Below are 60,200 nucleotides of genomic sequence, written 5' to 3' on the forward strand. Positions count from 1 at the left end.
TGGGAGAATGACCAGAATGTTCGGAACTGTCTCTCTTCTGGAGAATGTCCTGCCCTTCCCATACCGACCTCTGGCCTCTTGCAGTGATGCTGGAATGTACTGTGACTCACATCCTTTTCCCTCTAGGTCACAAATAGCTTCCATGAGGGCCTTCTGCTACTTCCCAAATGAAGGTAAAATTGAGGCATCATGGATGGAGAGGGGATGTCTGGACCCCTAGAACATGTGTGTCACCCCAGATTCTACACACCAATCTAGAACACTCCAGCCTAGACCCCACACATTAGTCTCTAACTCATTCCTATCTGTGGGAGGAGCTGGCTGGTGGCTCACCACGTTGGGTCTCACTCAGTCCCTAGACTCATCCTCGGACAGACTCGCCCAGATTTTATAGAAGAGGTAGTTGAGGTGAAAGTCATCCATAGGAGAAATTGGTAGAGTAGAGTTAAACCCATGTCAGTATGACTGCAAGCCTTTCCTCTTGGTGCATGCTGGGTTCAAAAAGGCAGTGGGCAGGAATGTTCATGAAAGGTTAGGAAGAACTTTGGGGACTATAGCAATGAAGAAAAAGAAAATTTGAGGGGCTGAGTGATAGGATAGCAGAAAAGGTGCTTACCTCATACATAGCTGACCTGGGCTCAAACCCAGCATCCCATGAGCCCTCCAGGAGTGATTCCTGAGCACAGAGTCAGAAGTAACTCCTGAGCATCATTGAATGTATCCCCAAAACAGAAACACAAACGAAACCCCTAAATACAAAAAAAATGAAAGAAAATCCTTGATGACAGGGTCTCTCTCTCTCTCTCTCTCTCTCTCTCTCTCTCTCTCTCTCTCTCTCTCTCTCTCTCTCTCTCTCAAGCCCTTCACAGTTCTCAGGGCCTAGATGCTCCTCTTGAGAACAAATACAAAGTCTGTACGACAGAAAAGCTTCCTAGAGATGGACTGAGGGGAAGATCAGAGGATGGTCCTTAGATTCCTTAAGGGAGGCCAATGATTGAGAGCAGCTGGCAGCATGAGCCCAGCCCTGGGCATTGGAGGACACGGCCCGTAGTGAGGTTGTAGGGAACAGACAGGGCGGGTGTGTGGGAGCCGGCTGGAGTCCAGTTCACCCTGGGGTGCAGCTCGGCTCCATCCTGTTGAACAAAGCCGTCTACAGCATCTCATTCACTGCCTGGATGCCCAAGGTCAAGGAAGCTTCTTATAGCTCTGTGAGGCTCTTGTTGGAAGGGTCAGAGAAGGGCAGGTTCCCGAGACCAGGGCCTGGTAGCCATGTCCATCTGCTTCTCTCAGCTACAGTCTCACACTCCAGGCCACTGAGGAACCAGCAAAAGGGGCCACCCTAGGGCAGTGGGAATGGTGCCAACCTGAGAAGACTACTCACCAAGGCAGGGGTGTTGGGCAGCACAGCCTGTGGTGCTTGGCAGGGCCCAAGTAGAAAGTACAAGCAATAGGAAGATGAGACCAGGACCAAGTCCCAAGACCTCCTAGCCTGCTTCCTCGGAGTCCCAGGTGAGCAATGGAAGAAGCTTTTTCTTTCTTTTTTTTCTCACATTTTTTATCTTTATTTAAACACTGTGATTACAAATGATTGTAGTTGTATGATTACAGTCATATAAAGAACACCCCCTTCACCAGTGCAAGATTACCACCACCAATTTCCCATATATCCCTCCTCCCCACCCCATCCACACCTGTACTCGAGACAGGCTTTCTATTTCCCTAATTCATTCACATTGTTATGATAGTTTTCAGTGTAGTTGTTGCTCTAACTGCACTCATCACTCTATGTGGTGAGCTTCATGTCATGAGCTGCACTTACATGGGTAAATGGGGGGAAATAATGGTTGGGACTGAAGCAGTAAATGATTAGAAATGAGCTTTGTAGGGCAGTATCAAGGTCACAATACAAGATGGATATTATGCATATATAAACTATATGCATATAATACTATCAATATATATTGTACGCATGGGGGCACTAGCCCCTGTATGGTTTTGGAAATGGAGACCAAGGAAAAAATTTCCAGTGACTGTCCCAACATAAACCAGTGCTGCAACAGCCTGCCCTTCTCCCAAAGCGCATTCCCATTAGTGTAGGAAGAGGTATTGGGAAAGCCTGATGACCCCTATAGAGTCCACCTGGACCAGCACCCAGGGAAGGCATGGAATCCAGGGGAGAAAGAGGGGGACGGCTGGGGGCCTGCCAAGCCTCCCAGCACTCCCCAGGCTAGGGAGAAGGCCTCCAGCATGGGGCTTCCTTGAACCTCATACCTAGCAAGAGCTGGCCGGAAGGAGCTTTTTCTTAATTTCTTTCTGGCGACACAGACAGCCCTTCCCAGAAGCACTATTATATTTCTTGGGTGTGTGTGTGTAGGTTTTCAGTATCTTCAAATCTATACTAAATAGTATAGGAAACCAACATAGGAAACTGAGATGTATTATGAATAAATCTGAAAGCCTGAGATCATTCGTTTATTTGACAGAATTCTTTGATGTTAGAACATAACCAAAAACAAGGGTCAGACTGTCTCTCTCATCTTTGATTTTTCCTAATGGGAGTGTCAAAATAGTCCATGAATTGTACTTTCCAAATCACTGGAAATGATTTTAAAAGAGCCCATGAGTTTGCAAATAACAGCTGCAGACGGTTTTAATTTGCACGATGAAATATGCACTTGACCTCTAAGTGCCCTTGGAAAGTGGACGGGCAAGACTGGCCACCTGCCTAGCGCAGAGTCCTGTGTTTTAATGACACCAGCGTGGCAAGAAATTAGGGGCGCGGGGAGGGGACCGGGTGTTGGGGTAGGGATGGTGGAAGCTGGCAAAGGCTCCCCAAACAAAAACTGCTCTAACGGTTATCCTGGACATAAACTCAGCTGCTCAGGCTCCCTCTGCTGGCCATTTAGCTGCAAAGACCAGGGCGCTGGCGTTGAGATTTCTTTTCCAGTGCTTGAAGTGCTTCATAATTTAAGGCAGAAGGTAAATGAGTCAATAGTGATGTGTTGATTTCTGAGTTGGAAAATTGGGTGACTATTGCTGATACTGATATAGACCATTGAGAGACAATTATTAAAATAATTTTTTTGGTTATGGTTTATTTCTGAGTCGCACACATTTATGTTCAGGAGTTTCTCCTGGCTCTACTAAGAAATCACTCCTGGTGGACCACACGGCATTGGGGGGGGGAGGGCGGGTATCAAAGTCGGGTCAGCTGGATTCTCTCCAGTCCCACTCAGTGATATAGTTGATATAAATAATACAAAGGGACAGTGGGCTTTAAGGGGAAAACGATGAATTCAGGGTATGCTATCTCTCCGGCCCCGTGTTGTTATCAAACCGCAGTCCTTCCTAGGCTAGCGCCTGCAAGGCAGACGCCCTACCGCTTGCGCCACCGCTCTGCCCCCTCCCCAGTGGAGAATTTTGCCAGTAGCGGGCCAGGCCCAGCGGCTGCATCAGAGGGTCCAGAGATCAGCCCCGCCCGCAGCGACTAAGCTCCGCCCCCAGAGCACAACCCCACCCAGAGACTAGCTCCGCCCAACAGTAAGCCCCGCCCCATCTTCCAGCCCTGCCCTAAGCGATTAGCTCCTCCACCAGCTGCTCGCCCCGCCCGAAGGCTAGCCACGCTCACAGCCTTTAGTTCCGTCCCGAGACTAGCTCCGCCCCCAGCATTCAGCCCCGCCCACCTTCCAGTCCCGCCCCCAACCAGCGGGCGCCCGCTCCGCCCAAAGGCCAGCCTCGTCTCGAGTTCCACCCCGCCCCGAGACTAACTCCGCCCCCAACAGTCAGCCCCGCCCCCAGCAATTAGCCCCTCCCCTCCCGGGGCCAGTCCCGCCCCCAGCGTCTAGAGTACAACCCCGCCCCCGAGACTAGCTCCGCCCCCAAAAGTCAGCCCCGCCCACTCGTCAGTCCCGCCCAGTCTCTAGGCCAGCCCCAACCAGATGCTCGCCCCGCCCCACGTCTAGCCACGCCCCAGCGTCTAGCTCCGTCCCCAGAGACCAGCTCCGCCCCTCGCCTCTTTGTCTCCGCGCCTCCAGATCTCGCGAGAGTTGGAAAGGAATCCCGTGGAAGCCCGAAGCTGCTCTCGCGGTGTTTGCGCGCGCAGCTGCTCCCTCCCTCATTCCTCCGGCGCCGCGTCCACCTGCGTCTCGTCGCTCCGCCGCCGCTCTCCGTCCTCCGCGCCGGCCCTCGGGGCGACTATGGTCTCGGGCGATGGACGCGCGCAGAGCTGGTGAGCGTCGTCCGCGCCACGCCGCGCGCGGCCCTCCCTGCTGGCTGCCGGAGCCGCACGGCCTGCCCGGAACCACCTGCCCGGCAGTGGCCGTGAGGAGGCCGCGGGCCGCGCCCGGCTGCGCGCTCCCCCGCCCCGCCCCGCCCCGCCCCGCCCCACCCCGCCCCACCCCGGCCACGGGCACGCGTGACCTCTGACCCCGCGCCCTGCGTGACCTCTGACCCGGCCCGTGGCCGTCTCCCCGCGCCCAGGCTCAGAGCCCAGGGTCCCGCCTGCCTGGGCCGAGGGGCCCGTCCCCTCCTCCCCCTACAGGCCTGGGATCCCCAAATCCCCCTTCTGGGGGCCCAGGATTCCCCCCTGGAGACCCAGGGGCTCCCCATCAAAATGCACCTCGGGCTCTTTGCAAAATTAAAGACAAAAAGCCAACGGCCCCGCCAGATCCTGGGGTCACTCTGGGTTGTGCAAAATTCAAACAATGACGAGTGTGTCTTTTAGGTATTTGTTATTCCATTTCACAAGTGCTTATTCATATTATTTTTGCTTGACGAGGTTAATGTTGTAAGTAGGGTTGCCCAAATACAGGGAACGCTACCAGATCTATGTCACATCATTTTTAATTGCAGTGGAAAAAAACGGTAAACATGCATTTTTCTTTTTCTTTAAATGATTTGGGTCAAATGGGGAAGTCCAAAGCAAGCTTATTATTATTATTATTTTTTCACTACTGCGAATTCTAACATGGTTTTATTAGGACATGCTTCCAGGTATTTTCACTTGGCATGGCTTTCCAGCTGTCTGTCCTGAAACCGTTGTTCTTCTTTCAGGACATGCCTTTGAGAACCTGATTGAAACCTTAAAGGACAGTTCACAGAAGAAGTTCTTCAATGTACCTAAACTTGGAGGCACCAAGTATGGTAATGTCGCTTACTTTTTTTAAAAAATTGATTTTGGGCCACATCTGCCGAGTTCACTATACTGGCTCTGCCGTGTAATATCTGTAGGTATGAGTCCTACCTGGCGTTTGCCCAGAGGACTATATGTGGTAGTGGTGGGGTGAAGAATGACAACAAACTTGGTTTGGTAATGTGCAAAACAAATGTCCTACTAACTGTACTATTACTATGGTCCATGCTTAAATTTATCTGGATTTAGTTTCTAGTAATAAAAATGTGGCCGATGGATATGATTCGACAATAAAGTATGCCTTTATTATATTCCTTGTATGCATAGAGACGTAGGTTTGAATCCCAGCACCACAAAATAAGAAAAGTTAAAATAATAAAAATACGGTTGTGAAGTTTGGATGAGAAATTTTTGATTTATCAGTATCCTATTTAAAAGTACACTGACATATAGCTACTTTTATTTTTTAATTAACTAATTAATTTTTTTGACTTTTGGGTCACTCCTGGTGGTGCTAGGAGTTATTCCTGGCTCTTCACTCAGAAGTCACTCCTGACCATATGGGATGCTGGGATTCAAACTGGGGTCATCCTTTGTTGGACACGTGCAAGGCAGACGCCTCACCACTGCTATCACTCTGGTCCCTTATTTATTTATTTATTTATTTTTTGTTTGTTTGCTTTTTTTTTTTTTTTTTTGCTTTTTGGGTCACACCAGTGACACTCGCGTTACTTCTGGCTACTCGCTCAGAAACCGCTTCTGGCGTGGTTCGGAACCATGTGAGATGCCAGGAGATCGAACCTCTGTCTGTCTTAGTTTAGCCGCATGCAAGGCAGATTCCCTACCATTTGCGCCATAGCGTCAGCCCCTGGCCCCTGAGTTTTTAATTTTTTAATTATTTTCTGGTGTTAAAGGACTCTGGGAACTGTATGGGATTGATCCTGGGTAGGCTTTGTGCGAGGCAAGCACCCTCTTGCTGTGCTATTATTCTGGTCCCAAAGCTATGTATTTCAAAAACTTTTGGGACAACTTTTGTTTGAGGAAGCTGTAAGCTCATAAAAATAACTTTTCATATACAAATTTAAATTAAAAAAATGTTCTCAGGGTTGGAGCAGTAAGGCATCTGCCTGCGGGTTTGATCCCCTGGAGTACCATATGGTCCCCCAAGCCAGAGTGATTTCTTTTTTGTTTTGTTTTGTTTTTTGTTTTTTTTTTTTCAGCCACACCCAGTGACGCTCGGGTTACTCCTGGCTCTGTGCTCAGAAATTGTTTAGAAACCTCAATCCGGGGCCGGGCGGTGGCGCTAGAGGTAAGGTGCCTGCCTCGCCTGCGCTGGCCTAGGACGGACCGCGGTTCGATCCCCCAGTGTCCCAGATGGTCCCCCAAGCCAGGAGCGACTTCTGAGCACGTAGCCAGGAGTAACCCCTGAGCGTCACCGGGTGTGGCCCAAAAACCAAAAAAAAAAAAAAAAAAGAAACCTCAATCCATCCTAGGCTAGCTAGCATATGCCCTGTGCCACCTCTCCAGCCCCAAGTCAGGAGCAATTTCTGAGTGCATAGCCAGAAGTAACCTCTGAGTTACCGGGTGTGGCCCAAAAAACCAAAAAACCAAAAAAAAAAAAAAAAAAGTTCTCATTTCTCAAAGAAATGACTAATGCAGTTCAAAAGTTAGTCATGTTAACTGGTGATATACCCTTTTACTTTTTTTTTTTTTTGGTTTTTCGAGCCACACCCGTTTGATGCTCAGGGGTTACTCCTGGCTAAGCGCTCAGAAATTGCCCCTGGCTTGGGGGGACCATATGGGACGCTGGGGGATCGAACCTCGCTCCTTTCCTTGGCTAGCGCTTGCAAGGCAGACACCTTACCTCTAGCGCCACCTCGCCGGCCCCTCCCCCCCTTTTACTTTTTTAAAATATTTTGTACTAGGGGCCGGAGAGATGGCATGGAGATAGGGCGTTTGTGCTATCACATGCAGAAGGACAGTGGTTTGAATCCCGGCATCCCATATGGTTCTTTAAGCCTGCCAGGAGAGATTTCTGAGCATAGAGCCAGGAGTAATCCCTGAGCACTGCCGGTTGTGACCCAAAAACCAAAAAAAAATTTTTTTTTTATTTTTGGGCTATACCTGATAGCTTACTCCTGGCTTTGTGCTCAGGGATCACTCTGGGTGATGAAAGAGGAACCACATGGGGTGTTGGGAATTGAACTTAGTCAGCCACCTGCAAAGCAAGCCTTCTACCCACTGTATTATCTCTTTGGCTCCTTCAGTTAAGGGAATAGTGTTCGCAGTTCTTTATCTGTCTTTCACCCTTTCACATAGGAATCCTCAGAGTCCGCTGAGTTGGTTTTGGCCCCGGGGCATGCTTTCTGCCCTGTGCACTAGCCATTGGCAAACCTTTGCAAGGTACTGGGTCAGGGCCGAATTGTCCACTGAGTTCTCAGAAGACAGAACTTGGCTGAACCTCATGATATTGGGTGGACTTTTGACTTTATGGGCATTTGGATGACTGTCAGTGAAGGGAAGACTAGTCTAGAAGAATAATGAAACTTCCTAGACTTTTCATTTAGAAGTTCTTGAAAAGATAAATATCAAGTCTGTTGCATTCAGTTTTTTTTTTTTTTTTTGTTTCTTTGGGCCACACCCGGTGATGCTCAGGGGTTCCTCCTGGCTACACGCTCAGGCTTGGGGGACCATGTGGGACGCCGCGGGGATCGAACTGCGGTCCGTCCTAGGCTAGCGCTGGCAAGGCAGACACCTTACCTCTATCGCCACCGCACCGTTTGCATTCAGTTTTGAAAGAATTTTTTGTTCTTGTAATTCATGTACAATTTTGGTGGATATATAGCCTTTCTAAGATTTTATTTTATTTTGTTTTGTGATCATACTCTGTGGAGTCAGGGGTTTATCCCTGACTTTTCTGACTTTCCTGATTCCTGGTGGTGCTTAGGGTTCCTCAGCCATGTGCAAGGTAATGAGTTGCTTGAAACAGCATCCTTTGATGATTAATGAATACATAATTGTTTTTCTATGAGTCTTTAATGAACTAAGCTTTTTAGGTGTTTATTTCAGTGAGTTCCATTAAGCATTAATTTCCATATGACTGATCCATTAGTGTCCCCATTAGCTTTGAAAACTTCATTTTCTTTTTTCTTTTTTTTTTTGCTTGATTTTTGGGCCACGCCCGGTGACACTCAGGGATTACTTCTGGCTTTGCGCTCAGAAATCGCTCCTGGCTTGAGTGACCTTATGGAATGCCGGAGATTGAACTGAGGTCTGTCCTGGATCAGCTGCGTGCAAGGCAAATGATCTACCGCTGCGCTATCGCTCTGGCCCTGAAAACTTCTATTTTTTTTTTTTATATTTTGGGCCACACCTGGCGATGCTCAGAGGTTACTCCTGGCTGTCTGCTCAGAAATAGCTCCTGGCAGGCATGGTGGACCATATGGGACATCGGGATTCAAACCAAACACCTTTGGTCCTGGATCAGCTGCCTACAAGGCAAACGCCACTGTGCTATTTCTCCGGGCCCGAAAACTTTAATTTTTTTATAACACAAGATGTTCCAGACTCATTTTGTGGCTGATAATTTCTCCCAAGGAATTCTGGGTGGTTGTTTTATTGTTGTTGTTGTTGTTGTTTTGGGGGAGGGGACAACCTGAGGTGCCTAGGCACCCATACTCCTGGATAGGCCACATGCAAATCAAGCATCTGTACTGGAGCCCCAGCATTCTGGTTTTTAAAAATGGAAAATAGTATTTAGAAATAGCAAGCTATATTATAGGTTTGCTTAGAGTGTTGTCACTGCTTTAAGTTTTCACTAAAAAATACTTATTTTTGGGCTGAAGTGATAGTACTGTGGGTACTGTGGGTTTGCTTTGCAAGTGGCTGACTTGGGTTCATCCCATAGGGACCCCTTCTCCCCGCTGAGCTTCCTAGGAGTAAATTTTGAGCCCAGAGACAGGAGTAACCCCTGAGAACTGCCAAATGTGGCCCCCCAAAAAACCGCAAACACCTTAGTTTTTTTGCTTGCAAGGCAAACGCCACTGTGCTATCTCTCCGGGCCCAAAATATTGAAATCTTAATTCTTCGTAGTATTAAGATTGTATTAGGCGGGGCTGGGCGGTGGTGCTAAATGTAAGGTGCCTGCCTTGCCTGCGCTAGCCTTGGACGGACTGCGGTTCGGTCCCCCGGTGTCCCATATGGTCCCCCAAGCCAGGAGTAACCCCTGAGCATTACCGGGTGTGGACCAAAAATCAAAAAAAAAAAAAAAAAAGATTGTATTAGGCATGACAGCTTTTGTTTTTTGTTTTTGGGTTACATAGCAGATGCTCAGGGTAACTCCTGGCTCTGCAGTCAGCACTCTCTTCAGTGCTCGGGATTATATGGGGTGCCAGAAATTGAACCTGACTCATGCAAAGCAAATACCCTACCTGCTCTGCTCTCACTCTTGCCCCTAAGTTTGATAGTTTAACTGTATTTTCTTATATAGTAGGAGTATCTTCATTAATGTATTTAAATCTGATTTTCTGTAGTTTAGTATTTTAATCAGCTATATGCTGTAATTATCACAGCTCTTCTGTAAAGGTTTTCTTTTCTATTTCTGTAGGAACTTGTTTTTTCCTGTTAGGAAATCCAAAAGTATAAAAAGTCAGGTGTTAATAGGAGAGTGGCATTTTTTTCCTAGTTCATTGGATGGAAAATACTTCTAGATAAATCAGTGCTTCTCTGATTATATCTAACCTTTTGCTTTTGAAATTTGTACAGTGTGTAGTGGTTACTGTTCCCTGGTTTAATAGTTTACATTTTCTCTTACCTCAGATGCTCTGCCTTACTCAATACGGGTCCTGTTGGAAGCTGCTGTACGAAATTGTGATGGCTTTTTAATGAAAAAGGAAGATGTTTTGAGCATTTTAGACTGGAAAACCAAACAAAGCAATGTTGAAGTGCCCTTTTTCCCTGCCCGTGTTCTTCTTCAAGATTTTACGTGAGTGATAGGCTCATCTTGTATAAATGTTTCCTGAATTTTCCCTTTTGAAAGATCATGCTCCATGGTGTGCTTATGGTGGTTTAATTCTGAAGATGAGTTTATAGCTATTTAAAATTACTCCTCTAAACTAAAGCAGCTCATTAAAAACTGAAACACTTTTCTACTGGCTTTTAGAAAAAGGATTTTTGTTTACTGCCTACTTGTTACCACAAAATTAATAGGTTTCTGAAACCTACATGTCCTTTTTTTTGGTGCCACACTTGGTGATTCTACTGACTCTGCACTCAGGAATCATTCCTTGCAGTGTTTGTGGGACTTTATGGGTAGGCTACTTGAAAAGCAAGTGCCCTACCTACTGTACTATCTCTCTGGCCCCATATAGGTCATATCAGCAAGGTCTGTCAGCTCTACCTTTGAGATGATCTTGAATTCAAGTACTATTTATACCAATATTATCTGGTTCCAGGTCCAGGTATCTAGTGTGTAGTATCTAGAACTGTATACCATCTGGTATTTGCTATTGGTATCTTGGTATCCAGAACCAAATACTAGATGGTATTTGGTATCTGGTTCAGTGTTACATTGGCCCTTCTTATTGACCTGACCTACAACTGTAAGACCTCTTTTTTTCTGTTTTTTTTTTTTTTTTTTTTTTGCCACACCTAGGGATCCTCAGGGATTATTCCTGGCTCTGTACTCAGGATTTACTCTTGGTGGTAATCGGGACTATATGGGAATTGAACTTGGGTGGGCTTCATGCAGACTAAGTGCCCTACTCACTGTACTAGCTCTCGACCCCACAACTGGTGTCTCTTGCCTCCAAAATATATGATCTGTAATCTTGTCTTTAGTAGATGAAGTGATTTGGTTACAAAAGGTTGATGTAGAACACATCATTTTCCATATACCAGTTGGCTTCTATAACACTTGGAATATAATCTAAAGTTGTTGCAGTCTTATTGTGGGTGTGCTGCATTTACTTATTGAAAGACTCAACCTTCAGCTGAGTTGAATAGGAATTCAGCTAGACACAAATGGTATAGGAATTTAGCTTCATCCTCACCTGCCTATTCCAAATCCATTTCCTTGTAATGTGTAAATATATATTTAGCATGAGGATACTGTTGTGCAAGTCCTGCTTTTTTTTTTTTTTTTTTTTTTGGTTTTTGGGCCACACCTGGCGGTGCTCAGGGGTTACTCCTGGCTGTCTGCTCAGAAATAGCTCCTGGCAGGCACGGGGGACCATATGGGACACCGGGATTCGAACCAACCACCTTTGGTCCTGGATTGGCTGTTTGCAAGGCAAATGCTGTTGTGCTATCTCTCCAGGCCTGCAAGTCCTGCTTTTATATCCCTACATATTCCTTGAAGGCAGGAAAACTGTCCTACTTTGTTCCATTGGTGTTGAACATATTGCAGGTATTGGGTGATATCTAGTGCCTGGAGTTACTTTTTGTGGCTGTATAGCTTTGGAGTAGCACTGGAGGAAGAAAGGGACTGGAACTAGGAGGGGGAGGGGGAGGGGAGTACCCTAACATGGAAGACTGGAGAAAGCACTTCATGGGTGGATAGTTCCCTGGAAGATCCTGACATCTCTAAAAATTTTCTCATAATTGTTTTAGCATATTGACCCTGGACTGCTTAGGTTTTCACATAATAATGTTAATTCTCGTTGAATCATTAATTCTCTTTAAACCTGATTTAATGTGTATCAAGCACAAGTAACATGTGTATCAAGCACATGTATATGTAATCTGGATTTTTTGTTTGTTTTTTTTTTTTTGGGTCACACCTGGCACCATTCAGGTTACTCCTGGCTCTGTGCTCAGAAGTCACTCCTGGCAGGCTCGGGGGACCATATGGGATGCAGGGATTTGAACCTGGGTCCGTCCTGTATTGGTCATGTGCAAGGCAAATGCCTTACTGCTGTGCTATCGCTCCCGCCCCGCAAACTTTTTTTTTTTTTTAATAATAAATAATAAATGCCTCTGAAACATTTGAGTATCTGTAACAGAAAAGTAAGGACTAACATGATCATTCTTTATTTTTTAGTGGAATACCGGCAATGGTGGATTTTGCTGCTATGAGGGAGGCAGTGAAAACACTTGGAAGCGATCCTAAGAGAGTCCATCCTGCCTGTCCTACAGATCTTACAGTTGATCATTCCTTACAGATTGACATCAGTAAATGGTACTCTAACATGGGGCCTAGAGAGAGAGTTCAAGGGGCTGAGCATATAATACTTTGCATGTAGGAAGCCTGGCTTTTGGATCCTGGTATCTTACAGTCCCTGCATACAGTTGGAAGTAACTGCTAAGCACCATCAGGTTGACCCCCTCAAAACCAAATCCTATCAATACAATTTATGTCCCAGAGACACTCTTCAGCTGTGATCTGTGAATGATTCTAACTAGTAGGTGCTTACAAGCTCTGGGTTCACTAACGCTGCATTTTCTTTTCAGTTAAATCAACTTATTTTGGGGGAGGCCACACCCAGTGTTGCTCAAGGATTACTCCTGGTTCCAAACTCAGAAATAACTCCTTGTGGGATTGGGGACCATATGGGATGTGGGGGATAGCATCCCAAGTCAGCTACATTCAAGGAAAATGTCCGACCTGGCTGTATTATCTTTCTAGCCCATAAACGTTTTTTATAAGGACCTTTTGACAAAAGTAAACTGAAGAGACCTTATGTTATGCTATTCTTTGTTTCCAGAGTAGTAGAATGAAATTGCTTTGTTACAGTCCAGGAGAGACTTTTCCTTTTTTTATTTTATTTATTTTTTTATTTTTTATTTTTTGGTTTTTAGTTTTTGGTTTTTGGGTCACACCCGGCAGCGCTCAGGGGTTATTCCTGGCTCTACGCTTAGAAATCGCTCCTGGCGGGCTCAAGGGACCATATGGGATGCTGTGATTTGAACCAATGACCTTCTGCATGAAAGGCAAACACCTTACCTCCATGCTATCTCTCCGGCCCCAAACTTTTCCTTCTTGATTAAAATTATGACTTTCAGTCTTTTTTTGGAGGGGGGCACACCTGGTGACGCTCAGGGATTACTCCTGGCTATGCACTCAAAAATTGCTCCTGGCTTGGAGGACCACATGGGACGCCAGGGGATTGAACCGAGGTCCGTCCTAGGCTAGCACGGTCAAGGCCTTACTGCTTGTGCCACCACTCCAGCCCCCCCCTTTCGGTGTTTTTTTTTTTTTTTTTTTGGTTTTTGGGTTATACCTGGAAGCACTCAGGGGTACTCCTGGCTCTATGCTCAGAAATCGCTCCTGGCAAGTCAGGGGACCATATGAGATGCTGGGATTCGAACCACCGTCCTTCTGCATGCAAGGCAAACACCTTACCTCCATGCTATCTCTCTGGCCCCCCCCCCTTTCAGTTTTTTTAAAGTCAAATGAAAAAATTTCTGTTTTACTACTTGCTAAGCATTTTAAAATTGTTACCTAATTATGTGACCATGATTTTATTGGTTGCTTCGATTTATATTGTCTTGATAAATAAAGTGAACTATTTTGGTAACCTGCGATGTGGTTTTGAAATTTGAGCTATGTGTTACATATGTGTATTATAGAATATATTTGAACAAAATTTAATTATTTCTTTTTTTTTTGTTTTTTGGGCCACACCCGTTTGATGCTTAGGGGTTACTTTTGGCTATGCACTCAGAAATCGCCCCTGGCTTGGGGGACCAGACGGGAGGGACGCCAGGAGATCGAACCACGGTCCGTTCTTTGGCTAGCGCTTGCAAGGCAGACACCTTACCTCTAGCGCCACCTCGCCAGCTCCAAAATTTAATTATTTCTAGATAGCATTATTAGTGTTTTGTGGAGAGCTAAATTTGCCACTTAAATGATTTTATAATACTGTAATTTTGTTTTATTTTTGTTCTGATAGTGCTATACAGAATGCTCCAAATCCTGGAGGTGGGGACCTTCAGAAAGCAGGAAAGTTCTCTCCTCTAACAGTACACCCTAAGAAGCTTCCCTGCAGAGGCCAGACGACTTGCCGGGGAACCTGTAATTCTGGAGAACTAGGCCGAAACTCAGGAAAATTTTCGCAGATTGAGAACATACCTATTCTGTGTCCTTTCCATTTGCAACCAGTGCCTGAGTATGTTATTTATTTATTTATTTATTTATTTATTTATTTATTTATTTTGGTTTTTGGGTCACACCTGGCAGCGCTCAGGGGTTACTTCTGGCTCTAGCTTAGAAATTACTCCTGGCAGGCTCGGGGAACCATATGGGATGCTGGGATTTGAACCACCATCCTTCTGCATGCAAGGCAAACTCCTTACCTCCATTCTATCTCTCTGGCCCCACTGAGTATGTTATTTTTTTTTTTGGGGGGGGGCACACCCGTTTGACGCTCAAGGGTTACTCATATGCTCAGAAATCGCCCCTGGCTTGGGGGGACCATATGGGACGCCGGGGGATCGAACTGCGGTCCTTCCTTGGCTAACGCTTGTAAGGCAGACACCTTACCTCCAGCGCCACCTACCCGGCCCCAAGAGTATGTTATTTTTAAAAACTATATTAGCATGACACTTAACTCTCCTTTCCCTCTTAGTTCCTCATATAGATTAACCTCATACTGTTCTGGTTTATAAACTGATGTTTTTTGTTGTTGTTATTTTGGGCTACATCCAGCGATGCTCAGGGTTACTTCTGGCTCTGCACCCAGGAATTATTCCTGGTGATGCTTGGGAACATATGGGATGCTGGGGATTGAACAAAATAACAACAACAAAGCAAGGCAAGTGTTTTACCTGCTGTGTTATTTCTCCAGCCCCAAAATCTTGATTTTTTTAGATTCAAGTTTTTTGTTCAGAACTTAAAAAAAGGAAGATTTACTGAAGAGAAAATCTTGATTTTTTTAATTGACAGAGTGTGCAGTGCTAAGATAGTGTTTGTTTGTATGTAAGAACAATTGTAACATTGTGTATGTACGAATTTTCTCCTCAGATTTTACTTTATTATTTTTGGAGGGGGGCCACACCTAGTGGTGCTCAGGGGTTACTCCTGGCTTTGTGCTCAGAAATCATTTCTGGCAGGCTCGGGGTACCATATGGGATGCTGAGAATCGAACCTGGGTCAGTCCCAGGTCATCTGTGTGCAAGGCACATGCCTTACCACTGTGCTATCACTCTAGATTTTACTTCTTAAAATAGCAGGACAATGGGTTATGTTACAGACCATGGCTGTTTATAATAGTAACTTTTATATATTTATTAATGGGTCAGTGAATCATTAATTACAGTCTCAAAAAAATGGGTAGGAGAGCATTTATTTGGTACTTTAAACCACTGCCTAATTGGAGGGCAGGCTAGGCATTAGTAGATGTATGACCTGGAAAAGTGAAATAATTGAAGAGTGATTTTATAAAGACCTATTCCCTGAGGTCCTGGGTTAAAAAAAATTCCATTAAGAAATACCATAGTCCCAAGTGGTCATTTAGCCATAAATTATTCAAGTAGTCTTTGTATTGAGAAAGTTTACAATTAGACACTGACATTTATCTGATCCTTGGAGGGCATGTGATTGTGTTATTGATATTTTCGGCAGCACTTAATCACTACTGGCAGCTGGAACAAATAACTGAAAGCTATTAAAAATACTTTAGAAACATCTATTAGATAAAAGTGGTCTGGGTCAGCTGTGTGTCAGCCCAGGGGCCTTGCCAGCTGCACCCTCTCTCCAACTCCTGGAAGTGAACAGTTTTGATCTCTTGGTTTAAATAAGTCACATACCCACTTTTGGGGCTGCCTCCAAACATGTCCCAGAGAATCCTAATTTTCTAATATGTCACTATACTATATGAATAGATAAATAATTCATATGCCTTTATTTGTAATCATGAGATTTAGTTTATATATATAAGTATATATATAATCTTTCATTTTGAATGAGAGAAATGAAAGATTTTTTTTTGCCAAAAGTCCTGTTACACTATAAGATTTGTTGAACTCTTTGTTCAACAGTTAGTATCCTACTTAAGAGCAATGTGATAAGTAAGTTAATTACTGTGAAATAACTTATTCGTTTGGAAATTCAGTTAAACTCGCCATGCTATATAAACGTTTTAAACTAGTTTCACAATATTGAAGATTAGGCAGAGTTTACAACATTTCTGAGGAAGTGGTATTGTCCATTGTAGAATCGTGTCTTTGTGAATCAAAAAGTCCTTCTTCAGGGGCAGAGTGAAAGCGCAGCAGTAGGACATTGGCCTTTCATGCGGCTGACCCAGGATGGACTGCGGTTCGATAACCTGGTGTCCCATATGGTCCCCCAAGCCAGGAGCGATTTCTGAGCTCATAGCTAGGAGTAACCCCTGAGCATCACCGGGTGTGGCCCCCCAAAAAAAAGGTTCTTCAAAGGAAAATAACAGAAGACTAGTAAAATTGTCATTTCAAGGATTTAAAGTAAGTATTTTGGGGCCAGAATGACAAGACAGTGTGGAAGACTCTTGCATTGTGCTTGGTTGACCCAGATTTGATCCCTAGCACCCCATATGGTCCTTTAAGCATCATCAGGGATAATCCTTGAGTGCAGAGCCAGGAGAAACCCCTAAGATATATTTATGTGCATTAGAATGAGGACTTAGAAATAAGGCAAGTCTTTTTTTTTTCTAATACATTAATTTAATACCAGCTTTTCTTTCTTTTAGACCTGAAACAGTGTTAAAAAACCAAGAAGTAGAATTTGGCAGAAATCGAGAGAGGCTTCAGTTTTTCAAGGTATACGTGATTTTGAGGAAATGTTAAAATTTAAATATGTAAACTTTTATATATACTTTTTAACTTTTATATTTTTGACGAATTCTTTTTTTCTTTTTCTTAAACTTTGTTAGTAGAATCTCTTTGTTTTTCCAGGTAAAGTCTTCTCAAACCTCAGCATATAGCTATAAAACAAGGTTGAAGCAGTAACACAAGGGATTGGTGAGGTAGCTCAAAGGCCCTGAGTTTGATCTCCTAGCACCACCAGCAATAGGTGTGATGATGGTCCTTGAGAATCAAACTCTCACGACTACTCTTCCCAGTGGAGTATTTCTGGATGATGGGTCCTAGGCCCCCAATTCTGGGGAGACCCCAAAATAAATGCATAAATCCATACATGTTCAAAGTGAGTGAATCCATATACACTCAAAGTGAACCCGATGGGCCTTATGCTTGGGCCTTTTCTCTCTTTTTATTTCTTAGACTTTTTAGACACAACCAAAAGCTTCTGTTTATTCCACTTAGGTTTTTTTTTGTTTATTTGTTTCTTGTTTTTTGGCCACACTTGGTGGCGCTCAGGGGTTACTCCTGGCTATGTGCTTAGAAATCGCTCCTGGCTTGTGGGACCATATAGGATACCAGGGGATTGAACCGTGGTCTGTCCTAGGCTAATGCGTGCAAGGCGGTCACCTTAAGGCTCGTGCCACCACTCTGGCCCCTCCACTTAGTCTTAATATCAAAATGAATTTTTAGCTTTAGTATGCATAAATATTTTTGTGTGTATTTTAAGGTTTGGCCTCATTGAACATGAATAAAACATTATTAGGCATCAGTACATGAGTTCGATAGCAGTAGTACTGTTCATGCTAACAAGTGTTCTTTAATTTTAAACAAAATCCAGTGGAGTTCAAAAGTGTTTAAAAATGTGGCTGTGATCCCTCCTGGAACTGGAATGGCTCATCAAGTCAACATAGAGTATTTGTCAAGAGTGGTCTTTGATGAGAAGGACTTCCTCTTCCCTGACAGCGTCCTCGGCACAGACTCACATATAACCATGGTGAACGGTTTGGGGATTTTGGGGTGGGGTAAGTCAAGGACTAAATCAATTTCTTTTGGGGAGGGGATGTCAGAAACATTGTAAATGGACACACAGTAAGGCTGTCATAGTCTCATTGAAGTGTTTATACATATATCTTCAGCTAGGATAGCATTTACAAAAGTGCAGAAAGAATGTTCCCTGTTGGGTGGGCATTGTGATGTAAGGACATGTAGGAAAAGAAGTTTGAAAAAAAAAAAAAGTTTGAGCATTCAGCACACAGCTGCCATTTGCAGAGGAAGGAATGGTGGTGTGTGAGGGATGGGGAGACTCTGGAAAGACCTGCACTGCTCATCCTGCCTCCTTTAAATGTCAGATCCTTTTGCTTTTTTACAAGGCCCTTCCTGTCTGATATCTCTGCCCTAAACTCACAACATCTGAACACCTTATATTTATTTCTCCAAATGAACTGCTCAGACTTGATGACTTTGCACAGGCTCTTCCTTCCTTCTTTTTTTTTTTTTTTTTTTTTTTGTGGAGGAGGGGAAGGGCACACCGGTGATGCCCAGGGGTTATTCCTGGTTATGTATTCAGAAATTGCTCCTGGCTTGGGGGACTATATGGGACACCAGGGGATGGAACTACGGTCAGTCTTAGGCTAGCGCGGGCAAGGCAGATTGCGGTCAATCCTAGGCTAGCGCGGGCAAGGCAGATGCCTTACCACTTGCACCACCGCTCTGGCCCCATCTTCCTTCTTTTTTTAAATATTAATTTTTTTGGGCCACACCCAGCAGTGCTCAGGGTTTACTCCTGGCTCTGTGCTCAGAAGTCATTCTTGGCTGCCTTGGGGAGACCATATGGGATGCTGAGGATTCAAACCTGGGCTTGTCCCAGATCATCTGCATGCAAGGCTAACACCCTACTGTTGTGCTATCACTCTGGCCCTGGTTCTTCCTTCTGACCAGTGGAATTATTAGTTTTGAGTGGATATCATCCTTGACTAGTTACTTTTGTCATTAGACCAAATTTGAGATGGATTCTCTTCATTTCTGTATCTTGAGTATAATGCAATATCTGACAGTAAATTATGCTTACTGAATTTAATATAAAGGCAAAAGTTGTATTTTGTTTTTGGGCTACACCTAGTGGTACTCAGGATTTACTCCTGACTCTAAACTCAGGAATTACTCTATGTGGTGCTTGGTGGACCATTTGTGTTACCAAGAATTGAACCCAGGTTGGCCATGTGCAGAAAGCAAGAGCCCTACCCACCCTGTGTTATTTTTGTTTGTTTTGTTTTGCTTTGTTTTTGGGTCACACCTGACAATGGTTAGGGTTGATTCCTGGCTATGCACTTAGATCACTTCTGGTTAGCTCCTGGACCAAATAGGGTGTCAGGGATCAAACCCAGGTTGTCTATATGCAAGGCAATAGCCCTACCCACTGTACTATCTGTCTGTTTTCTCATAATTAGCTTCTTTTGGGGGGGGGGCATACCTGATGGTGCTCAGGGGTTACTCTTAACTCTGTGCTCAGAAATGGCTCCTGGGGGGCCAGAGAGATAGCATGGAGGTAAGGCGTTTACCTTTCATGCAGAAGGTCATTGGTTTGAATCCTGGCGCCCCATATGGTCCCCCGTGCCTGCCAGGAGCAATTTCTGAGCACAGAGCCAGGAAAACCCCTGAGCACTGCCGGGTGTGACCCAAAAACCACCAAAAAAAAAACCCCAAAAAAACCCCAAGAAATGGCTCCTGGCAGGCTCAAGGAACATATAGGTTGCCCAGGATCAAACCTGGCTCTGTTCTGAGTTGGCATCATGCATAATTAGCTTCTTTAAAAGTTATATGTAAAAAATAAAATAAAATAAAGTAAAATAAAATAAAAGTTATATGTAGAGGCCGGAGCAATAGCTCAGTGGTTGGGCGTTTGCCTTGCACTTGGCTGACCCAGGATGGACCTCAGTTCGATCCCCAGTGTCCTATATGGTCCCCCAAGCAAGGAGTGATTTCTGAGCACATAGCCAGGAGTAACCCTTGAGTATCACTGGGTATGGCCCCAAAACCAAAAAAAAAAAAAAAAAAAAAAAGTCATGGGCCGGAGAGATAGCATGGAGGTAAGGCCTTGCATGCAGGACGGTGGTTCGAATCCCGGCATCCCATATGGTCCCCTGAGCCTACCAGGAGCGATTTCTGAGCATAGAGTCAGGAGTAACCCCTGAGTGCTGCCAAGTGTGACCCCCCCAAAAAAATTTACGTGTAATAAACATTTAGATAGAACAACCATAGAGTACTGCAGGGTGTTGTCCCCAAACTAAAGCAGAATAAAATGAAAAGTTAAGTGTACTAAACTTTTTGAGAAGACTTGGGTTCCATTCCATGGTTATGATAATAATGTAGCTGTATGAAGGTGTACTGTAGCTGTGGACCTATGTAAGAGAATCTACAAGACAATTTGATGATATGAAGAAAGACTGTGTCTAGCTGTATTGTCCTAATGCACCACCTGTCTGTTACTGCAGGGGTTGGAGGAATCGAAACAGAATCAGTCATGCTTGGTCTGCCTGTTTCCTTCACTTTACCAGAAGTGGTTGGATGTGAGTTAACTGGCACTTCGAACCTTTTTGTTACATCCATAGATGTCGTTCTTGGCATTACAAAGGTAAGTTGAAGTTATATTAATTGTAAAACTCAGTACATGTCTTTTCCCTACTGTCACTGTTGGGTTATTTGGGGACTGCACACTTGTTTTCACTGCTAGCCTGATAACTTGTTACGTTGCTAGAAATGACGAATGCAGTATTAGTGATCAAGGCTGGACTCGTGTGCAAGTCTGGTTTTTAGTGGATGTTGTGTGGTTGTTTTGGGCTACATCCAGCAGTGCTCAGAGCTTTCTCCTAGCTCTGTGGTCATTAATCAGTCCTGGTAGTGCTCTAGGAATCATTTGGGGTACCAGAAATTTAGTCCAGATAGTCTGTATACAGGGCAAGGGCCCTATCCCCTGTCCTATTGCCCCTGGACTTTTGTTGTTTTTTGTTTTGTTTTGTTTTTGTTTTTTTTGGGTCACACCTGGCAGCGCTCAGGGTTACTCCTGGCTCTATGCTCAGAAATCGCTCCTGGCAGGCTCAGGGGACCATATGGGATGCCGGGATTCGAACCACCGTCCTTCTGCATGCAAGGCAAACACCCTACCTCCATGCTATCTCTCCAGCTCCATGTCCCTGGACATTTTTTTTTAATGGAAATCTGGGATTTTGAAATTTGTCTCAGTGCTGAATCCTTAACTTTGACATTGTTAGCCACTGGGTCTAACCATGATTGTTGCAAACCTAACAAGTAACACTGTACTAGCAAGTCAGAGGAACTTGTCCTTGTTCGCTGGACATAGCAGATTCTGCTCTTTATTCTGAAGAAATGGAGACATGGTAAGATTCATTGACTATTTGAGGGGTCATAGTGCTGAGTAGTTAAGTGATGGATAATAGTTAAGTGATGGTTAGAACCATTTGCCTTACTATTGAGAGATAACTTACCACATACAAAAATTTATGTGTAGGGGCCGGAGCAATGGCTCAGCGGTAAGGTGTTTGCCTTGCGCGTAGCTGACCTAGGATGGACCTCAGTTCAATCCCCCAGCATCCTATATGGTTCCCCAAGTCAGGAGTGATTTCTGAGCGCAGAGCCAGGAGTAACCCCTGAGTGTCACCAGGTGTGGCCCCAAAACAAAACAAAAACATAATTTATGTGTAGCTCCAGAGTGCTAGTACAGTGGGATCAGACCCCAGCACCTCCTATGGTCCCCCAAACACTGCCAGGAGTGATCCCTGAGAATTTCCAAGTGTGTACTAAAACCCCAAACCCAAAACCAAATATAGTATGTAGCAAAAATCTAAGGTCATCTGTAGCAAATTGTTTGATTGTTAGAAATGATCCCTTTGCATATGTTCTTTTATTCATAATTTCAAGGGCCAGAAAATTCGATTTTTCTTAGTTTATTTGAAGTTAATTCCTAGTTTGAGAAGTTATTAATGAATGTGGAGAGTGCTCCAATTGTGATTCTAATCTGGATATACATTTTTAATGTGCTGGTTGATCTTTCAGGCTTTTGGGATGCTTCACAGGGAAGGAAATGGTATTTCCCCCCTGGTAATATTGATGATTCTTCCCTAAAAAGAAAAATATTGACATATTACAAATGATCAATTTGGCTCATTGTACTAAAAATCATGTGAAATTTAGAACTGCAGTCTTATTGGAGCTGGAGAGATAATGCAGTGAGTGGGTCGGGTGTTTGCTTGGCACATGGCCATTGGTGGGTTTCAGTCTCTGGCCTCACATGGTCCCCTGAGCCTGCCAGGAGTGATTTCCTAAGTGCAGAGCCAAGAGCCAATCCCAGAACACCTATTGCTTTTTTTTTTTTTTTCTTTTTAACTGTTTTGTTCTTTTTTTTAGTGATGGTGTTCATTGGTTAGTCTGGGTTTTGTGCTAAGGGCTGTGTGGATGGAGGAGCATATTTAATGCCAGAATTTGAACCGGAAGTTTGATCATGTACACGGAAATATTCTTTTTTCTGTATTTTCTTTTTTGCTTTGCTCTGTTTTTCCACATTTTGGGGCTGTTGATTCAGAAAATAAGTCTGCATTGTACTTTATTTTTTTTGCATTGTACTTTTATGTTTATTGAATATTCTAGTTAATTTTGAGGCACTGATTTATTAACTTTATAAGATTAATCATGTATTAATCATGTAATTTTCAAAGTAAATAATATGGGAATGAAGGCATCACTTGGTATATCTAATCATTTCCTCCTTCCAAACATTTTTTTTTTTTGTGGTTTTTGGGTCACATCCGGCAGTGCTCGGGTTATTCCTTGCTCCAGGCTCAGAAATTGCTCCTGGCAGGCATGGGGGACCATATGGGACACCGGGATTCGAACCAATGACCTCCTGCATGAAAGGCAAATGCCTTACCTCCATGCTATCTCTGCGGCCCGCCAAACATTTTTTTAAATTAAATTCTTCTTAGGTTTTGGGGCTCACACCCTGCAGTGCTCAGGGCTTATTCCTGGTTCTGCACTAAGGAATCACACCGGGTATGTTGATGGAAATGTATGGGTTTGAACCTTAGCCAGCTGTGTGCAATGCAAGCACCCTGCCCACTCTACAATGACTCTGGCCATAGCTATAGCATAAGTTCTTGATTTTTTTCTCCCTGCTTGCAGGGCTTATTTCCTAAGTCTGTGCTCAGTTGGAGCAGGTCAGCTCTCCCGCCTCCTTGCTCCCCCTATCTTTCTTTTTTTAAATATAATAAATTATATTTAAAGGCAAAATTTCAGACTTTTAAAATTTTAAACATTGTATTTCCTAATATCTTCATATTACCAATAGGTAGAGTCCTTATTATTTGATGTACTGCCAAGAAATATCTAAAGAGACACTCCATGGAAAATCCATTTAAAAATTGTTCTTCTAAACTTTGAAACATGCCATTGGACCACTGTGCTATTAACCTGTGAAAATACTTAAAATCTGAACGTGTTATTCTTTGAAGGGGTCAGTGATAGCTATTAGAATAGCGGAGACCCTCATGATTGCCACTAACACTTAAAAACAATCAGATTTATCTTGAGTATTCAGAGAATGATGTTAACATCACCCTTATTTTGCATTTTATATGTTTGATGTAGCACCTCAGACAAGTAGGAGTGGCTGGAAAGTTTGTTGAGTTTTTTGGAAGTGGAGTTTCACAATTATCTATAGTGGATCGAACTACAATAGCTAACATGTGTCCAGAATACGGTGCTATCCTCAGCTTTTTCCCTGTTGACAATGTGACAGTAAAGCATCTAGAGCATATAGGTAAGAAGCCTTTTCCTGTCATGTGCAGGTGTTCCTACAAAGGGCTTATTTTTTCTTAAATGTTTCTGTTCTCATTATATAGTCCTATGGAATGTGTGTTTCTTGCTCATTATTTGAATTGTTTTCTCCAAGATTTTCTCCATTTCTTACTGAATTTTCCTTGTCATCTTCTTAGGCTTTGACAAAGCCAAACTCAAGTTAATGGAAACATATCTTAAAGCTGTGAAGTTGTTTCAAAGTGACCAGAATCATTCAGGACAGCCTGAATACTCCCAGGTATGTCTACAATAGTTTACTTGAAAGAATGTAAAAGTATTATTTCTGGGACTCAGGAGATTGCTCTGCATTCAGAGCATGAGTTGGGACCCTTAGTCACACATAATGCTCTAGCTTCACCCACAACCTGCCCCCACCCATAGCATTACTTGCAAAAACCATGATGTTTCTAACTTGGTGGTTACCCATCAGGTCTACGTTCTTCACTTGATGTTAGCCAAAAGGCCTTCTCATGCCCTCATGTAAGTAGCGTCTAATTCTGTGGGTGCCCAGACTGTCCACATTTGTACACCTTGGTGTGGAACCACTTTGTCCAGTAGATGAAGATTACTGAGCATTTGAGGACTGCCTAGATGTTTTCCTCCTTCCATATTTGGGGTGGGTGGGATGTTTGGCCACGCCCAGCAATGTTTGGGTTAGTCCTGACTCTGTGCTCAGGGGTCATTTCTCTCTCTCTCTCTTTTTTTTTTTTTTTTTTTTTTGTTTTTTTGGGAACACACCCAGCGGTACTCAGGGGTTACTCCTGGCTGTCTGCTCAGAAATAGCTCCTGGCAGGCACGGGGGACCATAAGGGACACCAGGATTCGAACCAACCACCTTTGATCCTAGATCCTTGCAAACGCTGCTGTGCTATCTCTCCGGGCCCAGGGGTCATTTCTTATGGTCCTCAGGGCACCCTATGGGCTGCTGGAGATTGAACTTGGGTTGCCATTATGCAAGGCAAATGCCCTATCTGTTCTATTTTTTTAGGCCCAATTCTCAGCATTTTATTTTATTTTATATTATTTATTTATTTATTTTGGTTTTTGTGTTACACCTGGCAGCATTCAGGGGTTACTCCTGGCTCTATGCTCAGAAATCACTCCTGGCAGGCATGGGGGACCGTATGGGATGCCAGGGTTTGAACCGATGACCTTCTGCATGAAAGGCAAATGCCTTACCTCCATGCTATTTCTCCGGCCCCACAGCATTTTTTTATTTTTTATTTTTTGTTTTTGGGCCACACCTGGCGTTGCTCAGGGGTTACTCCTGGCTGTCTGCTCAGAAATAGCTCCTGGCAGGCACGGGGGACCATATGGGATACCGGGATTCGAACCAACCACCTTTGGTGCTGGATCAGCTGCTTGCAAGGCAAACGCCACTGTGCTATCTCTCCGGGCCCATTTTTTTTATTTTTTTATTTTTGGGTCACACCTGGCGGCACTCAGGGTTTACTCCTGGCCCTGTGCTCAGATATTGCTCCTGCCAGGCTCGGGGGACCATATGGGATGCTGGGAATCGAACCAGGGTCTGTCCTGGGTTGGCTGTGTGCAAGGCAACCACCCTATTGCTGCGCTATCGCTCTGGCCCAGTTTCTCCATTTCTTTTTTTTTTTTTTTTTTTTGTGGTTTTTGGGTCACACCCGGCAGTGCTCAGGGGTTATTCCTGGCTACAGGCTCAGAAATTGCTCCTGGCAGGCACGGGGGACCATATGGGACGCCGGGATTCGAACCGATGACCTCCTGCATGAAAGGCAAACGCCTTACCTCCATGCTATCTCTCCGGCCCCAGTTTCTCCATTTCTAAAAGATGATATCACATCTGCCTGTTAGACAGATGTATCTATGAGACACGTCATCACCTTAAGTGACTCATTTTATTCTTGGGATTGTATTACTTTGGTTTTGTATGTGAGGGGACAATTTACCACAAGATCACAAAGCTCTCGTGTTTGTAGTTGTGGTGGCCATGAGTTTTTTAGGTGGCAGAGCCACCAGTTTAGAGCCTTGGGTCAGACATAGTGCTTTGTTATCATCCATCTTTTAAGACTGTGTTTATCTTTTTTTTTTTTGGCTTTTGGGCCACACCTAGCAGTGCTCAGGGGTTACTCCTGGCTGTCTGCTCAGAAATAGCTCCTGGCAGGCACGGGGGACCATAAGGGACACCGGGATTCGAACCAACCACCTTTGGTCCTAGATCGGCTGCATGCAAGGCAAACGCCGCTGTGCTATCTCTCTGGGCCCAAGACTGTGTTTATCTTTTTGTTAAGAAATACTTATGGGGGGGGGGGGCGGTGGCGCTGGAGGTAAGGTGCCTGCCTTGCCTGCGCTAGCCTAGGACGGACCGCGGTTCGATCCCCCGGCGTCCCATATGGTCCCCCAAGAAGCCAGGAGCAACTTCTGAGCGCATAGCCAGGAGTAACCCCTGAGCATCACAGGGTGTGGCCCAAAAACCAAAAAAAAAAAAAAAAAAAAAAGAAATACTTATGGGGGCTGGAGAGGTAGCATGGAGGTAAGGCATTTGCCTTTCATGCAGAAGGATGGTGATTCGAATGCCGGCATCCCATATGGTCCCCCGAGCCTGCCAGGGGCGATTTCTGAGCATAGAGCCAGGAGTAACACCAGAGCACTGCCGGGTATGACCCCCCTAAAAACAAAAAAGAAATGCTTATGGAAAAGAAGTTATGTACCAGAGCAAAATGTAGGCCTAGGTTTGATTTTATCCTTACTTGGTCTCCAGGCACCACTGTGATTGACTCCATACTGCTATTGACTTAAAGCAGCCCCTTTAGATGATATATTTTCCCCAAACCAAAACAAGTAAAAATTCAACTATATATAAAGGAGTATTGTTTTCCTAGTCTGTATTACCAACATGTTTGCTTTGCTTGCTCTAAGCAACTTTTTTTCATTTCAGAAGTTCATGGGAATTACTTGAAAAATATCTAGGAGTTAATTTCACTGTGTCAACAAAGTGGCATTGAAACAAATATGTGGAGAGTCATTCTGCTTCAGAAAGTTTATTGTTCATTTTTGAGTCTGTACTTATGGTTTATAATCCCCTGTCTTGTTCCAGGTGATCCAGATTAATCTGAATTCAATTGTTCCATCTGTCAGCGGTCCAAAAAGACCTCAGGATAGAGTTGCTCTGACAGATATGAAAAGTGATTTCCAAGCTTGCCTGAATGAAAAGGTACATTATGTACATTTTTTAAAATTTCATGTATTGCTCTAAGCAGTGTTGAGTCACAGCAAAGGTCCTTCCCCTCATTGATTCTTCGTGTTAGGACATTTTTTGTCCTTAGCCCTTCTTTTATCCAGTGCAGTTTTCAGTTTATTAATTTTTTGTCCGGTTTGTTTTGTTATTGGACCACACCTGGTGATGCTCAGGGGTTACTCCTGGCTATGCGCTCAGAAATCGCTCTTGGCTTGGGGGACGTTAGGGGATGCCGGGATCGAACCGTGGTCTGTCCTGGGTCAGCCACATTCAAGGCAAATGCCCTACCGCTATGCTATCGATCCAGCCTCTGAATTTTTTTTTTTTTGGTGCCACACCTGGGTCAGATGCTTGTAAGGTAAATTCCTTATCTAATGAATCCTTGTGATAGACTCTACTTTGACCAGTGGAGCAGTAGAATTCTGTAGTTGGGGAAGAGAGAAGCACAGCCTCTGGAAAGAAATGTGCCACTTATCTCTCTCCACTTCTGTCACTCTAGAAGCGTCTGGGCAATTCAGGACTGATGAATCTTTAGTTTGGAGTTCATTTGTTTTGTTTGTTTTTGCTTTTGGGCCAAACCTAGTGGTGCTCAGGGGTTACTCCTGTTCAAGAGAGAACATGGTCTTCTCTAGAATGGAGAAAGCTTAGAATCCTCACCTCCGGTAGAGATGCAGCATCCTCAGAACGTGCAGGCGCTGTTATATTAGAGGGATTTCTCTGCCATTGAGCTACTTCTCAGCTCCTACATGAGAAGATTCTAATAAAACCTGGGTCAAGGGGCCGGCGAGGTGGCGCTACAGGTAAGGTGTCTGCCTTGCAAGCGCTAGCCAAGGAAGGACCTCGGTTCGATCTCCCGGCATCCCATATGGTCCCCCCAAGCCAGGGGCAATTTTTGAGCGCTTAGCCAGGAGTAACCCCTGAGCATCAAACGGGTGTGGCCTGAAAAACCCAAAAAAAACAAACCTGGGTCAGCCTTGTGCAAGACAAGTACCTATCAGTTGTATGTAGTATGGATTCCGCTTCCTAAAGAAGAATAAAGGAAAGGTTTTTTGGCAGTATGCAAGGGTAGTAGCCTCCTGCTGTCCTATATCTCTGCCCCTGTGGACATGTTTTTATTGACAAGCATAGCTGTTATCTGGTATCACACATGTGAATGTTAAATCATCTGAAGTCTGACTTAGGTGTGTTCCCTCTCTTCATTCTGTCCGTCTCATTTTTATGCTTGTTTCTCTGTCTAGGTTGGATTTAAGGGCTTCCAAATAGCATCTGAAAAACAAAAAGACATCATCACTATTGGTTATGAAGGAAGTGAATATATGTTGTCTCATGGATCAGTGCTCATCGCTGCAGTGATCAGCTGCACCAACAGCTGCAACCCGTCTGTCATGCTCGCTGCAGGTGGGACCCCTGTCCCGTTCCCAGACCCAGTTCCTTTTGTCTCTCTCTCTTTTTTTTTGGGTGGGGGGTTGGGCCACATCCAGTGGCACTCAGCTTACTCCTGGTTCTGTGCTCAGAAATCGCTCTTGGCAGGCTCAGGGGGACCATATGAGATGCCAGAGATCAAACCCTGGTCTGTCCCAGGTCGGCCATGTGCAAGGCAAACGTCCTACTGCTTTGCTATCTCTCTGGCCTTCCTTTTGTTTTTTATATGTGATCATTGATGTCTGCAGGTGAGTTCCTCTGTTTTCTTGTTTTCAAGGAGTGTCATTTAGATTTATTTTAAACCTTTTTTAAACATCATTAGTATTATAGTTTTTGGATTTGTTTCAATCACTCCTGGGAAAACCTGGGCCAGCCTTGTGCAAGGCAAGTATGTAGTATGGATTCCACTCCCTAAAGGAAACCTTTTCTTTCTCGTTCATTCACCTGTTCATTCTTTTTTTGGGTTGCACCTGGTGGTGCTCAGGGGTTACTTCTGTCTCTGTGCTCAGAAACCACTCCTGGAAGGCTCGGTGGATCATATGGGATGCTGAGGATTGAACCTGGATTGGTTGTGTGCAAGGCAAATGCCCTATCTGTTGTGCGTAGCCAAGAGTAACCCCTGAGTGTAACTGTGTGTGGCCCCAAAAAACAAACAAACAAAAAAAGGTTCAAACCTGACCCCCAAAAGGAAAAAGAATGATTCATCTGTCTCTGAATAATCAAGTAGATGTTAATAATAGATATTAATAGTTGAATATACTATTATTATAATTTACTATAAACTATAATGTTCTAGATATAGAATACTTTCTTCTTTTTCTCTGTCGTGTCTAATAGCATCATGACAATTTTTTCCCCAAAATTTAGACTGTTGGTACTGTTGCTTCAGGCCCTTAACATCTGTGTTTTTTGTTGGTTTCTTTGTTGAAGCCAAATTTATTTTTGGTTTTTAGGCTACACCTGATGATGCTTAGGGGTTACTCCTGGCTATGAGCTCAGAAATTGCTCCTGGCTTGGGGGACCATGTGGAACACAGGGGTTAGAAGCCAGGTCTGTCCTGGGTCAGCCACGTGCAAGGCAAACACCCTACCACTGTGCCATCACTCTGGCCTTTGAAGCCAGATATTTTTTTTTTTATTGAAACTGAACAAGATGTGCATATGTAGAGAGAAATATGTGTTCAAGAGAGAAAATATTTCCAGAGTGGAAATAGGCAACCCAGAAATAGAGCAGCAAGCAGAGTGTGTGTTCTAGGGAAATCACGGGCTTAAAGAGCCCACCAAAATTTCGATTTAAATGATGCCACTTGGGCCCGGAGAGATAGCACAGCAGTGTTTGCCTTGCAAGCAGCTGATCCAGGACCTAAGGTGGTTGGTTCGAATCCCGGTGTCCCATGTGGTCCCCCGTGCCTGCCAGGAGCTATTTCTGAGCAGACAGCCAGGAGTGACCCCTGAGCACCGCCAGGTGTGGCCGAAAAACCAAAAAAAAAAAAAAAAAATGATGCCACTTGATTGGAGAAAAGGTGCCAGTGCTGCTAGTTAATGAACTTGTACTTTCTGTTGGAACCTGTTTACTTCCTTGAACCCTTTCTTCTGCGTGAAGATTGTAAAGAAACCTAAGGCCCAATGTCTGTGTAACTGCAGGTCTTTTGGCCAAAAAAGCTGTGGAAGCTGGTCTGCGTGTGAAACCTTACATCAGAACCAGCTTATCTCCAGGCAGCGGTATGGTGACTCATTACCTCAGTGCAAGTGGAGTGCTGCCTTATCTCAGTGAGCTTGGGTGAGTGATGGTATGGGGCGTCACCCATCCACTCTTGAGAGGTGGCTACTGTCTTATCAGTGAGCTTGGCTAGCCATGACACGTCATGTTGACCAGTTACTGCATCACTTCACCTACCAAGTTTGATGAGAAAGAGACTTTTGCTGCCTTTTCTATAGTCCAATTTGGGGATGTCATTCTGTTGATGGTTACTGCTCATATTGTCCAAGAGACTGTGTGCTCACTCTAGGGAATTTGATCCACAATTTTCTCTGGGCTAAGAAATTCTCTTCAGGAATCTGATCCTAGTCATGGGAACGAAAGATGGACGTGTCCTGACAGATCATAATTCTTTTTTGAAATATAGGTTTGAGATCGTCGGCTACGGATGTTCCACCTGTGTAGGAAATACAGCACCTTTACCAGACGTAGTTTTAAATGCAGTTAAACAGGTAAATGGGTTGTTCAGATATGTTTTCCTCAGTGAAGTTTTTACAAAGTTAGGAAACATAACATCGATGTATTTTAGATTCCTTTTTTTTTGGGGGGGGGGTTGGGTCACACCTGCCAGTGCTCAGGGGTAACTCCTGGCTCTATGCTCATAAATCGCCCGTGGCAGGCTCGAGGGACCACATGGGATGCCAGGATTCAAACCACTGTCTTTGTGCATGCAAGGCCAACGTGCTACCTCCATGCTATCTTTTCGGTACCTTAGATTCCTTTTTATAAATTAAAAATTATTTTAAGTTATAGAGTCGCAGTTTACAAAGTTATTTATAGTTGATCTTTATATAATATTTGAATACCAGTCCCACTACCAGTGTCAACTCCCATCCCCTGTGCTCCCATACTAAGTTATCCCCCACACTCTGTACCAACCTCCCCTTCATCTTGCCTGCCACCTTGGTAGGCACATTCAAGTTTGATGGTTTTAGGTTAGGTCTCATGTTTTCAGTGTTATTGAGTCATAAGCTTTGGATGTATAGCACTCTTTTTTTTTTTTTTTTTTTTTTTGATTTTTGGGCCACACCCAAAAATGCTCAGGGTTTACTCCTGGCTATCTGCTCAGAAATAGCTCCTGGCAGGCATGGGGGACCATGTGGGATGCCGGGATTCGAACCAACCATTTTAGGTCCTGGATCGGCTGCTTAAAAGACAAACACCTCTGTGCTATCTCTCTGGCCCCAATAGCACTCTTGCATATCCCCAGTCTAACCCAAGACAGACCCTTGTTCCCCCATGACTTCCCTTTCTCATTTCCTTCCCACCTTGATTTTCTGATTCCTCTCTTTTCCTCTGTAGGCTCTGGGGTCAAGGGTGAATTAGGAATCCCCTTTTGACTACATGACATTCCCTAAACTAATAGTCTTATATCCCACTTCTAAGTGAGATCATTCTGCATTTGTTTTTCTTCTGGTTTCCTTCATTCATAACCTTCCAGTTCCAACCAGGCTGTAGCTAATTGTACCATTCCATCATTCCTTGCAGCTTCCTAGTATTTTTATTTTATTTTTTTTTGTTTTTTGGGCCACACCCAGCGGTGCTCAGGGGTTACTCCTGGCTGTCTGCTCAGAAATAGCTCCTGGCAGGCACAGGGAACCATATGGGACACCGGGATTCGAACCAACCACCTTTGGTCCTGGATCGGCTGCTTGCAAGGCAAACGCCGCTGTGCTATCTCTCTGGGCCCAGCTTCCTAGTATTCTAACATACATTTCTATTTCTTCAGTCCTGGTGTCTCTTGGGAATGACACACTTCCACAGGAATTAGTTCAGAGAATTGTTTATAGCTACTTGAGTGAAGTCTTCCTCAATAAAGTCAGGAATTATGTATCGAATGTAGTTGTTTTGTTGTATTTGTTGTAGCCACACTCACCTGCCTATGCTCACTTCTGGCTCTGAGCCTCAGTAATCAGTATGGTTTTTGCAATACAGAGTTTTCAAAACTCTTCCCCACTTTCCTGTCTGTTCATCACCCCCATTTGATAGTTTGGTAATTCTTGTTACTAATGTTTCATGGTTTATTGTCTGGATAGAATATTGGATATTGCTTATTATTTTCCATTTTACTACCATTTCTTGAATTGACAATGTTCTTACCATATTTTTCTCCCCCCCAGGGCGATTTAGTTACCTGTGGAGTTTTATCGGGAAACAAAAATTTTGAAGGTCGTCTTTGTGACTGTGTTCGTGCCAATTACCTTGCTTCTCCACCCCTAGTGGTCGCCTATGCAATAGCGGGCACAGTGAATATCGATTTCCAGACAGAACCATTAGGTAACTTTTCCCTCGTTTTCTTGTCCTCAGTAACCTTTTTTTCCCCCTATCTATACAAATTCTACAAACGTTTTCCCCAAAGCTGTAATTGTTCAGTGCTATTTAGGCCATCTATTTTAATTATTTCAGGAAATGTCATGTAGTCACTTTTTTAAAAAAAATTATTTTTTTAAGCACTGTGGTTACAAAAATGTTTGAAGTTGAGTTTCAGTCATAGAATATATACCATCATTCACCAATGTACCTTTCTTGCCATCAATGTTCCCCATTTTCCCTCCTCCCTTAATCCCTGCCTGTCTTTGGGACAGGCATTCTGTTTCTCTTTCTCACTATCATTGTCATGGTTATTGTCATTGTATTTAGTGCTTGAACTGCGCTCACTGATCTTTGTGGTAAGCTATTATGGGCTGGTCCTTCCGGCACTCATCTTTATTGTGTTTTTATATTATCACCATTCTTTTATTTTTCTTATATCTTTTATTTTTCTTATATCTCACGAATGGCTGTGATTAATCTGTCTCTCCCTCTAGCTCATTTCATTTAGCGTAATAGTCTCCTTATCCATCCATGTTTAGGCAAACTTCATGACTTTATTTTTCCTAACAGCTGCATAGTATTCTATTGTCTAGATTTTTCACAGTTTCTTTAGTCACTTGGACACCTGGGTTGTTTCCAAATTCTGGCTATTGTAAATAGCACTAAAATGAACATAGGCATGCAGAGGGTTGCTGCAGGCGTCCTGTGTCTCAGCAGCTCTAGTGGGGGTGAAGTCCTCACGAGAAGAAAGCGGGAGCACGGGCAGACGAACGGGATAATATTGAAATAATAATTACCACACACACAGAGTATGTGGGGTCAACACATCTTCTGGCAGGAGTGTGACAACTTTATTCTCGAGATAGAGGTTTTTATAAGGCATAGCAGTCACAGGTGTTAAAGATATTAATTATTGTGACGAAACAGTTTTTATCAATTTAATTTCAATTTTGCCCCAGAACTTCAGCTGCAAGAAAGAAAAAAATTTAGAAGGTCCTAAAAGGGGTTTTATTGTAATCTTTTTTGGTGTTGGAATTTTCCTTAGCCAATTATTTAATAGAGACCACATTTTTTCCATTAAGATTTATAAAGGAGAGATAGTCAAATAACTAAAAATGCAATGTCAAGCATCTCTAATGAAATTCCTCAACCATCCACGCAGGGGAAAAAAGGCGTCCATAGCGGGCCTTTTGAGGAATCTCGTGGGGGATATTTCAGTTTACCCCACCAGGAAAATCTAAGGATACATCTGGTGGTCTGAATTCCCCTCAAAATTTATGGAGGCGTGACAGAGGGTATATTTGTGTTGTGTTTTGTGTTCCTAGGGTATATTCCTAGGAATGATATTGCTGGGTCATAGGGGAGCTCAATTTTCAGTTTTTTGAGAAATATTCATATAGTTTTCCAGAAAGGCTGGACTAGTCACTGTTCCACTAAGTAGTGAATGGGAGTCCCCACATCTGTGCCAGCACTGATGGTTCTTGTTCTTTGTGATGTGTGCCAGTCTCTGTGGCATAGGTGATACTTCATTGTTTTGATTTGCATTTCCCTGATGATTAGTGATGTGGAACATTTGTTCATGTGCCTCTTGGCCATCTGTTTTTCTTCTTTGAGGAAATGTCTGTTCATTCTGCTCACGTTTTAATGATGTAAGATTTTTTTTTTTTTGGTTTTTGGGCCACACCCGGTAACGCTCAGGGGTTACTCCTGGCTATGTGCTCAGAAGTTGCTCCTGGCTTGGGGGACCATATGGGACACCGGGGGATCGAACCGCGGTCCGTCCAAGGCTAGCGCAGGCAAGGCAGGCACTTTACCTTTAGCACCACCGCCCGGCCCCGATTTTTTTTTTTCTTGATAAATTCTGTCAGTACTTTGTATATCTTAGATATTAGCTCCTTATCTGATGGGTATTGGGTGAATAGTTTCTCCCTTCTGTGGGTGGCCCAAATATCTTAATCTCTGTTTCCTTTGAAGTGCAGAAGCTTCTCAGTTTAATGTAGTTGCATTTGTTTAGTTTTTCTGCTTCCACTTGCTTAGACAGAAGTGTTTTCTTCTTCTTTTTTTTTTTTTTGGTTTTTGGTTTTTGGGCCACACCTGGCAGTGCTCAGGGGTTACTCCTGGTTGTACTTGCTTTCCTTTACATTAAAGGACCTTGTAAAATTTTATTTAAATTTTATTAAATTTATTTATTTATTTATTTGGTTTTTGGGCCACACCCGGCGGTGCTCGGGTTACTCCTGGCTGTCTGCTCAGAAATAGCTCCTGGCAGGCACGGGGGACCATATGGGACACCAGGATTCAAACTAAACACCTTTGGTCCTGAATAGGCTGCTTGCAAGGCAAACGCCACTGTGCTATCTGTCTGAGCCCAAGTGTTTTCTTCTCGAAGATGCCTTTAGTCTCTATGTCCTGGAGTGTTTTGCCTACATTTTCTTCTATATACCTTATATAATTTCGGTATCATGGTTCTTAATCCATTTTGATTTGACCTTTGTGCATGGTGTTAGATGGAGGTTTGAGTTTGCTTTTTTTTTTTTTTGCATGTGGCTGACCAGTCCAAACACCACTTGTTGAAGAGGCTTTTCTTCCTTGCTCCATTTTGCTTTTCTTACCCCTTTATCAAAGGTTAATTTATTCTATGTTTGGGGATCATTTTCTGAATACTCAAGTCTTTCCATTGATCTTTATTCCGATACCATGTTGTTTTGATGACTATTGATTTGTAGTATAATTTAAAGCTTGGGGACGTGAAGCTTCCATCTTCTTTTTCCTAAGGGTTGCTCTAGCTGTTCATGAGTGTTTATTGTTCCAAATGTGTTTCAGGAGTATTTGATCGAAGAGATAACAGGGTGGTGTTGAACTCTTCTACCTTTTATTGTGCTGCTATTGATGTCTTTCTTCAAATAGTATTAGCAATTGTTTAAAATATTTTGCTGGTCCCTCACTGGGTATATATGTTTAGAAGTGTGATTTCTACCTGGATTATTAAGAAATGTCCATTTCTGTCCTTTATAACTTTTTTAGGTCTAAAGTCTGTGTCATCTAATATTAGTATGGCCACCCCAGCCATTTTTTTGTTTTGTTTTTGAATTTTGGGCCACATCTGGTGATGCTTTGGAGTTACTCCTGGCTATGCACTCAGTAATCACTCCTGGCTTGGGGGCCCATATGGGATGCCAGGGACTGTCCTGGGTTAGCCACAAGGCAAATACCCTATTGCTGCACTATCACTCCGGCCTCACGCCCTAGCCTGTTTTTAAGGGAGCTGTTTGCTTGAATGATTGTTCTTCAACCTTTGGCTTTGAGTCTGTGTTTGTTTTAACTATTCAGATGTGTTTCTTGTAGGCAGCAAAACGTTGGATTCAGCTTTTTTTTGTTTGTTTGTTTGTTTTTGGGCCAATCCTGATGCTGCTCAGGGACTACTCCTGGCTGTATGTGTGCAAGGCAAATCTGTGCTATCACTCTGGCCCTTGTTTTAAGATTATTTTCCAATCTCTTCTGTTGTATGGAATTGTTAGGCAGTTTGTCTTTCACCTCACTGATTCTGTCTTCAGCTGCTGTTACTCTGCTGGAGCGGTTTTCCATGAGATTTTCATTTTGCCTACAAGTTTTTCAGTTATTTCAGTTTGAAGTTTTCTTATTTCTACTTTTATATTCTCTTGATTCTTATTTGTGGTTTGTTTGGTTTGTTCCATGGTTTCTTTAAGTTCTTTGCGCATTCTCCAGATTTTCTCTCTAAAGACTTTATCAGAGAGGCTCTATAGGTAGATAATCACCACTTATTGTTTTTGCAGAACTACCATCGCCATTCACTAAGCATGGTGTTGTTCTGTGTAGTTTCTTCATTGTCTCATTTGCAGTGTAGTTTTTCTACGTGTTGTGCAGGGTTCATTAATTAGAGCATATTAGCAAGGCTACAGAGCGGAGGAGGTTGCTATGCTGCTGATCAGCCCTTTTGCTAATTCTCTTCAGGGCCATGGGATGGACGCCAAGTGATTGCCACCTCTGGGGTACTGGGGGTGCTTGCTGTGCTGCTGGTCAGCCCTCCTGCTGGTTCCTTTCAAGTGGCAGGCAGGGCACAGGTTGTTTGCCATCTCTAGTGCTTCAGTCCTCTGATGATTCTCTTTAGGGCCCTGAGCAGGACGCCTGGTGCTTGCTGTCTCTAGGGGCCTGAGAGCTTGCCAGGCCCTGTAGTCACTATTTTGTTCACTTAAAAAAATGGTTCATGGACTGGAGCAATAGCACAATGGGTAGGGCGTTTGCCTTGCATGTGTTTCAATCTCCAGCATCCCATATGGTCCCCTGAGCCTGCCAGGAGTAATTTCTGAGCGCAGAGCCAAGAGTAACCCCTAAGAGCCGCCTGGTGTGGCCCCCCCCTCCAAAAAAAAGTTTCAGATACACACTTTTTATTCTTTATTTGGGGGGTGGGCACACCTGGTGATGCTTGTGGACCTTGTGGGATGCCAATGATTGAACCTGGGTCCCTGGGCTGGGTGCTGCAAGGCAGACTCCCTACCTGCTATTATTTCGGCTCCCCATACGTAATTTTTTAATCGTTTTAATTTTGAAATATTGCATCAACAAATTAAATCATTTTCTGTGGCCTTGGGGCACCCAATGGGATGCTGGAGATAGAGCTTTGGTCATACCAGGCCACTTCCCTACACACTATCCTTTGCCTCTGGCCCCATTTCTCTTTTGAAATTTGTCATTGTTCAGTGCTCCTCGCTTTGTGTTTTTAGACCCTTCTCAGCAGTGTTTAGGTGGCCATGTGGTAATGTACATTGTACCCAACCTTGGACTCATGCAGACAGATTCTGTGCTTGAGCTTGCCGTTCGTCTCACCTGTCTCTATTCTATATAGAATATTTTTAGAAGTGAACTCAATTCAGGCCTTCTCCAAGAAAAGCTCTTCTATTTATCCTTTGAGCTGTCTTCCCTGCTCCAGCATTTGATTCTAGAACTAACTAATATCATCATAACTTCCGATCAGGTACAGACTCCTCTGGCAAGAATGTTTATCTGCATGATATTTGGCCCACACGAGAAGAAATCCATCAGATTGAGGAAGAACATGTTATATTTTCAATGTTTAAATCATTGAAAGAGAAACTTGAGGTAAATTCTTTTAAAAATAAAATTTTTATGTCCTGTGGTATACTTTCCAAAGATGATAATGTCAGTTCAATTCCATGACTCGAGTGGGTTTTGCTTTTTGTTGTTTTGGGGCCATACCAACCCAGTGGTGCTCAGGGCTTCCTGGCTGTGCACTCAGGACCCTTTCCGTCCAGTGCCCATGGGACCTTCTGTGATGTTCCTACCTGGTGTACTCTCCCTTTCTCTTTCTCTGTGATGGTAGTATTTAAACAAAATATTGTTTTCCATATTTCATGTCTCTTTAACAGCTCCTTTCCTTTTTTTTTTTGAGTCTGAATTTTTTAATTCTAAGTCCAGTGTAGAGTTAGTCTTGAAGATGTGTCAGTGGATGAGTGAATCACTTTTCTACTCTCTCTTCCAAAACAGCCTGATGTGTAAAGGAAAGCACTTTTGTAATTTGCACTGTGAATTAGATCCAACCTCATGTTATTTTGATATTGTTACTGTTTTTCTCATTGTAACATAAGAACAATGTTACTCTCTGGATCATTTTTTTAAGTCTCTTTTTCTTTTTTTTTTTTTTTTTGGTTTTTGGGCCACACCCTGCAGTGCTCAGGGGTTACTCCTGGCTGTTTGCTCAGAAATAGCTCCTGGCAGGCATGGGGGACCATATGGGACACCAGGATTTGAACCAACCACCTTTGGTCCTGGATTGGCTGCGTGCAAGGCGAACGCCGCTGTGCTATCTCTCCGGGCCCTTAAGTCTCTTTTTCTAAATCATTTTTGTTATTTTGTTCTTCCACCCTCATTCTCTGGACAGATGGGAAACAAACGATGGAATTCCTTAGAAGCACCTGATTCACCTTTGTTCCCGTGGGAAGTGAAGTCCACTTATATCCGATGTCCTTCCTTTTTTGATAAGCTTGTAAGTCCTGTTTAATTTGCAATCTTGTTTTTTTTGGGGGGGGGGCGTCCACACCCGGCAGTGCTCAGGGGTTACTCCTGGCTCTATGCTCAGAAATCACTCCTGGCAGGTTTGGAGGACCATATGGGATGCCAGGATTCCAACCACCGTTCTTCTGCATGCAAGGCAAATGCCCCTACCTCCACGCTGTCTCTCGGCCCCTACTTTGCAATCTTTAAAAAACATTGTGAAATCACAAAAGTAAAAAACTACAAGTATCCAATAGCATTTTTGTTCAAGTGATAGCACAGCCAGTAGGTATCCATAAGGTCTCCTGAGCCTGCCAGGAGTGATTTCTTAGCAGAGAATCACGAAGAAGCCTTGAGCATTGCTGGGTGTGGCCCCCAAACAAAAACAAACAAAAAACATAACTTAAAAAAAAGCATTGTAAAAAAGAAAAGCATCATGAACTATAAAACCTTGTGATTATTATTATTTTGTTTGTTTTTGGGTCACACCCGGCGGCGCCCAGGGGTGACTCCTGGCTCTGTGCTCAGAAGTCACTCCTGGCAGGCTCCGGGGACCATATGGGATGCTGGGATTCTAACCAGGGTCCTTCCTGTGTTGGCCATGTGCAAGGCAAACGCCTTACCGCTGTGCTATCACTCTGGCCCCGATTATTGTTTTTTTTTTATTAAATTATATTTAAAACTTACATGTCTATTTTTGGGAAGACCACACCAGTTGTTTCTCATGGCTTACTCCTGGCTTTAGGTTTAGGGCTCATTCCTGGTGTTGCTCTGAGAAGCCTATGTTGCCTGTGGTTGAACTTGGTCTGCTGCATGCTAAGCCAAATGCCCTATATTTGTTTGTAGCATTGCTCTAGCCCTCCAGCGAGCATTTTAGAAACAGCATGCCTCACTGCCTGACAGCCACAGCAGCAATTTTGGTTGCCATAGTGACTGAAGGCAGGAGGTAGCACCTTGGCCTGACAGGCCTGCAGCACAGTCTGACTATGTCCTCCCAGGTGTGCCAGTGCTCTGGCCCCTCCTTGTGAGGAGTTTGATGCCTTCCTCTTGCCTTCACAGACCAGAGAACCAGTTGCCTTACAGCCCATTGAGAATGCCCACGTCTTATTGTACCTTGGAGATTCTGTCACCACAGATCACATCTCGCCTGCTGGGAGCATCGCCAGGAGTAGCGCTGCTGCCAAATACCTGACACACAGAGGGTATGTGCCTACTGTTGTAGTTTCTGTGTTGTCGCCCTTTCCTTTTTTCTACTGTCATGTGTGGCTTACTTGCCTCCTCACTGATTTTGCACTTTAGAAAAAGTCTGTGTCAAAAAGAAAAAAAGAAAAAGAAAAAGTCTGTGTCTATCATGCTCAGGGAAGCTTTCTGATTCAATGCCACTTGATTTCCCACCTGAACTGAACAGTGCCTCTGACCACTTTCTTATAGCCTCAGTCCTCGTGAATTCAACTCATATGGAGCCAGGAGGGGGAATGATGCCGTGATGACAAGGGGCACCTTTGCCAACATCAAACTTGTCAATAAGTTCATAGGCAAACCAGCGCCCAAAACAATTCATTTCCCATCAGGACAGAAGGTATGCCCCTATTCCCAAAGTGTCCGGGAACAGGTAACTAACTACTTGGATGTGTATGAGACATTAGTGTTTGTTGTTACCCACAGCTGGATGTCTTTGAGGCTGCTGAACTGTACCAGAAAGAAGGTATCCCACTGTTGATCTTAGCAGGCAAGAAATATGGTTCCGGAAATTCCAGAGACTGGGCTGCCAAAGGACCCTATTTGCTGGTATTAACTCCTTCATGTCACTGCTTTCAGCTTTAGAGCTTGAGTATTCTTGGTCGCATTTAAGCTTATTGTGCTGCTTTGTGCTGATGAGAACTTCACTTGTCCCTCGGAACTATCCTAATATACGTAGTGCTCCTGAGTGATTTACTTGTGGTTGTGTTCAGGGATCATTGAGACTGGGGCTGTGGCATTCTTTGAGCATTTCCTCTGAGTCATTCATTATGGAAGGGCAGTCATTTCTAGCCACGACTTCCAGTCACTCTGCTGCTGTGTTCTCACCTTGCTGTGGTCCAGGGGCGTTCCTCCCAAGGATCGAGTTGTCTTAGTCTAGAAACATGGGTATAGGCATGGACATTGTAGTTGTGCCGCTCAACACTGTCAACATATAGAGTTCCATAAATAATGTCTATGTTTGATAAAATATCACGGAATGAATTCTGTTCATTTTTTTCTTGCAGGGTGTTAAAGCCATTTTGGCAGAGAGCTATGAAAAAATCCACAAGGATCATTTGATAGGAATTGGAATTCTGCCTCTTAAATTCTGTCCAGGAGAAAGTGCAGATTCTTTGGGTCTCTCTGGTCGAGAAACATTCTCTTTTACATTTCCCAAAGACCTCTGTCCTGGATTCACATTAATGATGAAGGTATGGATTGCTCAGATTGTCCAGTAGTTGACTTTGTGTTGTCTCTGTTTCACAACTGTGAGTCATATTTGATGATGGATCTGTTTCTTCCATGAGGGCATGGGGAGAAGTACCGATATTATTTTAGAATAGTTACAGAATAGCATTCTGGATCATAACGACTGTTGGAAAGCCAGTAATAGCGTCCAATACTCTTCATGAACAGTCACACAGTCCTTTTACTCGATGTCTTGTTCTAGGCAATGCCGTCAGTCCCTAATTTTAGGGTCAGCGCCTTGTTTTCTTCCTTGCTCTATTCTACATGACTAGTTCCCTCAGAGGATCCTGTAGTAGTGTCTGGGTAACCCAGACTACCAAGCATCTGTTGGCAATGGTTTCGTATCATTTGCATGCATCAGTTTTTAAAATCAATTTTTTTTGTGTGTTTTTTGTTTTTGGGTCACACCCGGCAGCGCTCAGGGGTTACTTTTGGCTCTATGCTCAGAAATCGCCCCTGGCAGGCATGGGGGACCCTATGGGATGCCGGGATTCGAACCACTGTCCTTCTGCATGAAAGGCAAATGTCTTACCTCCATGCTATCTCTCCGGCTCCTTAAAAATCAATTTTTAAAGTTAAATCACCATGAGACATCCACGATAAAGTTGTTCCTAATGGATATCTTCCTACAATGTCCAATACCCATCTACTCATTAGTGGCCATTACCCTGCCCCTGTTTTATTTTTCCTGCCTGCCTGCCTCAGTTTCCTGTGACTGTATAATTTATCATTTTGATCACACCTACCACCTGTTTTTGTTTGTGTGCAGACCAGTACGGGCAAAGCATTTGAAGTCATTGCTTCTTTGGAAAACGATATGGAAATAACTTTGTATAAACATGGAGGATTATTAAACTTTGTGGCCCGGAAATTCTTATAGTACCTCCTCACATCACCCACCCTTCTGTGCTGGACCCAGGAATCATTACGACGGAGCCACGGGCAGCCCATGCAGTTTGCTGGGTCACCTCACTTACGGGCATAGTCAACGATGGCGAACCTATGAAGTCTGTCGACTTTAAATAATACACACATGGTGCTATTTTCATTGCTAAAAGTCAGTGTGTGAAATGTCATTGCGAGAACTTGTAAGTAAGCAGGTGGGTGTTTGTAAATAATGGGAAACTTTTATCTATCTCGTGTTGAACCTTCTTGTATAAATTACCTTCCCACAGTTGTAGTTGGAACCTCTAAAACTGTCTACTGCTGTTTGTTGGTTTAAGAGTAGCCTGTTATCCCAGAAGGCAGAGTACACTGGAATCAATGAACATTAGAACTCTTTTCTGTGAGCTCTTTTAATTCCTAACTCCCTTTTAGAATTAAGCTTTTTTTTTTCACTTATTTTGCATTATTTTTTATTCTATACATAATGCTCTAACCAATTTTGCTTTTTCCATACATAGTATACCCCAATCATTTTTAAACCAAACACACTATAATTGATTTTAAAGAACAAATTGTAGATATAATTAAGGCCAATTAAACTAAGTGAACTAAAATGTTGGGTATACCTTTCAGCGGCTACACTGTGACTTGAGAGCGGGTCATGGGGTCCCTGCAGGTGCAGGGGTGTCTGGAGGAAAGATTTTTTTCTTTCTGGCTGTTGAACAGCTGCTCTGAGCATGCTAGAGGTCCCAAGTTTCAGCCAGGAATTTATGCAAACTACCTTTCTGCTGCTCTTTCGGAATAATAAAGACGGGCAAAGATGGGGCTGCACCATCAGAATTCCAGTTCCTAGGGCCACCCAATGTGTTGAGAACTGGCTTCTGAATCAGTGTTGTTGGGTCACCCCTGGTAGCTCTCGGACCCTCTGGCTGTTCTGGAGTCCATCAAATAGACTGGACACGGCGACCTTCCCTTAGATGGCTGTGAGTTTCTCCCTAGATGAATGGCCATGCCTGGACACCTCTCAAGAGAAGCTCTCTATGGATGTGATGCTGGAGACCTACCAGCTCCTGCGGCCCATAGGAAAATGCAGGGTGACGCCTGCACTGATCTTCCTTGGGAGTCTGCAGAGAGGTGTGTTTGGAGAATGCAGAGTACCAGTGCAGAATTCTACCAATTTACATTCAAAAATTAACTTTTGGAATGGGATCTCCAAACAGGAGTGAGTTGGAAAGCTGAAACCCCCACTGGGTTTTGCATGATTCTGTGGTATGAGCCACAGCCTCGAGGGAACAGCCCTGCCTGTATCGTGATGGGACTGAGAACTCTGGGGTTATCTGTTCACTTGGCCAGAATGAGGAGAGCATCCTCGCTGTGGAGACCCAGTCTATTTGTCACAACACTCCTGAGTCTGGTTTGTCCAGTCCTTGGATTCAGTACTCCAGAGTTGGGTCACTTTCTGCCAAGCAACCAACAGTGTTTGCTCTGAGCCCCTCATGTCAAGAGGCTCACAACATTCTCCATAGAGTGGGACTACCACAGGCAATCAATGTGAGGGGCACTGCCCTGTGCTTGGCACTGTGATGTGCCCTCGGATACTCCTATTACACAGGATTCCTCTGACAGCTAAGTGGTGCCTTCAGATACCCCGATTACACAGGATTCATCTGACAGTGAAGTAGACATACTCTTGAGTCAGTGGTCACATCCAAATTATTCTAAAACTAAGGAAGTTGGGAAAGGCAACAAATGTCATATTTGTCCTGAACATGGCAAGGCCTGCACTTATTCATTTCCCTTATTGGACACAAGAAAATTGATACAGGAGAAAAGGCTTAGACATGTCAGGAGTGTGGGAAGGCCTTTTCTCGGTCCTCAATGCTCATTAGGGTCATAAATATTCATATAGGAGAGAAGCTTACTTATTAGGAGTGTAGGAAGGCCTTCACCCATTCATCATTACTTATTAGTCACAAGAGCACTCATACAGGAGAGAAGCCTTATTCATGTCAGGAGTGTGGGAAGACCTTCACTCGATCATTTCTTATTAGGGATATGACTCTGTACAGGAGAGAAGCCTTATACCTGTCAGAAGTGTGGAAAGACCTTTTCTCGATTCTCAATGCTCATTAGGCACATGAATATTTTTACAGGAGAGAAGCCTACTTATTAGGAGTGTAGGAAGGCCTTTGCTCATCATCACTTTCATCAAGGCCTTTCCACATGAAAATTGATACAGGAGTTTTAAGTAAATTGATGCCGTTTGAAGTGGTCCCTTTGTTTCCCATTTGTTATTGTTCAGTTGATATTTTCCCCTCCTCTAGGTGAGGGGTTTGAATTTTGGAATTGAATAAATTGAAGGCAGAAGAGCTGAGCTGGTGCTGTCATCTTGGCTTGTGGTTCCATTTGTTGGAGTGACTGGCTTCTGGGTGAACAGCTTGCAGTGTAAATTTTCTTGCCTTCATGCCCCCTTCCCCCACCCCCCCCCCACCCCCCGACTCAGGCCCTAATGGCCATTTTCTGGAACATATTGCCTGCTGAAGAACCCCTGGCTTTGTCACAAAAAGGCACACCCTGCACGGGCCCTCGAGGAGGGTTCTAGAATTAAGCCTTTTTGATTCCTTTTTAGAATCAGAATGACATTCTCATTTTGTAAACTTGATCAGGGTCATTCTTATTGTCTGAAGACTCTTAGGGATCCACAGCTCCATGTTGGACACCATGTTTTTGTTCCTGTCGTCAAATTCAACCGGCAAATCTGTGGGTGGTTCATGATCGAACACAGTTGGCTGTGCCGCGCTGTTTGCCATTCTAGGACTGGCCTGCATGGGCAACCCTTTTTTGGTTCTTTGTCATCTGGTGTCCTCACCATCTCATACTTTCCAGCTGGCATTAAGATAACTGGTGTAGATGTGTCTCCGTTTACGTAGGATAATGTCCTACCCTAAAATGTTCCTCAAGACCCCCTTCCCTCCTCTTTGCTGACGAGAACCCTATCGAATCTGAAACAGTCCAGTGAGTTCTTTGAGCACTTCCAAATCAGCCAGATTCCACCAAACAACCCCTTTGCCCAAACCTTGTTTTACATGTGCGTCATTTCTTCTTCTTCTTTTTTTTTTTGTTTGTTTTTGGGTCACACCCGGCAGCACTCAGGGTTTACTCCTGGCTCTACTCTCAGAAATTGCTCCTGGCAGGCTTGGGGGACCATATGGGATGCCAGGATTCGAACCACAGTCCTTCTGCAGGAAAGGCAAACACCCTACCTCCATACCTCCATGCCATCTCTCCGGTCCCTCATTTCTTCATTTTGATTGATCTCCTACAAGGCTGAATCATGAATTTACCCCACGTGTGTTTTCCTAATGATGCCACTTTTCCGAGCAAGCCAAAGCTCACTATCAGGGAACAGTTGCTTTGCGAGTACCACAGTGTTTGTTTTATCAAGAAGTTGAGCACCTTCTGAGAATGATCGCCTGAATGGATTCCCATCTAGCCCTTTCATGTTTTGTATGCTCAACTAAGTTTATTGGTTAGTTATAAGTAACTATCATAGTGAATCCTGCCAGCGATCTTTCTTTGACCATTTTTTTAATTGCCATTTAGGATTCTCACAGGTAATGCATCTTCGTTTGATGCTTCAAAATTGGAACTAAAATATACTATCACACGAACCTCCCGGAGTGAGAACTTAGTCCATTCTGAGTCATCTTTTTGGAAGGAAACACAATGATGAGCTGTAGTTTGAGTCAACAGATTTTCCTTTATACCTCGATTTTTTTTTTTTTTTTTTTTGGTTTTTGGGCCACACCTGGCGGTGCTCAAGGGTTACTCCTGGCTATGTGCTCAGAAATAGCTCCTGGCAGGCACGGAGGACCATATGGGAGGCTGGGATTTGAACCAACTATCTTAGGTCCTGAATCGTCTGCTTGCGAGGCAAACGCTGCTGTGCTATCTGGCCCCTTCTTTTTCTTTCTAATGCTGTTTGCTGTTTCATCATTTATGAAATGTATCTGTCCATGTAGGATTTTTTTTAACATGTGACCATGTGTGTCAGCCATATAGAATTTTCAAGTTTGCTTGCAAAAATGATCCTTTGTATCAGTCCCGTGATCCTGAGCCCTGGAAATGATGTATTTAAAGCCCCATTGTAAACACTTTCTAGGCAGAGGAAGGTCCTGGCTTCGGCTTGGAAGTAACCAATTAAGCAGTGTTTCCAGCCTTTTCAGTCTAGCAGTTAGCCCAGACATCTTCAAAATCAAGGTTCCCTTTATCTCTTTCCCTTGAGCTTTGCAAAGCATCAGGCTCCTCAGGAGATCATGGAATTCCATCCCTCTCTTTCAGGCTTCGTCTCTGGTGAAAGACCAGTCAGTGAAAGCTCAACATCACTGGGCTTTCTTTGTTCCCATTGACTTTTTTTTTGTTTATTTTGGGGGGGGGCTCACACCCAGCAGTGCTCAGAGGTTACTCCTGGCTCTACGCTCAGAAATCGCTCCTGGAAGGCTCAGGGGACCATATGGGATGCTGGGATTTGAACCACTGACCTTCTGCATGCAAGATAAACGCCTTACCTCCATGCTATCACTCCGGCCCCTCCCATTGACTTTTAGCAGTGATTCACTGTGTTTTAAACAGCACAGTGATTATTGGAAGAAAAAAAAAAAGCCTCAACAGGCAGTTCAGACAAGTTGTTCTGCTATGAATTGAAGGACCACCTGCAAGATTCAAACACAGTTATTGAAACAACCCAAACCTCTGTCCTGTGCATTGACTCATGAAGTCTGGACCATGCCACCAACCCCCTGAATTGCTACGGTAGCTAGAATATTTTCCAGATGAGATTTTCCACCACTTGCCTGCTCTGACCCTGAAGCTGAAGGATGACTTAACATCCCTATGCCCAGTGTTTCACTGGTCCTCAAACAGCCATGGTCCCAAAGGGACAAATGGGAAGTGTAGGTTAGCATTTGTGTGGGTGTTTGCAGAGAAGTGATTGGACTGTATCCTCTGGCTCTGTTCAATCACTTAGATCTAGAAGTGACTGAAGTGCTGTACCTAATTCTGCCCTATTGCCACTTGAGTTCTCCAGACAGGGGCAATCCACTTTCTGTGTCCTTTTGACCCGCTTTTCTCCTGAAGGTGCGATAGTACCACAGTGCTGCGTCTGCTGTGATTTATTTTTTTTTTGATGATGAAACTTTGTATTTTTCAGCCAATATCAATTCTCCATTCTTTTAAACCAACCATACAGTTTGAACAGTTTTCAATTCAAGAATATTAAGTATTGTATAGTAATCTATGGGAGGTAAAGTTCAGTTGACCTTTGTGTACATTATCAATGCTGTAAATTATTTTTAATAAAGAAAATAGCACATTACTTTCTGGTATCTTCTTTTTTTTTTTTGGTTTTTGGGTTATACCCGGCATCGCTCAGGGTTACTCTTGGCTTTACGCTCTGAAATCGCTCTTGACTGGCTCCGGGGACCATATGGGGTTCTGGGATTCGAATCACTGTCCTTTTGCATAATACCCTGTCTCCGTGCTATCTCTCCGGCCCCTTTCTGGCATCTTCTTGCCAAATACATGGCAGTGCTCCCTCATCCATGTTCTTGTTTCGAAGCAGTTTTGTGTGGCTCCTGGAGTCAAGGTAGGTGCTTTCCATAATTCAGGGGTCCTCAAACTTTTTAAACAGGGGGCCAGTTCACTGTCTTTCAGACTGTTGGAGGGCCAGATTATAGTAAAAACAAAAATTATGAACAAATTTCTATGCACACTGCATATATCTTATTTAGAAGTGAAGAAACAAAATGGGAATAAATACAATATGTGGCCCGCGGGCCGTAGTTTGAGGACCATTGATAGGTCCTGCCCATGATTTTGAAATGTGCCCCTTCCCCCCACTGTAATAGCTGAGCACCTAGAACAGGTGCCCATGCTGCAGTTTTCACTGTGCTTGTTGGACAATTCTGCCAGAAATCAGTGTTCTTAAGATGATAGTGAAGTTCCACATTCTTCCTGATCTGCAATCTTCAGTCCAAGGCATCCTATTTCTTCAAAGGACATTTTATTTGCATGTGTTCTCCAATCTCCACTGCACTATTTTTCCTGTCAATCGATTTATTTGGTGGTGGTATGTTGTGTGGGGAAGGAACCCAGGTCATCTGAGTGCAAGGGAAGCACCCTGGACACTGCATTACCACCATCATGTGAAAACCCCCCCCCCTTTTTTTTTGTCCATGGCCAGTGCTGCTCAGGGGCTCACTTCTGGCTTTCTAGAATCATCTCTGCCATAGTATAGAAATAAGGTATTTTCCTAGTTTGCTGGCCATACATGTTTGATCCTTCATTATATGGTCTCCTGACACTGGAAGGAATCGTTCCTGAATGCAGAGCCAGGAATAACTAGAGCACTCTGGCTTAGCCCTGCCTAAAGGAATCCCTTGTGATGGCGATTTGGATCCTGGTTCTGTTCCAAGTATGGCTAGCCACTTCCCCATTCTAGTGCAAGTAACTTCATGGAAAATGAGCTTGCCTAAGATGAGCGCCCAGGTGACTAAATGGGGGGGGGCAGTTTGACCTTGGCAAACACTCATAACAAGCTAAGCCCCATGTTTTTGTCTCTGTCTCTGGAGCTGAGAGTTGCTGTATCCTGTTTCAAACCCCGCTTCGAAAAGCTATGCATTGCAAAACGTGCCCATTGTAGCCATTAATCCAGACATCACCTCTGATTTAAAAAATTAAGCTCAATATATTTATATAATATAATTTATATAATTATTATATATAATATATATTTTTTGTTTTGCAGGTTAAAGTTTTTTTTTTAATAAAGATACTATTTACAGTCGGGCGGGGGGTGCGAAAAATGTTTTCTTCCTAGGGGGGCATGACAAAATAATTGAGAAGCACTGCTCTAAATCCAGTTTTTTTTTCCCTGTAGTGCCTTCAGTTGATATCACGTATTCTCCCTGTTGTAACATTTACTATTCATTCCTTGTTTTCATTGTGGTAAAATTTTTTTTTTTAAATTGGGTCCTTACCTTGTGCTGCTCAGGGCTTAATCCTGTTACTGCAGTCAGTAATCCCTGTAGATGTCTCCAAGTTCTGCCTCTGTGTCTTGCATGTGTGTGTATGTATGTATGTATGTATGTATGTATGTATGTATGTATGTATGTATGTATGTATGTATCTCTGGGTTTTATCCCATAAATGAAGGGAAGGAGGAAAAGTGGAAAGGATGAAGGGAGTGGAGCAATGAGAGGAAGTAAGGAAGGCAGGCAGGCAGGAAAGGAAAGCCTGAGTACGCTCGGAAACTATACACCATATATAGTCCCCTGAGCAGTGCCAGGATTGACTCATGAGTAGAGCTAGATTGCCTTGAGCAGCAGGGTTTGTCCACAAAATAAAACGTAACAGAGGGCCCGGAGAGATAGCACAGCGGTGTTTGCCTTGCAAACAGCCGATCCAGGACCAAAGGTGGTTGGTTTGAATCCCGGTGTCCCATATGGTCCCCCGTGCCTGCCAGGAGCTATTTCTGAGCAGACAGCCAGGAATAACCCCTGAGCAACGCCAGGTGTGGCCCCCCCCAAAAAAAACAAACAAACAACAAAAACGTAACAGAAAGGCAAAAGCAAAGAAACCAAGCCAGACACTAAAAGGTGTGCTCTGAATATCCTGAGAGTGTGAGGCCCAGTGTCTTTCTGGACCTCCAGGCACATTAATTTCGGCCCCGGAAGAGGGGTCACACCCATCATTTCTTGAGCTATTCTGGCTCCATACTCAGGAATAACTCCCGGCGGACCCCCACTTTGTAAGCTCACTCCTGTTGGACTCACCCCGCCTCTGGGATGCCGGTGCTCTCACCGCGGCTTGTTCCTTGTTCGTGCTTCGGTTTTCTCATGTCCTCTGCTCGTGTTCTCACTCCCTGCCCATTCTGCTATTTTCCTTTGTTTTTCACCCTTCTTGTTTGGCTTCATCTCCACCCTGTGCTCACATTTGAGCCCACGGGGGAGGATTACGTTTTTCTTCAGACAGCAGTGTAATTACAGTGAATGTCCAGAGACAAAGTTCCCAATGCTGCGGTTGTTTTTGTAACAACAAAGCCAGAGTGAGGCCAGTTTTGTGGGTGGGAGACCACGGCTCCAGCCTTGCACCCCAGGCTGGCAAAGCCCCTGACCTGAGCAGGCGGGTGTCGATGGATGATGGCAGGGAGAGTAATCTGAGTTTTTTCTATTGACATATTCACTGTGTTTCCAATACCGCAGGTAAGGAACCTGCCAACTTAAAATAAGTCGTGTTTGGAAATGCTTTCTTGTCATATTCAGTTGATTCAGTTTCTTCCTGGTGTTGTGCAGGGCACCTTGCAGTGTGGTACCCCAACTGTGTAAGCCCCTGCAGAGATTCTGGGTCTATCAAAACAATAAAACCTCTTTGTAAACTTTGATGAAGACAAGCCAGGGGGACTACAATCCCAGAAGCTCATGGGATTTCCAGAACTGAGAACCCCATAGGCATGTGTGTAGGTGAAGGCGGCCAGCGAGACTGCAAAGATCCAGGCCTTCGAATTTGTCTCTTGCTTTTGCCTCCATCACGTCCGAGAGAGGGCTATGGATACACTTCCTCAGGGTGGCCACACGAGGGCGGCCCGTTAGTTCTATGTCCTGAGCATGATTTTGCATCAATGGGATTTTAAGTTTTTAAGGACTGCATGTTTAGGATTCTAGGTGCAAAGAGTTCTGAGAATATATTTTTTGTGCCACTCGTGGTATCATATTAATGCCCCGGATGCAATTTGGGACTCTAGCATGCAACCCCCAGACCTTGAAGTCAAATCTCTGATTTTTTTTTTAAAGTGTTTTCAGACCATAGCTGAAGAGGCAGTTGCCGTATATGCCACCAATCGTATATGTATTGCGGTGTGCGTGTGTGTTGTTGTTGTTGTTGTATATGCCCTGTACTTCATATGGTTGCCATACCCTCTCCAAGTGATAACTGTACGCAGAGTCTGGAGTAAGCACAGGTGGGAGTGGCCTAAAATAAATGAAAATGACTGGTTGATGGTGTGGAATGTGACTCAGTGATAGAGCATACGCCTCACTGGTGTATACTGGGCATTGACTTTCAGCACTTAAAAAAAAAAACAAATCCTTTTTGTAAACCACAATAGAGCTACCACTGGGGCTGGATAAATCAGGAAGCTCAGTGCTCCAGGATGGCCACACGAGGGCGGCACGTCTCACGTTCTGAGCATGACTTTCCATCCCAAATGACTAATTTGGTAATGATTGCATGTTAGGATTCTAAGGACAAAAAAGTTCTGAGAATATTTTTCTCTTTGTCACACCTACTTTTTGGTGATGTATGATGCCATGGATGGAACTTGGGATTCTTGTATACAAATCACAGTCCTGCTTTCTTGATCTGGAGGCTAGCTCTAGCTGGCATGGGGTCTGGCTTTCTCCCTAGCTTGGGCGTGCTGGCCTTGGTAGGCCCCCAGCCGTCCCCTCTCCTACCCCCCCCCCCCCCGCCTCCAGGCCTTCCCTGGGACCCAGCCCAGGCAGCCAGAAATGGTGGGTCCAAATTTGGGCATGCTGAGAGCTGCTCATTTTTACTAAGGCAGTCTCTGGCAATTTCTTACCAATCTACATGGTAGCCCCCACGCGCACAGTATATATTAATAATATATCCTATCCTTTAGTTACGTTTTGTGTATGTAGAATGTCCATCTGGTACTCTGCTGTTTCGCACACCCCTGTAAAGCTCATTTTCACTTTTTAACTTATCACCCCCAACCATCAGTAACCCCCCATTTATCTTTTTTAACTTCAGTATTACACAGTCCTAATCCACACAACATGGTGCACTGGATTTAACAACCCCCAACTATTTCAAAAGACATAAAATGGACACGTATGGCTTTGAATATTTTATATCTATTTTCTTTGACATCTAACTCTTACTAAATATTCTCTTATACAGTGAAGTTTTTCCCCACTTTTTATCTTTTCTTCTCTTTGTGAGCTGTTCAATAAGAAATATTCGGTGAAAGAGTCCCTCAGGGCCCGGAGAGATAGCACAGCAGCGTTTGCCTTGCAAGCAGCCGATCCAGGACCAAAGGTGGTTGGTTCGAATCCCGGTGTCCCATATGGTCCCCCTGTACCTGCCAGGAGCTATTTCTGAGCAGACAGCCAGGAGTGACCCCTGAGCGCTGCTGGGTGTGGCCCAAAAACCAAAAAAAAGAAAGAGTCCCTTAGTTTAATGCTTATGTTTGACCATGTCATGGGGAGTTTTGGACTTATTCTTGCAGCCCCCATATGGGCCTATAACGCCATGTGGCATTGTTCCTTGTTTGCATAGGCACATTAAAATGGGAAAATACTATACATAAATAAGTTCTTATTTAATAGAGATTGGAACACACAAATCTTGTAATGCAATGGGACCTTACACCCAGAACATTAAGATAATGACCTTGCACAGGCCTCAGAAGAATGGGCATTCTCCATTCACCCCTGAACCAGGGAAGCTATCTACGAAACATCCAAGGTTATTTTATAACAACACCTGGAAGCAATCCTTTACCAGGGAAGACCCTACCGCTGCTCTGACATCTATCTACTCAAAAGAGACTTCCCTTAATAAATCACAGTCCTTGGACTGATCCCCACCAGTTTCTTCCTTTGAGTTTTTGTTCTTTTTGTTTTAGTGCCAGAGCAGTACAGTAGCTGCAGAGGCACTCACTCACCTTACACCCCAAGGAACAGCCCACTCCACTGATCCCCATTATCTCAAAGGTCCTCTGAACTCCACTAGTAGTGCTGCCTGTACAAAGAGCTAGGAATAAGTCTTGAGCACCACAGGGAGTATTCAAAGATGTCAATAAAAATGAAATAAAACTGGTTGAGAGATGAGCTGTGTTTCCTGGAATGGAAGAGATAACACAGCAAGCAGTAGGGCATGTGGCCAACCCAGGACTAATTGTGGCTCAATTACCGGCATCCCATATGATCCCCTGAGTCTGCCAGGAGCAATTTATGACTGCAGAGCCAGGAGTAACCCTAAATGCTAGCGGGTGTGACCAAAAAAACCAAAACAGAAACAAAAAAAATGTGTCCTATCCTTTTGAGATCTTGTTATTCATGTTTTTGCTAAATTTCTTTTTATTTTATTTTTAAATATATAATTAAGTACTATGGTTATAAAATTGTTCCTGATTGTATTTCAGTTATACAATATACACCACCTTTTACCAGTGTACATTTCCCATCATCAATATCCCTAGTTACCCTCCCACCCACCCTCTTGCTTGCCACTGGTCCAGGACTTACTTCTCTCTCTCTCTCTCTCTCTCTCTCTCTCTCTCTCTCTCTCTCTCTCTCTCTCTCTCTCTCTCTCTCTCTCCTCTCTCTCCTCTCTCTCCTCTCTCTCTCTCCTCTCTCTCTCTCCTCTCTCCTCTCTCTCTCTCTCTGCTCTCTCTCCTCTCTCTCTCCTCTCTCTCTCTCTCTCTCTCTCTCCCACACACACACACACACACACTATTTTGACACTGTGATTTGCACTATTGTTAATGAAAGGGTATCATGCATAGCACTTTATTTCCTTTCAGCATCCATTTCTTGTCCAGAATGATTAGTCTGAACTATCATTGAGTGGCCACAGCTACCATTCACTTCCCTAACTGCATTTACCACTCTTTGTGGTAAGCTTCATATGATGGGCTGGTCCTTTCAGCCCTCGTATCTATTGTCTCTGGATATTATTAATATTGTCTTTTATTTTTCTTATGTCCCACAAGTGAGTGAGATTATTCTATGTCTGCCCATCTTTCTCTGACTCATTTCACTCAAAATAATAGTCTCCATGTCCATCCACATATAGATAAATTTCATAACTTGATTTTTCCTAACAGCTGCATAGTATTCCATTTTGTAGATGTACCACAGTTTCATAGCCACTCATTTGTGGTTAGGCACCAGAATTGTGTCCAGAATATAGCCACTGTAAATAGTGCTACAATGAACATAGGAGCAGAGGGCATTTTTATATTGTGTTTTGTGTACCTATTTATATTGTGTATTTGTGTATTTTGGGAGCTCAATTTCCAGGATTTTTTTTTGGGGGGGTCACACCTGGTGGTGCTCAGAAGTCACTTCTGGAAGGCTTGGGGGACCATATGTGATGTCCGGATTCAGACCGGGGTCCATCCTGTATTGGCCACGTGCAAGGCAAATGCCTTATCGCTGTGCTATGACTCCTGCCCAATTTCCATTTTTTTTTGAAGAATATCCATATTGTTTTCCAAAAGGCTGAACTAGACAGCATTCCCACAGCAGTGAATGAGAATTTCTTTCTCCTTGCATCCATGTCAATACTGGTTATTCTTATTCTTTGTGATGTGTGCCAGGCTCTGTAGTGTGAGATGATACCTCATTATTTTTTTTTGATTTGCATTTTTGTTTATTTGTATTTTCCTGATGGTATTGATATGGAACCATTTTTTCTTTTATTTTAAAATACATTTTTAATTGAATCACTGTGAGATACAGTTACAAAATTGTTCATGCTTGAGTTTCAGTCATACAATGGTCCAATACCCATCCCTTCACCAGTACTCATTTTTCACCACCAATGTACCCAGTTTCCCACCCTACTCTCCCCTGCTTGCCTCTGTAGTAGACACTTTTTCTTTTCTTTTTTTTTTTATTATAAATAAATTTTTTTTGTTTGTTTTTGGGTCACACCCGGCGGTACTCAGGGGTTACTCCTGGCTGTCTGCTCAGAAATAGCTCCTGGCAGGCACGGGGGACCCTATGGGACACTGGGATTCGAACCAACCACCTTTGGTTCTGGATTGGCTGCTTGCAAGGCAAACACGGCTGTGCTGTCTCTCTGGGCCCATAAATATAAATTTTTTTATCTTTATTTAAACACCGTGATTACAAACATGATTATAGTTGTATGATTACAGTCATGTAAAGAACACCCCCCCTTCACCAGTGCAACATTCCCACCACCAATTTCCCAGATCTCCCTCCTCCCCACCCCCCTACACCTGTACTTGAGACAGGCTTTCTACTTCCCTCATTCATTCACATTGTTATGATAGTTTTCAGTGTAGTCATCTCTGCAACTGCACTCATCACTCTATGTGATGAGCTTCATGTCCTGAGCTGCACCTACCAGCCCTCATCTCTCTTGTCTCTGAGATACTGTTAAAAATGGTGGAACCGGGGCCGGAGAGATAGCATGGAGGTAAGGCATTTACCTTTCATGCAGAAGGTCATTAGTTCAAATCCTGGCGTCCCATATGGTCCCCCGTGCATGCCAGGAGCAATTTCTGAGCACGGAGCCAGGAAAAACCCTTGAGCATGCCGGGTGTGACCCAAAAAAAAACCACAAAAAAAAAAAATGGTGGAACCATTTTTTATGTGCCTTTTAGTCATATGTATTTCATTGAGGAAATGTCTGTTCATTTCTTCTCCCCATTTTTGATGGGGTTAGATTTTTTTTTTTCTTGTTAAGTTCTGTCAGTACTTTGTATATCTTAGCTATCAGTCCCTTATCAGATGGGCATTGGTGAATAGTTTCTCCCATTCTGAGTGCAAACTTTGTATCATAGTCACTGTTTCCTTTTAAGTACAGACTTACTTTAAAGTAGTCCTATTTGTTTATCTATGCTTCAGTTTTCTTAGACCAGTGGTGTTTTGTCCTTGAAGATACCTTTAGTCTCAATGTCATGCAGTGCTTTGCCTACATTTTCTTCTATATATCTTATAGTTTGTTTTTTTTTTGTTTGTTTTTTAGTTTTTTGGGTCACACCCGGCAGTGCTCAGGGATTACTCCTGGCTGTCTGCTCAGAAATAGCTCCTGGCAGGCACGGGGGACCATATGGGACACCGGGATTCGAACCAACCACCTTTGGTCCTGGATCGGCTGCTTGCAAGGCAAACGCCGCTGTGCTATCTCTCCGGGCCCATATATCTTATAATTTTGGGTCTGATATAAAGGTCTTTAATTCATTTTGATTTGACTTTTGTGAATGGTGTGAAAGAGATGTCTGAGTTCTCATTTTGTATGTGACCGGCCAGTTGTCCTGACACCACTTGTTGAGAAGACTTTCCTTGCTCCACTTTGTGTTTCTTACCTCTCTATCAAAGATTAATTGATCGTATGTCTAGAGCCATTCTCTGACTACTCTCTCCATTCTATTGATGTGAGGGTCTGTTTTTATGCCAATACCATGCTGTTTTAATAACTATTGCTTTGGAGGCTAGAGTAATAGCACAGTGGTAGGGCATTTGCCTTGCATGTGGCTAACCCAGGATGGACCTTGGTTCAATCCCTGGCATCCCATATGGTCCCCCAAGCCAGGAGTGATTTTTGAGCACATAGCCAGGAGTAACCCCTGAGCCACTGGGTATGACCCAAAACCAAAACAAACAAAAAAACAAAAACACCTCAACAACACAACATAAAAAAAAGCTATTGCTTTGTAGTAAAATTTGACTTTGGGGTTAAAGTGATACCTCCCATCTTTTCATCATCTTTATTTAACTAAGGATTGTTTTAGTTATTTGTGGGTGTTTATTGTTCCAAATAAATTTTTTTCTTTTCTTTTCTTTTTTTTTGGGGCCACACCCGACGTTGCTCAGGGGTTACTCCTGGCTGTCTGCTCAGAAATAGCTCCTGGCAGGCACGGGGGACCATATGGGACACCGGGATTCGAACCAACCACCTTTGGTCCTGGATTGGCTGCTTGCAAGGCAAACACCGCTGTGCTATCTCTCCGGGCCCTGAATTTCAGGAGTCTTTGGTCCACTTCTTTGAAAAATATCCTGGGTATCCTTAGAGAAATTGCATTAAATCTGTACAATACTTTGGGGAGTATTGCCATTTTAATGATGTTAACCCTGCAAGTCCATGAACAGGGAATATGTCACCATTTTCATGTGTCTTGTGCCCTCTTTTCTTTCTTTCGTCTTTTTTTTTTTTTTTTTTTTTTTTTTGGTTTTTGGGTCACACCCGGCAGTGCTCAGGGGTTACTCCTGGCTGTCTGCTCAGAAATAGCTCCTGGCAGGCACGGGGGACCCTATGGGACACTGGGATTCGAACCAACCACCTTAGGTCCTGGATTGGCTGCTTGCAAGGCAAACACTGCTGTGCTATCTTTCCGGGCCCCCTCTTTTATTTCTTGAAGGTGTTTTGTAATTTTCTTTGTACAGGTCTTTCACCTCTTAAGTAGTTTATTCCAAGGTACTTGAGTTTCTGTGTCACTATTGTGAATGGGATGGTTTGTTTGTTTTTTTTTTTCTTTTTTTGTGCCACACCCGGTGATTCTCAGGGATTGCTCCTGGCTATGCACTCAGAAATCACTCTTGGCTTGGGGGACCATATGGGATGCACTGGGGATAGAACCAAAGTCCATCCTAGGTCAGCCACATGCAAGGCAAATGGCCTACTACTGTGCCACTGCTCTGGCCCCAAATGGGATGTTTGTTTTTTTTTTGTTTTGTTTTGTTTTGTTTTGTTTTTGGGTCACACCTGGCAATGCTCAGGGGTTACTCCTGGCTCTACAGTCAGAAATAACTCCTGGCAGGCTCGGGGGGACCATATGAGATGCTGGGATTCGAACCACTGACCTTCTACATGCAAGGCAAACACATTGCCTTCATGCTATCTCTCTGGCCCCCAAATGGGATGTTTTTAGTGTCAACTTCTCTATCATTATTTGAATATAAAAAAGAGCATAGATTTTCTTAGTTTTTGTTTTTGTTTTTTGGGTTTTTTTTGGGGGGAGGGGGTCATACCTGGCATCGCTCAGGGGTTACTTCTGGCTCCACGCTCAGAAATCACTCCTGGCAGACTCAGGAGACCATATGGGATGCCGGGATTTGAACCAATGACCTTCTGCATGAAAGGCACACACCTTACCTCCATGCTATCTCTCCGGCCCTGGCATAGATTTTCTTATGTTAATTTTGTATAGCCTGCCACTAGTAAAGTGGCAAATCTATTGTTTCTAGAAGCTTTTTGCTAGAATTTTTGGGATTATCTTTGGAGAGTCTTTAGAGAATCTTTGAAATTTGTCTATAGTACCATGTCATCTGCAAACAGTGAGAGCTTGACTTCTTCCTTTCCTATTTGAATGCACTTTGTATACTAAGCCACTTTCTTCCAAGTTTTACTTCAGTATATCCTTGTTAAGGTTTAGCTTGGTTGACCTATCAAGTAGCGACAGGATAGTGGTGAAGTCTCCCGCTATTTTTGTGTTACTTTTGATATCTTTCTTCAAATCTATCATAATTGTTTTACATAGTTTGCTGACCCCTCATTGGGTATATATATGAATGTGATTTCTTCCTGGTGTACATACCATTGATTATTGAGAAATGTTCACCTCTCACTTATTTAAGATCCCTTTTTATTTTTTGGTTTTTGGGTCACACCTGGCAGTGCTCAGGGGTTACTCCTGGCTCTATGCTCAGAAATCGCTCCTGGCAGGCTTGCGGGACCATATGGGATGCTGGGATTCAGACTACCATCCTTCTGCATGCAAGGCAAATGTCCTACCTCCATGCTATCTTTTCGGCCACTATTTAAGACTTTTATTTTTAACATTTTTATTTAAAATTTTTTAATTTGGGGCCGGGCAGTGGCGCTAGAGGTAAGGTGCCTGCCTTGCCTGTGCTAGCCTTGGATGGACCGTGGTTTGATCCCCCGGTGTCCCATATGGTCCCCCAAGCCAGGAGCAACTTCTGAGCACATAGCCAGGAGTAACCCCTGAGCATCACCGGGTGTGGTCCAAAAACAAAAAAAAAAGTTTTTTAATTTAAGACACTTTTTTTTGGGGGGGGGGGGTCACACCCGGCAGCGCTCAGGGGTTACTCCTGAATCTATGCTCAGAAATCGCCCCTGGCAGGCACAGGGGATCATATGGGATGCTGGGATTTGAACCACCGTCCTGCATAAAAGGCAAACGCCTTACCTCCATGCTATCTCTCCGGCACCATTAAGACCCTTTTTAAGCTTAAATTTTGTGTCATTTGTTATTAGTTAGTCACCCCAGCCTTTCTAGTTTTTATTTGAATTATTGTCCTCCAACTTTTCACTCCAATTGTTCTGAGTGTTCAGATGTGTTTTTTAGAGGCAGAAAAATTTGGGTTCAATATTTTGATCCATTGTGCAACTCTGTGTCTCAAATTGGGATATTTAGTCCATTGACATTGACAGAGATGATTGTCATAAAATTATCTTTTTGTAGGAGTTTGTGTTTCTAGGGTCTGCTTTGCCTTAAAGTAGACCATTTATTTTAGTTCTTTTAAGGCTGGTTTTGAGTTAGTAACATTCCAGAGCTGCTGTTTATCCATGTTGCAATACATCCTTTCTTCAAACCTGAAAGAGAGTCTGGTTGGGTTAAGTATTCTTGCCAAAATATTCATTTTGCTGAGTTTTGCCACTAGATTCAACCATTGATTTCAGGTCTTGAGGGTTTCCTTTGATAAATATGAAGTAAATCTTATGGATGCTTTTTTGTATGAAATTTCTCTTTTTGATCTTTCTGCTTTTTTCAATACATAAAATTCTTATTTAAGCACCATAATTACAAGCATGATTGTAGTTGGATTTCAGTCATAAACAGAACATTCCCCTTCACCAGTGCAACATTCCCACCACCAATGCCCCCTTCCTTCCTTCTCAACCCTTGCCTATATTTGAGACAGGCATTCTACTTCTCTCACTCATTAAATGGTCGTGATAGTTGTTAGTGTAGTTATTTCCCTAACTGCACCATTACTCTTTGTGGTGAGCTTCATATCTTGAGCCAGTCCTTCTGGTCATCTCTATTGTCTCTGGGGATTATTACAATAATGTCCTTAATTTTTCTTAAAATCCATAGATCAGTGAGACTATTCTGTGTCTCTCTCCCTGACTTATTTCACTCCATGTACATCCACTTATAGGAAAATTTCATGACTTCATCTCTCCTGATGGCTGCATACTATTTCATTGTGTATATGACCACAGTTTCTTTAGCCACTCATCTTATGGGCATCTTGTTTTTTCCAGAGTCTGGCTATTGTAAATAGCACTGCGATGAATATAGGTGTGAGGAAGGGATTTTTGAATTGTATTTTTGTGGTATATCCCTAGGAGTGGTATAGCTGGATCATAGGGGAGCTCAATTTCCAGTTTTTTTTTTGAGGAATCTCCATATTGTTTTCCATAAAGGCTGGACTAGGTGGCATTCCTACCAGCAGTGAATGAGAATTCTTTAATCTCCACATCCTTGCCAGCACCAGTTCTTGGTCTTTGTGATGTGTGCCAGTTTCTGTGGTGTGA

At 43.6% G+C, this 60,200-nt stretch overlaps 1 protein-coding gene across 2 annotated transcripts; it reads left to right on the top strand.

Annotated features, from left to right (window-relative positions):
• The first annotated feature begins 4,123 nt into the window (after positions 1 to 4,123).
• On the top strand, positions 4,124 to 44,019 carry IREB2 (iron responsive element binding protein 2). 2 transcript variants are annotated; one of them, XM_049783753.1, is made up of 23 exons: positions 4,124 to 4,228; positions 5,053 to 5,142; positions 9,950 to 10,115; positions 12,171 to 12,308; positions 14,023 to 14,238; positions 16,795 to 16,864; positions 17,745 to 17,928; positions 20,398 to 20,537; positions 23,564 to 23,735; positions 23,911 to 24,011; positions 26,847 to 26,963; positions 28,226 to 28,385; positions 30,053 to 30,188; positions 30,535 to 30,619; positions 32,288 to 32,444; positions 37,474 to 37,598; positions 38,398 to 38,502; positions 39,570 to 39,712; positions 39,942 to 40,089; positions 40,176 to 40,298; positions 40,757 to 40,942; positions 41,749 to 43,497; positions 43,547 to 44,019. In XM_049783753.1, the coding sequence occupies exons 1-22, from the start codon at positions 4,210 to 4,212 to the stop codon at positions 41,857 to 41,859; spliced, it is 2,892 nt and encodes a 963-aa protein (XP_049639710.1). In that variant the 5' UTR covers positions 4,124 to 4,209; the 3' UTR covers positions 41,860 to 43,497; positions 43,547 to 44,019. The 2 variants fall into 2 exon arrangements, with proteins under 2 accessions (XP_049639710.1, XP_049639711.1); XM_049783754.1 differs by lacking the exons at positions 41,749 to 43,497; positions 43,547 to 44,019 and having other exon boundaries at positions 40,176 to 40,294; positions 40,757 to 40,936.
• The last annotated feature ends 16,181 nt before the right edge of the window (positions 44,020 to 60,200 follow it).

Source organism: Suncus etruscus, chromosome 11 (genome assembly GCF_024139225.1).
Source record: "Suncus etruscus isolate mSunEtr1 chromosome 11, mSunEtr1.pri.cur, whole genome shotgun sequence".
NCBI classification, from domain to species: Eukaryota; Metazoa; Chordata; class Mammalia; order Eulipotyphla; family Soricidae; genus Suncus; species Suncus etruscus.

What these genes read in the sequence shown, in the direction of transcription:
- IREB2 (XM_049783753.1), top strand. An exon ending in TTTGGGGATTTTGGGGTGGG is followed by an intron (nt 17,929 to 20,397) that starts GTAAGTCAAGGA and finishes CTGTTACTGCAG; the next exon opens with GGGTTGGAGGAATCGAAACA. An exon ending in TTTTAAATGCAGTTAAACAG is followed by an intron (nt 30,620 to 32,287) that starts GTAAATGGGTTG and finishes TCTCCCCCCCAG; the next exon opens with GGCGATTTAGTTACCTGTGG.